The sequence below is a fragment of the Hibiscus syriacus genome, unplaced genomic scaffold, assembly GCF_006381635.1.
Source record: "Hibiscus syriacus cultivar Baekdansim isolate YM2019G1 unplaced genomic scaffold, ASM638163v2 tig00008146_pilon, whole genome shotgun sequence".
NCBI classification, from domain to species: domain Eukaryota; kingdom Viridiplantae; phylum Streptophyta; class Magnoliopsida; order Malvales; family Malvaceae; genus Hibiscus; species Hibiscus syriacus.
Genome location: NW_024062154.1, coordinates 481371 through 553459, shown reverse-complemented (window position 1 = coordinate 553459; position 72089 = coordinate 481371). Strand labels below are relative to the sequence as shown.

At 33.7% G+C, this 72089-nt stretch overlaps 1 protein-coding gene and 1 pseudogene across 1 annotated transcript; one reads left to right on the top strand and one right to left on the bottom strand.

The window, feature by feature from the left end:
* Positions 1–33462: 33462 nt before the first annotated feature.
* LOC120202061 lies at positions 33463–36964 on the top strand (annotated as a pseudogene).
* A 2285-nt stretch (positions 36965–39249) lies between these two features.
* On the bottom strand, positions 39250–40768 carry LOC120202091 (probable isoaspartyl peptidase/L-asparaginase 2). The gene is made up of 4 exons (XM_039202571.1): positions 40531–40768; positions 40150–40383; positions 39930–40016; positions 39250–39849 (listed from the first exon to the last, which is right to left on the bottom strand). Exons 1-4 carry the CDS (start codon positions 40690–40692, stop codon positions 39355–39357), a joined length of 978 nt encoding a protein of 325 aa, XP_039058502.1. The 5' UTR covers positions 40693–40768; the 3' UTR covers positions 39250–39354.
* Positions 40769–72089: the final 31321 nt, after the last annotated feature.

The following is a 72089-nucleotide window of genomic DNA, read 5'->3' as shown; positions in this document are numbered from 1 at the left end:
TTCTTTTGTATCCATTATTTTAACATATAAGCGTAGAATTTTAATCTCATTTTCTTCATGTTGTAGATGTTGTCCTCAGAACATGATTATTTGAATTTATGCAATTTTGTGTAGACAATTTTGTTGTTTCCATTTGGTCTTCCAAGATGAGGTTAGAACTGTTGAGCAATTGAATTACTGTAGCCAAAATCGTTAATATACAATTTAATGTTAACATTCAAACTTGATTACAATCTCATGCATAACGTCGACCGTGTACTTGAGAAACTACCTTTATTTTCTGAGCATTTTCTATTCGTTTGGGTAAGATGAATGTCATTACAGTTTGTTGACTTTTCTTTGTCTACGATTCCTACATATTTATGTTCGACTATTTGTGAACAGGATCAAGCAAAATGCAAAACATACGATAATGTTACCTACTGTAAAGATCTCAATGATGTTTGGAACGCGTGTCCTGATTCAACGAGCTAAATACACTTCCAGTTAAACAGGTGTTCATACATTGATTATTTTAACAATTTATGTGTTTATATAGAAATACAATTACATATGTCCACATACCTTTGACGTTGCTTCCCATTCGAACGACTGTGCTCTAGGTATGACACAAATTTATTCATGCTTATGCGAATTTAGTTTATTGTTAGTAAAATTGCACCTCATTAGTTTGATAATTGAAATTATTTATGTATGTCATCAGAAAAAGGCGGAAACATACGAGAGTATTTGGAAAATTTGTTGAAGGCGCCTAATGTTCCGGACTTCGTTAGAAATAACCCTTTTTCATCGGATTAATTTCGTTGTCGGTACATTATTTGAACATTGTTGTGTATTTATCTTTTGGTTTGATTATATTGTGTGTATATTTTCATTAATTATTCCATATTTGTTTCTCTGTATATAGATACATTTGAGGATTGTTGAAATATCAATACTAGTTATTAATGTATTTTACATATGCGTGCAAATGTATCGAAACACATTATTAAAGAAATGTTTTCTATGTTCTCCACAACAAAGTTTTCATACTTAGAAATATCGATATATTTATAATCGTTTTCTATAATGTATCCAAACTTAAAGTTTCCTATAAAGTGTCGATCTATATATAAAAAGTAACGACCCAAAAAACATCGAAACCCATAATTATAATGTAATGGGTAATTTTTCAATATAACCGGTATAAATATATCGGTTTTATGAAAAATATGTCTACAACATTTATCGACACTTATTAGTATTGTGTCGATACGTTTTGTCCAAAATGGATGCCAAAAAGGGGGGAACCTACAAAGTGTCGATACATTTTCATAGAGTGTCGATCCAAAAGGGTTGCACGCATAAAGTGTCGATACATTTATTAAAAGTGTCGATCCCAAAAATATCGAAACCCATAATTATAATGTAATAGGTAATTTTGTAATATAACCGGTATACATATACTGGTTTTATGAGAGAATAGGTCTATAATATGTATCGACACTTATTAATATAGTGTTGATAATTTTTGTCCATAATGGATGCCAAAAAGGGTGAACGCATAAAGTGTCGATACATTTTCAAAATGTGTCGATCCCAAAAGCATCGAAACCCATAATTATAATGTAATAGGTAAATTTACAATGTAACGGTATAAATATACCGATTTTATGAGAGAATAGGTATACAACATGTATCGACACTTTGTTGAAAAACCCCAGGTTTTATTGGCTATGCTGTCAATATGATTAACCTGGATAATCCCAGTTACAAAACTGATTCCGACCATGATTGCGGGAGACTATACTCTACAGATTGTTTGGCATTTATGTGACGATGCGGATGAAATATTAAACGGTCTCGTAATCCACAATAAAAATAGACTAAGAGAGTAAATTTTGTAAATATAGGGTTAATTTTGTATAATTTACATTATACTCAAACTGAGCTTGACTTGAGGACATGTTAGTTTGTTATGTCTCTCACCGTTGCAGTACCCACATCGCCTAATTATCTTCTCGACCTTGTTCTTTGGTACTTCTTTTCGCTTGCGTTGTTTTCGTTGAGGGTCACGAACATTGTTTACTACAATGCTTTGGTTGACTGAATCATTCAAACCAAACGAGTTTTCTAATTCTTCTATTAGTCTTTTCATCGCATCTCTTGCGGTTTTGAAAGACTCGTCTATCTTTGATGCAATGTAGTATAACCTACTTGACGTTGAAAGTAGAGCAGCGAACCGTGCCATTTGCATCACTTCTGGAGACACATTCAAGTCATCATAATTGGGTGCAGAAGCCTTCGCATCATTAGTCCACCTACTTTGAATCAAAGTCCTGGGAAAATATGTGTAATCCAAGTGCTTCAAAACGTGAAGTTGATGGTAACACAGAAGTCCAACAGTCTTGAATTTTTTGCAGGAGCAAATTAGGGTTTTCGTACTATAATCAAAACTAATTTCAAATTTCCTATTTTTTTCTTTGTACTTTGACAAAATATAATGTTGACATTCATCTGATAAGGACTGAATCTCTGCCTCAATCCGGTACAATGTCCCCCGTAGAAGTTCATCTTGGAACGTACGAAAAGATTCGCGGGTAAAAATCGCAGCAGTATGGCTTTCAAGGTCGAACAGTTTTGTGATCTGGAAGGGCTTCGTATGAGAACTTAAGTAATCCGCTTTCAACTCGTTCATATGCATTCTACTACTTCCATCTTCAATTGCATGAACAACATCTAATTATGTCTTCTTGTGTTTCAGTGTAATCGCTAGTGAAGCATTCATAGACTCGCACCTTTGTGTTGAGCGAATATTGGCAAAAAAATGACCGGTTAGATATGCTTGTGCCCTTAAGTGCCGTGTATTTCCCTTCTCAATCACCCATGGATGCTTTTCGACATTGAATTCTGAAACAACCGAACGCCATTGGATATCAAATTCCTCGGTTGTCCACCAGGAAGCCATGCATTTTGAGAATGCTGCTGTAAATTTTGGGTCACCAATGTTAGCTTGTGCATTACGAGAAAGATGCCAAGAACATAATCTGTGCTTAGCATAAGGGATAACAGATTTGATAGCCCTCTGCATTGCCCTATCCCCATCGGTGACAACTGAAATAGGTGATTTATTCATCATGGCTTCTAAAAAATTCTATAGCACCCACTCGAAAGATTAAGACGTCTCGTCAGCGATTATGGCAGTGTAAATACAATTGTGTTATGGTGATGATTGACACTGACAATAGGCATAATTGGTCGACCATACAAATTATCTTTGTGCGTTGTGTCGAACGCAATTACATCACCGAAGCATGTGTAATCCAATCTCGATGTAGAATCCGACCAAATAAGATTATACAATGCCCCTGATTTGTCTACCGAGTATGTCATAAAAAATCGGGATCATCATGTTTCTTATAATCAAAGTAGGCAATAAGCGCATTCACATCCCCATCGACGATTTCCTTTGCTTTACCTCTTTGAAGTGCATTATAGAGGTCTTTATGTATAAATCCAACACTATGATAGCCCCCTGCCTGCTGCATTAAATAGTTCATTACTTGTGACGTACCAACACCGACTTCTTTCAATGTTGTTGCCTCATCGATAGCAGCCTTACTTACAGCTCTATTAGAACGCATAAATGGTGTCATAGCAGGTGCACAATGCATGATTATGTTCCTGATAAGACTTACTTATAACTCACTGATCGTTTGTATTTGTTGTTGTAACTACGACTCTAGCCTTACATCATGTTCTTGTGACTGGCGTATGAGCACGTTGACGATTAACAATATTGACTTTTGATGCTTGAAACCCTTCTTTGGAACAACAAAATTCTTGTGTCTTCACATTCCCTTCCACGTCAAGCCGTTTTGTTCCCTTACGTGCACTAAACCCATGTTCCCGTGCGAATCCCTTGTTAAAGTACCAAGCTTGATCACGTGAACAGAAGAGCTGACCAGCCAATCTATCAGATTCATCAACATTATGTACTTCATGGCATTCCTCTGTTGGCTTAACATTGTCTGCATCAGTATGATCCATGGAAAAAAAATTTGTACAAGTTCAGTGGTCCCGGAGTTGATGAAGATGTAAACAAAGGTTCATTGAACATGTTTCAGTCGTGTTGCTTTCAATAGGATGGGGTATTGGTAGTGGTAGTTAAAGGGTAGGTACAAAATTAAATTCGCAGTACATATTTAGGTATGTACAATAACTACCTAAATATGTGTCGATACATTTTATACAAGTATCGACCCAAAAAACATCAAAACCAATAATTATAATGTAATAGGTAAATTAACAATGTAACCGGTATAAATATACCGGTTAATTAGAAAACAGGTCATCATAATGTATCGACACTTGTGTAATTTGTGTCGATACTTATTGTCCAGGATGAATGCACAAACGAGGTGCACGCATAACGTGTCGACACTTGATAAATTTGTGTCGATACTTTTGGTCCAGAATGAATACCAAAAAGGGTGCAACTATAAAGTGTCGATAAATTTATAAAAAGTATCAATCCCGGAAACATCGAAACCCATAAGTATAATGTAATAGATAAATTTTCAATGTAACCGGTATAAATATACCAGTTTTATGAGAGAATATGTCTAAATAATGTATCGACACGTTGTTAGTTTGTGTCTATACTTTTTTCTAGAATGAAATATGAATGCCCAACCAGGTGCAAGCATAAAGTGTCGATACATTTAAAATTGTATCGATCTAAAAAACATCGTAACCGATAATAATAATGTAATAGGTAAATTTGCAATGTTACCGGTATAAATATATCAGTTTACTTCGAAAATAGGTCAATATAAGCGCTACCTATTACATTATATAAGAGCTACCTAATATGTTATTGTACTTGATAATATTTCCGGTTAAATGTCTATTTTATTATATAAGCGCTACCTATTACATTATATAAGCGCTATCTAATATGTTATTGTACTTGATAATATTTTCGGTTAAATGATATAACATTACCGGTCAAAATTTTAACCGGTCACTTGTTTAACCGGTCATGCCGTTTTTTAGTTGTTTTTTAACCGCGGCACAGCAGAACTTCCCTAGTGGTTGGGTTCTACGTGACAGTTATATTCAATGGCTAGTAGGTTTTCATAGGTATATTGGGCGTTGCTCCGCCTTTCACGCTAAAAATGTGAGATGTGTTGGATGACTCGTCATAGACCGTTAATATTCATATATAAATTAATATTCATATACCGTTATTAGTTCAAAAAATATTCATATTAATAAATCTAATTTTAAAAATATATTACATGTAAATATATTATTAAGTATAAATTGTCATAGATTTACAACACATACTTTTAATATTAAATAGATTTATTTTGTACATCGCGCAAAATAGAAAACTATTATATATTATAGGTTTAATATAAAAATAAATGCTCAAATTATATCCAAAGTTAACTTTAGGTGTTTAAAGAATTTTCGTTAAAAATAAGTGTCTAATGTTTTAAACGTTACACGTTTAGGTGCTTGGACCTTTAATGTCGTTAAATTCGGTCATTAAGTAACACGTGTCAACCATATAAAGTTTTGAAAATAAATATATATTTTTAAAAAAATTTATAAGCCCGACACGTGTCATTTAACGGTAGACTTCAACGACAAGACACCTAAAAGTGTAACGTCGAAAACTTTAGGCATCTATTTTTAAAGAACAATTCTTTAGACACAAAAAATTAACTTTCAATATAGTTTAGACACTTATTTTTGCATCAAGCCTATATTATATAACATGGAGGCAACCAACTAAGAAAACTAGTCAGTGTGACAAGTCTATAGAAGGGAAAAGTACAAAAATAGTCCATCGACTATTCAAAGTTACATAATGATCTATCGACTATAGGATGCTACTTCTTTTAGTCTTCTAACTATTAATAGTTACAAAATGGTCACCCGACTATTCATATGTTCCAAACTCATCCTTTTTCGTTAAAAAAAAATTGATGGTTGCCTGAGTTAGACATTAACATATTGACTGGGATATGATAAAATCATATTCTAAAATCATTTGAGTTGTATTTGATGGATCGACTTTCCGTTTACATTATATCATCAAGTCATTACTTGAAAGATTATATCGTCGAGTCAATTCTTGAAAGCAACGGAAGTGTCAATAGACATTATTAAATTATAATTTTATCATACCATAATCAAAATGTTAACTTCTAGCATAGATGGCCATTAATTTTTTAACGAAAAATGATGAATTTGAAACATATGAATAGTTGTGTGATCATTTTTTAACTTTTAATAGTTAGAGGACTAAAAGAAGTAGCATCCTATATTCAAGAGATCATTCTATAACTAGTCAGGGGATTCAACAAAACATCGATTTATAATTGGGGGACCATTTATGTATTTATCCTTTATATAATTATTGTAATAACTAATTTTATTCAAGTCTCTACAAAGGCCTAATTTTAAATCCAAAATCCAAGAATGTTTATATCTATTATGTTTAATAAATGTATTTTAAAATAACCAAATTGTAACTCGAAAAAAGTGCCCAGATAATGCATGTGGGAATGTTTTTCCCAAAATAATCCTCTTTGCCTATTATTTCCTGAAATGGGGTGAAATATACAGTGAAACCATGAATTACTTGGATCTCTTAATATCTTTAGGGTTAATTGTTGTATGTTTGATATCTCGGCATCTTTAGGATTAATTTTCTACAGCAGAAGCCGCTGCTGTTACATGTGCATGATCTGATGTTATATGTGGGAGCTCATTTCTTCTGCTCTGAATCACGTTTTTAATCCTCATTTCTTCTGGCCGAATGGTGAGTGTTGTTGCTACTACATGTGGGAGTACTGGTATTGCATGTGAGAGCTGGTCTGAATCAAGATAATGCATCCACTGCTCTGAATCACTCTTGAGATTCCTCATTTCTTCTAGCTGAATAATGTCATGATGCATGTGGTATTTCTCGGCGTCTTCTTGCATGTGGGGATAGATTTCTTGGCGTCTTCTTGCATGGGGGCCTGGACGTGAGCAGATTTCGTAGGCGTGGGAATCATGCATGCTTGAAGTGGGATTTCTCGGCGTCTTCTTACATGAGGAGGGCCTGGACGTGAGCAGATTTTGCAGGCGTGGAATCATGCATGATTGAAGTAGGATTTCTTGGCGTCTTCTTCAGTATGGGAGGGGGCAGAATTCATGCACTGGATAGGTCTAATGAGACCAATAATGCATGCATCGATTAAGTTATAAAATAGGGATTTAGTTTTGTATTTCATGCTTGCATGAGTCAGTTTTAATTTATAGAAGCAAATCAGAAGGAAAAATAGTGAGGAGCGTCAACAATGTTTTCTACGAAGTAGTTTCTAGCCGAGTTGTTGCTTTTCTTGAAGTGGGTTTTCAGTGATAATGTTTCGATTTTTGGTTTAACGCTATTAAAAAACACGAAAGTTTTCTCATATTTCCCATGTGAACTCCGTTTATTATTAATTTGTATTTTAGTGTAATATTTATTTGTTTTGTAGATTTATTGAAACATGGTAGAAGAAAATGTTCTTTTGAGGCTAGATGGTCGACACATTGCGAGTCATTTGGGAGCACTGGTATTATGATCGAATAATATTTTTTATTTGAGAACAGTGAATTAATGGCAAAAGCATTAATTCTAATTATATGGATTAACTAATTGTAGGATGACGAACAATGAGTCCTTTGTCCTCGACTTATCAATTGTGATATGCCAGATCAAATATTATCGATAATTTAAAAATAGTTGGTTTTTATGATGTCGTTTTTGTAAGAGAATTTAGGTTGGTCCCCGGTTTGATCAGTGCATTAATTGAACGGTGGAGACCAGAAACTCATACTTTTCATCTTCCGTGTGGTGAATGTACGATCACTTTGGAGGATGTGGCTTTACAACTCGGTGTTCCTACAAATGGAATGGCAGTGGTGGGAAATACTGATCTTAACGTGTTTGTAATATGTGAGCAGTACCCTGGGAAGGTACCACACAAAGATTTAACAAAAGGGTCACGACTGAGATTATCCTGGTTGGAAAATGAGTTTAAGCTCTGTTGAAAATATTTTGATGTTTCAATATAACAAACTAAGTATAAATGAATTTTAAGATTTTTACAAATATTTTTATAAGTATATTCGATTCAATAATCGAATATCAAATTATTACTCCAAGTCTTTCAAGATCAATTTCAAACCTTACTAAATGTGTAAAATTGTGTTTTATACTTAATATATTTTTGAAACAAATTTCACAAAGTATTTTGAACCAAAATCAAGCCTAAAATCAATTTTTCAAAGGAATGCATCGATGCACCAATCCATGCATCGATGCACCAATGAATAAATTGAACATCGAATGTAGTTTATGCATCGATGCACTCTCCATGCATCGATGCACTTAGGCTTATTCAAAACATCGAATGCATTTTATACATTAATGCACACTTAGTGCACCGATGCACTAAGTGTTCCAACGGTCAAAACATTTGAATTTTACACTTGATGCACCGATGCACCTTGCGTATGCATCGATGCACTGACGCTCCCAACTAATTTTATTAATTGTTTTCACAATTAAACGGCTCTATTGACTCCACTAATCATCCCCAACGTTCAGAATCAATTGAAGGAATATTTAAACAAGCTTAGAAGCCATTGATAAAAAACAAGAAACAACAAGAATCAAGAATTAAGAGAGAATCAAAGAGAAAGCATCAAACCTCAAGTTTGAGCATTTCAAGCCTATTTTTCATTCAATATTATTTTGCTTTCAAGAACACTACTTGTACTCAATTGTATTCATTTTTTAGTGTTCTTTTCTTTGTTCTAGAATTGTGCAAACAATATACCTTGTGAGGATTTCCTTGTAAGTTTGCAAATTTGTAATCTTCTCTTTGAGAAAGAGTGTTCTCAAGAATTGGGGTATATTATTGAGAGAGTTGTAAGGTTATCTCTTTGGCCTCAAAAGAAAGAACAAATTAGTGAATTTGTTGGAAAATCCTTAGTGTGGATAGCTAAGGTAGTGGACGTAGACTTTGGTTGAGAAAGTCGAACCACTCTAAATCGTTGTGCAATTACTTTCAATTTTCTGCAAAAGCTTCCACTAAAATTTTAATTGCCAATTCACCCCCCTCTTGGCCGATTCCATCAATCGATTAACTCAACAAGCTCAATCCTCAGTGTAGTGAGCAACATATTATATATGCAACTCGAGCATATATATTACGGTTAATCGGCAGAATCTTGATGCCTGATAAATCCAGTAATCTTGTTCATATACAAAATATTCCATTTTTAGGTAACTTTTTTATGACTCGTCGGTATAATTGGGGATCTACAATATTGACATTCTTGTATCGCGAGATGTGCAAGGCTTCATTACTTGTAAATGATGTGTATACGACTGAAATCGGTGGATGCACGATGTTATTACAATCGTGGGCATGGTACAGAATTCCATGATTAACACCGATTAGCCGAACTGGAGTTAACTTTCCTCTTGCCGGAAGGTAATTTTTTATTTAAAATATCTGATCTTAAATTAATTAAAGAATATTTTGTAAAGGAAAAATAATTACAGAATTTTATTTTGATTGATATACAGATGGAGGCATAAAATATAAAGAACGGGGTTGGCGCACAATAACGTGAAATAGTTTATGTTTAAAATTGACATCAAATGCAAAGTTGAGGTATATATAAAATTAATTAGCGAATTTATTTATTATTATGTTTATATTATAATATTGTTGTTTATTTATTTAGTTGAATTTTATAATTATTTAATTAAATAATAACTATATAATTTTGTTTTATAGTTTATTTGGAGGTCGTACGATGATGGAAAAATTATGTCGTGCGTACCTCAACATGTTTGGGAGGTTATCAATATTGGTGTGCTGTTACACCATTGATCCATTTCGCATTTGTGGAGTTCCAATTTTCCGATAGAGTGTTGAGGCAGTTCGGCTTCCACCAACCTATTCCAGGAATTCCAGAGAATCATGACGCTCTTCACAAATTAGATGGGCGGGGTAGGGTCGGTAAGGATTGGTCTGTGAGGCATGCCAACCATATCAATTATTGGAACAACAGGGGTTCATACTTGCCAACGCTCACTCCCATACAAGCGAATGACTATGACTTCCAGAGTTCGGATTACCTGAATTATTTTTGGGAACATGGAAAATCGTTCTTGACAACGAACAGAGAAAGATAATAATTTATAAGTATAAGAAAAAATTTGGTAAACCCAAGAAACCAAGAAGGACTGGGAGTAGGAGTTCTTCTCACCTTGGAGGAGAACAAGAGGCAATGGATAATATCCCACTAGTTGATCACACAAGATCATTTAATCAAGTGTTTGGTGATTCTGGTGTTACACCCTACACTCCTCAGCTTGTTCCTCATCAATCACCCATGTTCTCTCCCATGTTTGGTGCAACAAATGATTTTGATCAGATGGGAGAGCATAGTGGTGGTTGGCATATATTTACAACATCAGAATATTAGTATCAAATTTAAGTATTTGAATCGAATATCATTACTATTAAATTGAATTTTTTACTATTTAATCATTTTTACTAATAATTATTATAATTTCATTATTAGTAATCATTACTAAATCATTTGTATCAAAACATTAAATATTAATAATAAAACATTATTATTATTCTTTACTAAACCATATCATTACTAAATCATTAAATATCAAATCATTAAATTAATAATAATTAGTAAACATTAGTACTAATCATATTATTCATTAATAATCATTATTGGTATCAATAATAATCATTATTAAATTAATAATTAATAAATCATTACTAAATTATTTATATTATAAAATATAAAGTTAAATTTAAATACATTGAAAAAGGCAAAAGCTGAAAAGCTTTCACGTGGGAGAGTGGGGGGCAATAGTTTTTGGGGATTTTATTAAATGAATGTCAGATTTTGATAAATGCATATAATTTTTTTTTCAAATGTGCAGCATGGTAATCAGCTTTTTTTACTGTTCAGGCGTCAACTGCAGATGCATGCATGCATTTGGGAAGCATTCTTATGCGGCAGCAATTATTGGTTTTTAATATTTTATTCATATATTATTCTTGTTTAAATTAATAGATTAATTGTTAATTCATATATTATTTTTGTATAAATTAATAAATTAATGGATTAATTGTTTAAATGAATCGAATATAATCTACAAATTTATAAATATTAATTAACAAATTTGTTTGGCATTTAAGAAATAAAAAAGGTTATAAAATTAGTAGTAATCATTATTAAATCATTAAAGTTCAAATCATTATTAGTAATCATTATTATTCAACTATTATTATCAACTCATTATTAAATCATTACTATCAAATCATTAAATATTATTATTAAATTATTAATAGTAAATCATTAAATCATATCATTACACTTTAATCGAGGATTTTACTATTAAAGTTCGAAACCTTTAGTAAAAAATTTTCATTTCATTAAGGAGTTAAAATTGACATTTTAAACTTTAAGTAATAAATATGTATATATATTTGAGTAATTGAATCGAATATAATCTAAAAAATTATAAAAATTAATTAACAAATTTTTTTGACATTTAAGAAATAAAAAATGTTATAAAATTAGTAGTAATCATTATTAAATCATTAAAGTTCAAATCATTATTAGTAATATTATTATCAAATACTGATTAAATCACTATTAAATCATTATTATCAAATTATTATTATATCATTAGTATTAAATCATTAAATCATTATTAATAAATCATATCATTACACTTAAATTGAGTATTTTATTATTAAAGTTCGAAACCTTTAGTAAAAAAATTTCATTTCAATAAGGAGTTAAAATTGACATTTTAAACTTTAAGTAATATATATATATTCGAATAATTGAATTGAATATAACAATTTATAAACAAATACAATGTCATTATCAAATAGAAATAAGATTACTGCTGAGACCTATACCTTGGAAGGTTTGGACAATTTCTTTTTGAATAACCTTCACCTCTACATAATCCACATCTCTTCGGTTGGTCTTTCTCTCTAATATGGATATCCATACTAGTATGAATACGAGTAGATTCCGGCCGACCCGTCGGACTTCTATGAAGTAGTGGATTTGATAACCATTCATCATGATCTCGATTCTCCCAATAAGATTCATTTGGGATCGGTCTGAACTCATGGTTGTATATATTTAATATCCTCTGTAGGTGAAAGCATTCATCAACATAAGTGTATGAATTTATTTCAGTATCCAAACATGCAGCGACTGCATGAGCTCACGGATATCTCCATGCCTGAAAGCGGCCACAATCACACCATCTTTGTAGTAAATTAACATTAAATGATTCTCGATCTGCTCCTTCGTTGCGACATATGCATGAGATGACAACAAAAGTATGTCCAATTCGATCGAAGTCATGAACAAACATTGAGGTTGTCATACGCTCATTTGCTTCCGTTGCTTCTACCACCTTCGGAGCCCAGATTTTACCTCGATTTATCATACACTCGATCTCTTTCCCTTTATCAGACCAAACTTTAGCCAACCTAAAGTATGTCTCTTTCACCACACTCGCTATTGCGAGATGGCGTATACCTTTTAGTACTGAATTAATGGCCTCAGCAAGGTTTGTAGTCATGTGTCCGTATCTCCGACCACCATTATATGCTTGCGACCACTTATCCCGCTCGATTTTCGATGCCCAATTCCAAACGCGCTCATCTATAGCCTTTAAATCCTCCAATCTCTTATCAAAATTTGATTGGCGTAGTTCATATCCTGTTTTAAAATAGATATTCTGTTAAAGTCAATTTATAAACAAACACATAAATGGGTATAAATGCTAAAAATAAAACTTACCCATGTTAACGATCTCCTTACAAAAACGGCCGTTATGAAACTTTTCAATACAATTCTTACAAATATGACAAATACAATATGTGGGATATGCGTGCGGAGGTGTCCAACGATTCCCAGTCGTTCAATTATTGCCAAAAGGCCTGTTCCTCAATCGGATATCAAGGAAACTCCTTCTTCTCGGACGACATACTTACGTAGATTAGTAAGAAAAAAGTCCCAAGCCTTTTTCGTCTCTCCTTCAACGATGGCGAATGCAATTGGGAATATATTTCGTTAACTATCTTGCGCAACTACTATCAATAATATATGTCTGTATTGACCGTATAACCACGTATCATCTACTTGGACCATACATTTGCAAAATAGAAAACCTTCTATACAAGACTTGAATGCCCAAAAGAGTCTATAGAATATTCTCTTCCTTGGACAAGTTGACCTTCTCGGTCGTATGCAGGCATGGTTTGGGACTTCACGATAGTTCTAGGTATGAATTATTTCATAGCTCGTAACAAATCAGGTAACTCATTGTATGATGTATCCCAATCACCATATATCAACCTCCTTGTCTTCTCATTCGCATGTTAAATGGGTTTGTATTTTACATTGTATCTAAACTGGTCACGAATAGATACAGCTAACACCGAGCAAGGGATCCTTGGATTTTGTTCAACCAAAACCTTCACATATTGACAAATTACATCGGAGTCCACTAGTCGATGGTCTTGTTCGATAGAGTTTTGCAAACATGTGTGTGGACCATTGTACCTTGTGATGACCCAAGCATCTAACCTCTACATTTTGGACACTCTGATCAGCCACTTACACTCGGGGCCATATTTAACACACTTCGCGTACAAAGTTTTCTGGTTGGACTCTGCAACCTTGCAATATACATGACCTCTTATGCAATACTCTTTAATCACTAGTGTAACTTCTTTTTTTCCTCTGTATTACTTCTCAACTGCTAATTCACCAGATTTATCGGACGATTCAATCATATAGCCTGAAGTTAAATGTGGCATCTCTAGGAATTCAGGTGCCCTCATTGCTTCATAATCAATCTCCTACATATAAGGGGTAGGTTGATACGGTGTCAGATATTCATCAATATTGATATCAGCTTCATCACCATCGAACATAGTATAATCCTTAGCCAAAAGAGGTTCCTCAGTTTCTTCATCTTCACTGGAATCTTCAAGTATTTCTTCCAGCGGTTTTCAACGTCATACTCTGCGGCTCCAGATGTTTCACCAACTTCATTTGCACTTTCCAACATCTCCACAAAGCTGTTCATCGACCTATATGTCGGGTTATCAAAATGAATCTTGAAACCCATTTGAGATGAAGTTCCAACCTCATTTCTTGATGACCCAGGCACATTAGATATATTACACAACTAAACAAATAACTCAATAATTGGAATATTTGTTGAGTCATGTAATTCAACCATAGTTATAATATCATCATCTTCTTCAAGTGGTACTGCAGCATACCTGACCGGATTGGGATATACCATAAATCTATATCTCAAACCATCAACTTTAGCACTTATTTTTCTTTCTATCATCTCCTTCATATCTACAAATGTGATGTCCCTTTTAAACGTCATATTTATAGGTACGTCAGACTGAAAAATAACACCGACCTCATTTTCCATCATATGTCCATTGTAATTGACAATCGTGAAAATTTTGTTGTTCATTTTCTCTACACGTAAAAATATAGATATTCATAATAAATTACATTAATAATTATAATGAAAATTAATTATTTACAAAACTAAAAATAATAAATGTAAATATGTTAACAATTTTTTTATAAAAATAATGCTTAAATACATTATTATTACGGTAAAAATGTTAGGATTACAGAATGGAAATTTTTTTCCCACCAAATCAAAATAAAAATATAAAAATTATTATATAAAAATACAACTAAAAATTACACACAAAATTAAATTAACAATAATACTCAAACTTAAATTTTTTGTATCAAACTTACATTTCTAATTTTAAATTAACAATAATACTCAATCTTAAATTACATTACTATGGTCTCGTGAACAAAATTTAAATGTATCATTCTCCTGATTTCTCCTAACATATTTGAGCATTCTTTCAACAAGGAAAAATAAATGGAGTTCACATGGGAAACGAGAAAGAACTTACGTGTTTTTTAACGATGTTAAACAAAAGCTCGAAAAATTATCAAACCCACAAAAATCTCCAATATCACTGAAAATCCACTTCAATAAGCAGCTCCAATTGAATCTAATGCAAAAAAAAAATCACGATCCTCGCTTGCTTCTGTAAGTTAAAACCAACTCATGTATGCAATGAAATGCAATCCCCACCCCTATTTTATAACAAGCTGATACACCAATTATTGGTCTAATTATAATATCATCCCTGCAGTTGTCTTGAAGACCCCGAGCAAAAGCATTATTGTTCTGGTTGGGTGCAGACATATTATTGGTCTCAATTCATGCAGAACGAATCTCACGCTTTGGCACCAACGCCTTTGGCCCTGGGTAAAGACGTCAAGCATTCATTTTTCCCTTTGAATGGAAGACGCCGAGAGATCCATTTTCCCATGCTTGAAGACGCCGAGCATTCCCCCGAGCGTGCATAGAAGACGCTGAGAGATCCATTTTCCCATGCTTGAAGACGTCGAGCATTCCCCCGAGCGTGCATGGAAGAAGCCGAGAGATCCAAGTTGGCAAGGAAATATTTGTGTTGAAGACGTCGAGAGATCCCTTGAACGAATGCAATAATTCACAGCTTTGTCGTAACCCTAAAGACGCCGAGATATCCCAAGCACGCTTATAACCCTATAGCATTCACCCCATTTGGGGAAATAATCAAGTGACTGCATTATTTTGGGAAAAAACATTCCCACATGCATTATCTGGGAACTTTTGCCATTGTAACTCAGACCCAACTCAGCCTAAAACCCTAATCATGCCTAAAAAACCCAATATATATATTAGGATTGGCTAACCCTAACCTAACCCTAATAACCTTTCAATCATCACCTAACCCTAAACTTAATCTCCAACCACCCTATCATCTGATGCACCTGAATCGAGGCCCCTGTTACAATCACCACTAATGGCCAGATCATCATGCAATAATTATGACCATCTACTATTGCATGTTTTTATCAGAATAAAACAAACAATAAAGGCCGAAAATCTAGGGAACAATTGGCGAAATTGAACAGAGACTACACTCCTTATAACCTGCAAGCAAACAACACAAGTGGGGGGATTTTTTTAGGTATTTTTTCCAAAAAAATGAGAAAAACGAGTACATCCTAGACTTTTTGAGAAAAAAAGGAAAATTAAAAGAAAAGAGAATAGAAGGCTTATGTACTAGCCGTCATTTGGTAGCTAAAAAAGCAAAAGGCTAGCAAAAAAATTATATAAACTTTTGTAGGGAAGAATATGGTTATTGATAACCTCGTAAAAAGGTATTTTTTGTGTTCTTTTACTTAGGTTATTACTTGTTTAAAAGCTTGTTTAACTACATATAGTTGCATTTAGGTCTATGAAGTTGAATTTTGTGGTTGAATGTTGCTACAACATTTTACTGTTAAAATTGGTGTTACGTAAGGGGAAAGGTTGTGTTTTGCTGATGATGTGCAGGTAACTGATGCTAAAGGAATGAAGGAGAATTAGAGAAATTCTACAACATTTTAGACGGCATTTCTGGGTACAGAAAAAGACAAAAATGATGAAGATATCGTTAATCGCTGCTAGTTGTACACACATGAAACCTCCTCTTCTAGCTGCCCAGCCCAAGAATATGAAGAGAATATTTCCTTAGGTTACAAAGGAATAAAAATCCCATATTTAAGGGGGAATTTAAGAGTCTCTTAAAAGTTAGAGTGTTTTATTGTGAAATTAAGAGTCTCTTAGGAGTTAGAGTGTTTTATTGTGAACTTAAAAGTTCTTGGATGTTAGAGAGTTTTTGTTTATGAGTATCAATAAGATAAGAGAGGAAGAGAAAGGATGTGAAAAACAAAGGGCAAAACAAAGAGCTCTATTATTTTTAATTTCTTTATTTTCTTCCTCATTTCATGGTGTTCTCCATAGCCAAGCTCCAAGGGGATAACAAGCTAGGCCTTTGAGAGAAACTGGCTTTCTAAGGTGGTTCACGGTGGTTCAAGAAAGCTCACAACAACACTTGGGAGTTCTCTTCTCCTTCATTGTTTTTCACTTATATTTATTTGTGGCTTTTGGAACAAATGGTTATTCTTGTGGATGATTTGTACCCCGCCATGAACTAACCTTATTTGGTGTGGGTTTGCTTTGGATAATTATATTTTGTTTTTAATGAATGATTTATGCTTCCATGTTTAAATGTTGTTTTGTTTATTGTTTAAATGTTAATAGCTTAGGCTTGTAAGAGCATTCAAGAGTTAGCCATTTTTTTAAGTTTTGATACATAATATCGAGAGAGTTAGGTTAGATCGACATGAAAAATGGAGCTAAGATGGGATGGCAAGTCTTTAACTTGCCTTAATGATAAGGAAAGGGTTTCAAAGACTAAAAGGGTAGAACTTAACCGATAAGATTGTGTTGTTGTTTACGCTGAGAGGTTTTGTCGTAGCATTTTCTTTGTCAGTTTTCTTACTAGAGATAGCCTAGGTACATTTTAGTAAACACTGTCGAGTAATATAATCATGGAAGAGGTGAACCATTCTAGAGACAAGGTATAGGATTCCTTAGTAAACCCGATCATTTATCCCTATTGTATCTTGTTTGTAAGGGATTGTCAAGTTATTTTATACTACAGTGCTCTATTTTATTTTGTCATAGCAATTCTTTAACTTTCCTGTTTGCCATATCATTTCACAATCCACACTGTAGACATTAAATTTTTGCCCGTTTTATTTTTATTATTTTTATTATTATAATTGTTATAATTATTATTATAATTGTTATAATAATTATTATAATTATTACTATTATTATATTTTTATTAATAAATATTATTATTACATATTACAGGCGCCCAATACCCAGAGCCCAATTACAACAATACCCAGTTCTGGCCCAATTCGAGCCAGCCTAATAGAAACCCTAAACTGATTAAGGTTTTATCTTTTCCAACCGCCAGCATCAATTTCAGCCATTTGATCTGGTTTGATCCAACGGTCCACAGTTTTCCAGATAAAACCCTAGGGTATCATAACCCTAGGGCCATGTCCCAACCGCCGCCGTTGCTTCCAGAGGGCCACGTCCCAGCCGCCGCCAGATGGTCTAATATCTGCTACCGATGCTTGCTGCCTTACCGAGCTTTCCAGAAGAGCCAGCCGCCCCACACGTCGTAGCTATTCGGGTTAGTCACCACATAGCTCGGTGACTCACCAAAGCTTCCTCTATTGACTGGTCCGACGAGAGCCTCTTCGAGACTATATGACCACACCTGCAAAAAGAAAAAAACAGACAGCAACGATGAGAAAAAAGAGGGCAAGCACGACAGAACACAAGGGGAGACGAGGGACGAACGGAGTAAGAATATCCAACAGCAAGCAACAACGATCCCAGACGACTACAGACCGAAAGAAAAGAGAAGAAACTGAGAGAACTTACCTTCGGATAACCCAACCGTCGCCGGAAATTGTAGGAGTTCGAAGGTATAATCGTAGATTTACTTCAGTTAAAGGCATTTTAGGAGAAAAGAGGGCTAGATTCGGGTTTAAGAATTTTAGGCCTTCGATTTGGTATATTTTAGCTTTTTCCGACCACCGTTACGGTGGCCGGCGGTGGTCATCGTCGCCGAATCATAGCGGCCAGCCGACGACTGGTTTCCCTCCGGTGAGGGAAACCTAGAGAGAGGGCAGAGCGTTTTTTATTCTCTCTCAGTTAGAGAGAGAACGAGAAGAGAAGAAATGAGAAGATTGGCCTGAAGGGTCGGCCATTTGGGGTTTATATACCCCTCCCAAACGGCGTCATTTTGGGGGAGGGGTATTTGTGTAAAATCCTGCATGGTCAAACTATACGCGAAGTCACTCTGACTTTATCAATTTCCATTTTAGTCATTGAAATCTACTTTTATGCCTTTTAATTCGTTATTTAAATTTTATGTTTATTATAATTTAGTCACTATAATAAACTTTCATATATTTTAATTCAGTCTTCAAATTTTATTTTATTATGTTTTAGTCCATACCAGTATATAAATATATATTTAGGGTAAATAATCGATTTAGTCACTTATCATTTAATTAATATTTATTTTAATCATTGTTTAATAATTAAGGGTTAATTACACTATTAGTAATTATATTTTTATAATAATTCGAATTAGGCCCTTTAATTTTAGTAATTAATATTTTAATACTGAATAAATAATTAAGGTTAAATTAAACTATTAGGATATAGATTTCTTAACATGTTGAATTCTATCTTTAATTTCAATACTTTATATTTTGATCATATAATTTTATTTGTTTTTATTATATTGCAATTTTATTTTATTGTTATATATTTAATTTATTAAGTTTATTATTATTTTAGTCATATTAATATATACTATTTAATTAATTTTATAAATTAATAATGTTTGTTTATTTTTCAATATCAAAGAAAATTGCAGTCTTAAAGCAACTAGATGTTCTATTCTGATATTTTAAAAATAAATAAATATCCTACTTATAAAAACCATAAAACACATATTGTTTTATTTTATTAAGGAAAATTATTATTTTTAATATTTATTTAAATATTAAGAAAGGACAGTCTTAATATAACTGGATGTCCATTTTCTGATATTTTTAAATAAATATTTTACTTTTTATAAATTATATATATTTTTAATAAATGTTTTATTAATATTTATTTATTTATTTTTGAATATTAAGAAAAGCTATCTTAAAGCACCTAGAAGTCCTTTTCTGATATTTCTATATAAATAAATATCTTATTTATATACATATATATAAATTAATATATTTTCTTAAAATTATATTAATAAAAATAACATAATTATGAATTAAATATATTTTTGAACTTTTAAATTTTCAATAATAGTGACAATTTATAATTAATAAGCCAATTTTGGGCGTTGTAGGGGTGCTAATCCTTCCCTAAACGTAACTGACCCCGAATCCCTTTTTATTTCTAAAAAGAATGAATTTTTGGTTAAACACAGATCAATTTATCTTTTAACTGATGTTTTCTTAAAAACTCTTTTAAATGATAATTTTTAGGTATTCGACCTACCTGACCCAAAAGGTCGGTGGCGACTCCCAAAACATTTTAAAATCATTTATTCACATCACTTTTCCCGCCAAATAAAAAAATTCGTACCCGGGCGAAAACCGGTTACGACAGCTTGGCGACTCTGCTGGGGACTGGTTAAGCTTTAAAATCAATTATAAATTGTCTCTATTAATTATAAATTAAAAATTCATATATTTAATTTATAATTCTTTCTTTTTAAAATTTTTATATATACTTATTATTTTCATAATATTTATATGTGTATTATTTTTTAATATTTTTATTTTATTTTCAAGTATTTTATTTTCATTATTTATTTGTTTGTCAGAGGTTTGAACATTTCTCCTCACACACAATACTTGCATTGCATAACATAAGCTTTATAATCAAGCTTGTCCCTTTTAAGTGGGAGTGAAAGTGACGTCTTCGTGAGAATTTATTCTCCGTGTCAGACCTAGCAAGTAGCTTTCGGGATTCATATGATGTATGTCTTCGTGAGAATTTATTCTCCGTGTCAGGCATAGAGAAGTGTATCCCCTCGAATTGAACTCGATCCGCTTTAGTCTGTGATGGACTAGGATTGAGGGTTAGCAGCCCAAGGGACACTAACAAAGACAATTCGGGTACCTTTACTCTTATAACTGAAACTCTGCATATAGTAAACCCTAGAAACTCTTCCGATCTGAAGCCATGCCGAAATTTAGTCCAAAATAGGTGTACACAAAGGAGAAATGAACTCTAGCTTTTAATTTAGTTAATTATTTCCTGAATAAATGTCTGTGAACTAGAAATCATGCAGTTAGGTTAATTTTTCCAAACAAAGCATGGAACTAGAAAGCATGAGGTTAGGATTTATACCTTGATATATAGAAATTTTTTCTCTTTCCATTAATTGATACTAACCAATTTATTTTTTTCCTTCCTTATTTTTATTTTTCATACATTTTGCTCTAACTTGTTTATATTGATTTCTTTTGTTTGCATTGCATAATCATAGCATAACCAAAAGGTAACTTGAAAGACTGTTCATCAAATTGGAAAGAAATCGTAAATGGACAAAAAGTTTTATGATCAAACAAAATATGATGCGGTCAAGGAAAAACATCCTGAGGAAACTCCGAGGATAGAAGCGAGCAATGCACATAGAGATCCTGTTATATTAATACCAAAAGTACTCCACAAAGATCCTGCCAGATTGATACCAAAAGCAGTCTATGGTAAGAGCATCAGTCAGGGCATTCAGAATAAAGGAGATTTTTATGAAGCTCAAGCATGTTATTTGAAGGATCAAAACAAGAAATTGAGCACAAAAATGAAAACCATGCATGAAGATTTCCAGAAGATCAGTCAAGCCTTTCAAAATGCTGGCCTAGGAAGTACCCCAGAAGAGTGGATAACAGAGGTTACCAAACTAAAAAAGAACTGCAACATATATGAATATCTTGTCCAAGAACTTCTTGAACACAAAGGTTCTCTTACAAGGGAAAATGAGCAGCTCCAAGAATTGACACAGAAGATGAAGAAAAAAAATGTCACGGAAGAAGTTGCAGTCCAAACAAGCAATATGGCCCATAAGCTGATATACTAACTTGGCTTTAGAGAAGAAAATGGGAAAGTATTCCCATATATGTAAAGTTTTGTTGAAGTTAGGAATGAAAGTTGTCCCCTACATGTAAAAGTTTTGTTTGATGCACGGAAACTTTTGTGTTCAATGAAATCTGTTCTAAGATGATCACTCTTGAGTGACACCTTTTCTTACATGCATTTGCATTTTGCATCTTTACATTTTCATTTATACTTTTATGTTTGCTTTTGTATTGCACAATTTGCATTTTTATTGTTACATTCACATATTTACATTTGCATTTACATTTTGTATTTTTTTCATTTTTACGTTTATATTTATATTTTCATTTTTACATTTGCATATTTGCATAATTACATTTTATTTCAAACTATTCTACACGTATTTAATCATGACAACGTGGAATAATTCATGGAGAATTCCATGATAGAATCAAAGTGGAGTTAACTTGGTCTTCCTAAAGAAGGATAATAGCCATAAATGAGATTTTAGCAAGGGTTGGTAGAATCGAGAAACTACAAGAGCAATTTATTAAGACACAACAAAAGATGACTGATCAAGTGAAAAAATTCCAGAATGATTCAAAGGAACAACTTACCAAATTGATGGACCTGTTGAATATTGTAATCCATGGAGAGAAACCCTTAGAGGATCCTGTTGTGAAAGATTTGAATGGGATTATGAATGATGTAGCTGATACAATGGAAACAAATGACCAAGACTTTGTCGGGGAATGTGGAAATTTGATAAATCTCCAAAAATTGGGTATGACCCCAGAAAATGCGACAAAGATCAAGTTGAAGAGAAGCATGGAAGAAATTTCAGTACCATTGAAGAAAGCTAAACAAAGCAAACAGTCACAAGGTCTTCAAGAAAGCAGAGTAAACAATTGTAATGTGACAGTGATGTCAGGGGAAATTTTACCCAAGTTTCCTTCAGTTTCATACAGCAAGTTATATCTTGAGTTACTCAAAGCCCAGATTATTACTCCATGTCGAGCTAAGCCTTTGTTGCTTCCATACCCGAGTTGGTATAATGAGAAACTCTCTTGTGATTATCACGCTGGAACCCAAGGACACTCCATTGAGAATTGTGATCGCTTTAAACAACGAGTTCAAGACCTTTTGGTTCAGGGAATCATAGAAGTGGATGATCAGTTTGTTTTGGTCAAACAATCGAGAATTAAACATCAAAATGGAGTTGGTAGTATCAAAACAAGTAAAGTACATGCCGTAGAAAATGAAGAAAACAAAGTACTTGAGCCAAAGATAAAACGTTCAATTCTCAATACTTCTTTGATTATAAATGATAAAAAAGTAAAAGGAGAGGTAATTCGAGACTAGCCCACAGGTTTAAGAATGAATAAGAAAGACGAAACTCTGAAGAAACCTCAAACGCATGTATTAAATTTTCTGAAGACCATTGAAAAGAGTCTGGATACAAAGAGTCTAGTGAATATTACTCCAATTACAGCCACAATATGTGTTCAGAATCAGGACAAGGCTGTCATCCTTAGTAAAAGTTATCCTTAATCCAAAAATTAGCTCAATTACCATCCAGAGAAGAAAAAGATGATGATGAAGACTGCTCAGAATAAAGCAAAGAGTTGTGTATCTGAAGGCTTACCCAAATAAGTTGACACAAAAGATGATCAAGAAATGGGGGGAAAATGAGGAAAAGCTTGGGCCAATTACACACCCAACATTATTGGAATGATGGGGTAGGCTAAATAAACAAGTGGAAGTTGTTATCTACCACTGTAGTACTTTTCTATTTCCAGTATCCTGTTTAAACTTGTTTTTTGTTCCTTTCTCCGCCTTTTGTGTAATAAATAAATTTTTGTTGCTTATTAAGGTTATGAGCATTGAGTCAATTTTGCAATCTTGCAGTTCTTTGAATATCAACTGGATTAAAAAGCTCTTCATGATTAGAGTTATAATCTTTGACAAAATATCAAGATTGAAAACCAGAAAAACAAGGACCCTTGACCTTACTTCAAAAGAAATACACCCAAACACTATCCTATTACGAATATGAGATAGCCTTCTCCTATTGAAAGGAATTACAAAAAGGCTTGGTATTTATATATAGGAGCGTACAACATGGGGCATCATTGGTGTATTACATTACAAAACCGATTAGAATATTTTTCTATTGATGACGTTCGATGATGAATATAATTTTTACAAATAGGTAAATCTAGTTTAAGTCAGTTGCTTGATAATTGAACTCTAACGAAGAGATTTTCTGAATTCCACCAAAACACCTAGACTATAACAGGTTCTTCTTAACAAGCTTAAGAAATTGGATTTGGATACCCATGTTATATTATTATATACAATAAAGCTTGAGTTGTCCCACTAGAGTAAATGGTTAATCGCCCCGACTTTATGGATGATATTCAGCTAATCTATTTATACTATTATATACAATAAAACTATCCCTCTAGAGCAATTTTTTAATCGCCCCGGCTTTATGGATAAGTTTTAATTAACCTGATAAAGGTGATTATATTAATATATACAATAAAGCTGAATTCAACAAGCCAAAATGGCAAATGTGTTAACAAATGGACTAAGGGAGTTACGAAACACCTGTTAAAGTCAACTTCACACAAGCACTCAGAAATTTCATTTTTAGACCGATATTTTCGCACTACTTTGATTAGATGAGTCTAAATGAAAAATTTCAAAGAATTGAAATAGAAGGACTCTATAAGGTCTAGTAATTGGCAATCCTAGTTGCGTCATTTTGTACGTATCCGGTTAAAATACCAAATCCTCAAAGTGAGGCATGTGAAAAAGTTCACAAAGAGCAATAGATGAGTGACATATTAAATAGATGTAACCATAGAAAATAGGAAAGCCATCCTGAAACCAAACCAAATCTTGATACTTGTCAAAGAACTATAATTCTCAAACATTAAAGAATTGTTGATTCTTTTGATATTCTTTGAATTCATACTTATGATTTGATTTTATTATGAACCTGTGATAGGCAACATTTTACAAAATTCTGTCATTCTTTGATAAAGAAATGAGGAAAAACATTTTTCAAACAAGACAGTCTTAAATGAGGAAGGTCCTTAAAGTAGATTCTTGCCTATTCTACATCTATTGTAGAAATAATAAGTCAGACCAAAATGATGAAGCATTCTTGAAATCAAGTGGTCTTAGAAGCCGGGAAGTTTGGGGAATTGAACTCATGACACTCTCTTATGACATTATTAGCAATTCATCAAGAAATATTATCACTTATCTCATGTTCAAGGCGATAAGCATCACCAGACAAATTATTTTCCCCAGCCATCAATCCATGTCTCTAGCAGATTCTCCAATCACAAAGTTATAAGTCCCATTAAGTGTATTATGGGAATGAACAAGTTACCACTTTCACTCTGGTTATACCGTGATACTGGTCTCAAGTCTTGGTACATCATTGCTACTTCTTCCATGTCGATCATTTTCCTTGTCAGGATTATATTCATTATGTCATTCAGAAGATTGTTGAACTTAAATAAGACATTGGAACAAATTCTACACTTGTATGCCTTTCATATTAGGTAACATTAGTTACAGGATTCCAAAAGTTGAGATAACCAGTTTTACTATCAGCCAAACCTTTCCATGGTTCGGGAAGAGTGGGATATGGCAGTGCATATTTTGGAGCAGCAGAAGAGACATTCACTGTAGCAGTCATTGCAAGAAAATGCACTAACAAAAATCTTCTAGTTCATCCCTATGATGTTTATTTCTTCTAGTAAGGTTGTTACACTGGATGCCACCGACAACAAGGTCGAGTCCGTTAAATCTACTCATCAATTGCTCCAAACGATCACATTCAGTTCTTGAACATTTCAAAGGTATGCCAAGACAGGTAGAAGGCAACCTCTGCACCACTGATCCCAGAGAAAAGAGACAGGACATTGATACCACCAGGGAGCATGCCTCTATACAGATCCTCGTGTATGGTTTTTAGGGAAATCTAGAAGTATTTTCTCCTCATCATGTTCAAGTGGATCAACTTTATTCCTTCTAACCCATACCAGATTCCATTTTCGGCACTCATCAAGAACATATGTCTGGACACTCGAAAGTGGCTTATCTTAATAAGCTTCAAAAGCCTTACGAATCATTTCTGTCAATCTGGCACTTCCTGTACATGTTTGTAAACAGTTCAATTTGTTCTTGGATCCCAGGAAGATCACCAGTTTGTTGTCAATGGAAAAGCATCATGTATGGTACATGGAGGAAGCAGAATAAGAGGAAATTTGTTCTCAATTGGCAGATTATGAATGTAGCCCTTTTCCGTGTAGTAGTACAAAAATACTTTGAATCTACAAAGTCTGGCTCTACATCGTATAAGTACCGTGACATTTTGGTCCAAACACCAACTGGAGCAAGCGCCACGTTCTCATAATAGAAATAAGGAGGCCCAATAGCATCTTCTGGAAGTGTTCTTTGAGTTATCTGATTTGGTTCGGTAGGAACCCCAAAACCAATCATTGGATTTGAAAGATGAACTGCATAATCGTCTTCATTAATAAGCTTCTTTTCAAGCTTTCTCTGCTTCTTCCTTTTCCAAAAATCATAGCCCGGGTTTTGCCTTTTCTTGTAATTGGGGTCATTGCATAATGGCTTCCTATCTTTTCCTGAAAGAAGTGCATCAGCAGCCTTAGCCATTTGAGCAGCACATATAAAATCTGTCAATTCTGCAATTGATGAATATGGACCACATCTCTCCACGGTTATTAAAGTCTCAGCCTCTAAGAATCCCATTTTCGTCAAGTATAACAGTTTATTCTCCTCATCAGAATCAAAATTTAGGATTTCCTCGGTATCAGAAGAACTATCAATATCTTTGAAATCATCCTGAAAGATCGCTTCATAATCAGATGTGTAGTTATCAGAATCAACATGTTGCATGAGTACAGATTTTTCAAAAGCCTTTACCATTGTATATGTAGTCTTACTATTGCATCAGATTACTGTTCACATAAATTGGTTTCTCTCCCACAGAAAAGTATATTCCAGAAATAACCTTCACTGAAAACAAGGTTCACTATGTCAGCCTGGAATGAATTACCAAGCAATTTATACAATTCTGTCCAATTAGATCCTCCAGATCCAAAGAATGGGCACCTCATTCTGAAGAGGCACATATCTCAGACATTTATGTCAGAATGATTGATTACTTCTTAAGTTTGTGACAACATAAAGAGAATTCCTCAAATTACTTGATAACATTGATGTTTTGTAATATCAGAATGAGAGCATTCAAGATTAACAGATTTCGGGCACGGATAGAGCCACGAGTACCCGCAATGGGGCATTAGAAAAATTGGACCTCGTGAGGATCATGATATTGAAATCAAACAAACATTGAGAGTAGACCTTACAGTTTAGAAGGTCAGGGGAATTGTGAAGGCCCAATTCAGACATATCCATACAGGACATCTTGAAAGCCCATTTCAATCAGAAATATAATGGTGTGGAATTTTGAAGGCTCATAGTAATATGAATATTTTGGCATTCTTGGAGGCTCATCTCACAAGAAGTAAGGTTGAGCTCACTTTTAACATCTGTATCAGCAAATGTTAGGGCACTTTAAAGGTTACTTCAGACAGATACATGTGGGGCATTTTGAAAGCTCACGTCAACAATCAGCAAATGCTGGGGTATGCTGAAAGTCCCTTTCAATCAGAATGAAGAATGTTGACGCATTTTGAACGTTTGTATCAGCAAATGTGGGGGCATGCTGAAAGCCCATATCATCTTATAAAAAAATCATTGATTTGAGCAAAGATTTCCAATGAGATAGAAAAGAAATGAAGAATGAAAATGGTGAAACAGTGACAGTGGAGCTGACTATACATAATTGCTTCATTTATCAGGTAGTTGTATTAGGGTCCTTGTGTTGAACAAATATCTACTCAGCAAGTACGGTTTCAAATACCCAATCTTCTTAATTATGTGGCACATGACAGCATGTTCTTTGAATTTGGTCCCCAAGCAGACTATTCGATCCAGGGTTCAGTGCTTCAAAATCTCAGTTTTGAATTTTTCTTTCTCTGAATCGGTGATAATTGAAAATATTTCTTTGAGATTCTTGGCAGTTAGTTTCAACCATACTGTTGGGGTTACGAAGCTGTTTTTCACATCAGTTTTGATGACATTGAATAAAGAGGCTCGGCTTACGTATATTAATCTTTCCCGTTGTTACTGGGGTTATCATTGTCATTTAGGCTGAATTGAGTTTTCATCCATTTGGTTTTATCATGTGCATTTCATCCCCAGCGGCAAGAATTCCATGGATATCATTTTATACATGGCTCCTATAGTTGATATGGTTTTACTTCATACAACGCTCATCAAAGAAGAAATCGTGATCGATATCACACTTTACCCTTGTCTGAGATAATATCAAGATCGTTCAGTGTCTCTTATTCAATTCGACACTAGCATATCTTGTGAATTTGACCAACTTTTTGGTCATGAAACACGCCAACATCTCATTTGTATTCCCATTGAAGTTTGTTCTCAAGTGGTCTGGTGACATCATACAAAAGCTTTGAACACTGTGCAAAGAGTTTCCCTGAACATCAATCCGAGCAGAAACCACATGAGATGATGAATGTGTTGTCAAATGTTTTACAAACCAGTAATTATGGTGTTGAACCAATGTTGTGATCATATGGTTTCCATTTATTGATCCAAGATGAAGTTTGTCTTTTTCAACCCCAAGGTTTGAAATGAGATATGATGAAGACTTCTTTCCACATAAGGGAAGTAGAAATTTTAACAACAAGAAACTAGTGGATCCAACGACAGGTTGTTGTTAAGCATCTCGACATGATATGGTCCAAGTTGCCTTGTTCAAGATCCAAATAGATATGGAGACATGAAAAGAATTAGGATAAATCCTCCTGGTGATGTGTTTCAAGAGTCAAATCAAAACAGACTCTCTTATCCTAATTAATCCCTACTGAGTCAGGCATATCTACATCTACACTATCCAAAGATGATAGATTCTCTTTTCAAAGATGAAAGTTTTATTGAATTTCTACACAAGTCCAGATAAAGAAAGCCGATGTTATCAAAGACAAAATAGGGCATCAAGGTAATAGTTCTGACTACGACAAGAGTTCCATAAATGAAACATTTTTCTGAGACTTTCATGAAACAAAGAAAACACAAAGATTGCCCTTCCAAATCAGAAATGCCAGCTTGAAATGATATTTTGACCAAGTGAAGGAAGACTAAGTTCACCACTTTGAAATCAAATAAAGATGAACTTAACATTCATGCATCATATTTAGATATTTGCAAATAGGGGCATTTTTATTCATTTTATCCATGTTGAATATTTGACAGGAACTTCAAAGATTTTAGCAAAGATTTGAATCCATTACTCAATGGATCAACATGCCAGGTAGAGTTCATAATGAGAAGAACTCATCTGAAGAAGGAAGAAGAAATTCATAATGAGAAGAATTTGTTCAAACCTTTTGTTTGAATTCATCATTCGATGGATCAACTTTTCCAGAAAAAGTTCATAATGAGAAGAACTCATCTGAAGAAGGAAGAAGAAATTCATAATGAGAATAATTTGTTCAAACCTTTTGTTTGAATTCATCATTCGATTGATCAACGTTTCCAGAAAAAGTTAATAATGAGAAGAACTCATCTGAAGAAAGAAGAAGAAATTCATAATGAGAAGAATTTGTTCAAACCTTTTGTTTGAATTCATCATTCGATGGATCAACTTTTCCAGAAAAAGTTCATAATGAGAAGAACTCATCTGAAGAAGGAATAAGAAGTTCATAATGAGAAAATTTGTTCAAACCTTTTGTTTGAATTCATCATTCGATGGATCGACATTTCCAGAAAAGTTCATAATGAGAAGAGCTTGTTCAACCTTTTGCATGACTCTATCACAGAAGGAGATAGATCAGCATCAACTTTTCCATAGAAAGTTCATAATGAGAAGAACTCATCTGAAGAAGGAAGAAGAAGTTCATAATGAGAATAGCTTGTTCAACCTTTTGTATGACTCTGTCACAAAAGAGATAGATCATCACCAACATTTCCAGATAAAGTTCATAATGAGAAGAACTTATCTGAAGAGGAAGAAGAAGTTTGTAATGAGAAGAACTTGTTCGACCTTAGCTTGATTCATCACCTATAGAGTTGAATGAAAGAAGAACCTCATTTGAGTATTAACATTTTCAGAGGAAGTTCATAATGAGAAGAACTCATCTGAATAATGAGAAGGAGTTCATAATGAGAAGAACTCATCTGAAGAAGGAGAAGAAATTCATAATGAGAAGAATTTGTTCAACTTTTTGCTATATTACACCACAGAAGAAAATAGATTATCATCCCTAGTGGAAGAATTGAAGAGTTCATAATGAGAAGAACTAATCTAAACAAAGAACTTGTTCAACATTTCCATCTTAATCAAGAAAAGTCAACTGAACAAAAATTTATTGTCTTTACGTCTTTACCCTATTCTTGTTAACACAAGAATGTACAAAGAGGGGCAGCTGTAGACATTAAATTTTTACCCGTTTTATTTTTATTATTTTTATTATTATAATTATTATAATTATTATTATAATTGTTATAATTATTATTATAATTATTACTATTATTATATTTTTATTAATAAATATTATTATTACATATTACAGGCCCAATACCCGGAGCCCAATTACAACAATACCCAGTTCTGGCCCAATTCGAGCCAGCTTAATAGAAACCCTAAACTGATTAGGGTTTTATCTTTTTCAGTCGCCAGCATCAATTTCAGCTATTGGATCTGGTTTGATCCAACGGTCCACAGCTTTCCAGATAAAACCCTAGGGTATCATAACCCTAGGGCCATGTCCTAGCCGCCGCCGTTACTTCCAGAGGGCCACGTCCCTGCCGCCGTTAGATGGTCCAATATCTGTTGCCGACGCTTGCTGCCTCACCTAGCTTTCCAGAAGAGCCAGCGCCCCACACGTCGTAGCTATTCGGGTGAGTCACCACATAGCTCGGTGACTCACCAAAGCTTCCTCTATTGACTGGTCTGACGAGAGCCTCTTCGAGACTATATGACCACACCTGCAAAAAGAAAAAAAATAGACAGCAACAAAGAGAAAAAAGAGGGCAAGCACGACAGAACACAAGGGGAGACGAGGGACGAACGGAGTAAGAATATCCAACAGCAAGCAACAACGATCCCAGACGACTACAAACCGAAAGAAAAGAGAAGAAATTGAGAGAACTTGCCTTCGGATAACCCAACTGTCGCCGTAAATTGTAGGAGTTCGAAGGTATAATCGTAGATTTACTTCGGTTAAAGGCATTTTAGGAGAAAAGAGGGCTAGATTCGGGTTTAAGAATTTTAGGCCTTCGATTTGGTATATTTTAGCTTTTTCCGACCACCGTTACGGTGGCCGGCGGTGGTCATCGCCGTCGAATCACAGCGGCCAACCGACGACTGGTTTCCCTCCGGTAAGGGAAACCTAGAGAGATGGTAGAGCGTTTTTTATTCTCTCTCAGTTAGAGAAAGAACGAGAAGAGAAGAAATGAGAAGATTGGCCTGAAGGGCTGGCTATTTGGGGTTTATATACCCCTCCTAAACGACGTCGTTTTGGGGGAGGGGTATTTGTGTAAAATCCCGTATGGTCAAACTATACGTGAAGTCACTATGACTTTGTAAATTTCCATTTTAGTCACTGAAATCAACTTTTATGCCTTTTAATTCGTTATTTAAATTTTATGTTTATTATAATTTAGTCACTACAATAAACTTTCATATATTTTAATTCAGTCTTCAAATTTTATTTTATTGTGTTTTAGTCCATACCAGTATATAAATATATATTTAGGGTAAATAATCGATTTAGTCCCTTATCATTTAATTAATATTTATTTTAATCATTGTTTAATAATTAAGGGTTAATTACACTATTAGTAATTATATTTTTATAATAATTCGAATTAGGCCATTTAATTTTAGTAATTAATATTTTAATACTGAATAAATAATTAAGGTTAAATTAAACTATTAGGATATAGATTTCTTAACATGTTGAATTCTATCTTTAATTTCAATACTTTATATTTTGATCATATAATTTTATTTGTTTTTATTATATTGCAATTTTATTTTATTTTTATATATTTAATTTATTAATTTTATTATTATTTTAGTCATATTAATATATACTATTTAATTAATTTTATAAATTAATAATATTTGTTTATTTTTCAATATCAAAGAAAAGGGTAGTCTTAAAGCAACTAGATGTTCTATTCTGATATTTTAAAAATAAATAAATATCCTACTTATAAAAACCATAGAACACATATTGTTTTATTTTATTAAGGAAAATTATTGTTTTTAATATTTATTTAAATATTAAGAAAGGACATTTTTAATATAACTGGATGTCCATTTTCTGATATTTTTAAATAAATATTTTACTTTTTATAAATTATATATATTTTTCATAAATGTTTTATTAATATTTATTTATTTATTTATGAATATTAAGAAAAGAGCTGTCTTAAAGCACCTAGAAGTCATTTTCTGATATTTCTATATAAATAAATATCTTATTTATATACATATATATAAATTAATATATTTTCTTAAAATTATATTAATAAAAATAACAGAATTATGAATTAAATATATTTTTGAACTTTTAAATTTTCAATAATAGAGACAATTTATAATTAATAAGTACCAATTTTGGGAGTTGTAAGGGTGCTAATCCTTCTCTAAACGTAACCGACCACGAATCCCTTTTTATTTCTAAAAAGAATGAATTTTTGGTTAAACGCAGATCAGTTTATCTTTTAACTGATGTTTTCTTAAAAACTATTTTAAAAGATAATTTTTAGGTATTCGACCTACCTGACCCAAAAGGTCGATGGCGACTCCTAAAACATTTTAAAACCATTTATTCACATCACTTTTCCCGCCAAATAAAAAATTCGTACCCGGGCGAAAACCGGTTACGACACACACTTCAATACTTTTCCACAACATTCTTACTCACTTGTTTATATCGCCATATAGACTATATTTAATTCATATATTTTTGGTGCATTAGCTTAACTTGGAAATCTCTTCAATCCCTATGGAGACGATACTCACTTACTACTATATTACTTGTTCGATTGTGTATACTTGCACAAATTTGCTTTTAATTTGTAGCACTCAAACACGCAACAATTATTTTGATTTTTGAGTGAGATATTGGAGAATTCTTTTAAAAAAAATAGAAATGGTGAAATTATAAAATTATAGGAGTGAAAAGAGATTATCAATAGAAAATACAAAGAAAATATCTAAAATATATGACAATATGATATTTTTAGGGGTCGATTGCCCTCAACTCTACTCCCTTGGTCCATCCATGTCCATGCTCACTATATCATTTGTTGATGGGAATAAATTGATCTCACCGACTGTTGGCAGTTCACCCTTTCTGATTTTGACGGAGAATATATGTGGAGAGTATGGATGCTAGGATCTCCCTAATTTATAATTGCAGGGTATTTGTAGTGTTTATAGTTGGTATTGTCAACATATAATCATTATAGCTATTTGTAGGTAAGTACACTGAATAGATTTGATTGTCAAAACTTAGATTTTACTCGGATAAATCATATAAATCTGTTAGAGGTTTCATCTATATCCTATAGATTATTCGGAGGTCGGGGACTCAAGGGTACTTTTACACATGGAGGTCATGTGTTCCTAGAAAATTCCGGTAAATAATGAAGCATGTCCGGAAATCTTAATAGATAGAAAATTAACAATTTCCAAAGATTATTCTTCAAATATGTAACACTTATAATAAATTTATTGTTTTTAAAAAGTATTCAATCTTTTGAACTGAATTAATATGCGAACAACTTATAATAGTAATGTAAAATATAAAGTATTTTTAATTTATAAAAAGGAAATTGCAATGTTAGCGTTTGAAGGAACATAGTGTACAACGAATTAAATCAAATTCTTAAAATATTTGTTACGATTAAGAGGTATTTAAACATTATGGTATACCTATATAAAAATATAATTATTAAAATTGTCAATATTTTTTTTACTAACAGAACATAATCACCTTATTTTAGTGATAAACCAAAATTTTATAACCTCAAAAACTAAGACAAAAATCTTCTATCCAATCGTTGTACTACGTGTTGTGAATCTAACACTGCTACAGACAGAGAGAAGGTGTGGTGAGAGCCAATCAGCAATGTACGGAATATCTTCATGGAACCTCACCATCTCCCCCGACACAACTCTCTCTTTCTCATGGCGCCCTTCTCTTCCCTCTCGCCCCTCTTTTCTCGCCCCAGAAAACGAAAGCTCTTGTAGTCCTAGCCATGGTCTTCCGGCGGAAGGCCCACCGTCCTTGTGGCAGATAAGCTCGGTGACGCCGGTATCCAACTGCTTAAAACATTCGCAAACGTAGATTGCTCTTACCACTTGAGTCCCGAAGAGCTTTGCACCAAGATTTCACTTTGTGATGCTTTGATTGTGACTGATAACGTGGATATATCGGCTGCTACGGAACATGGATGTCTCGTGGTTAACGCGCCTACAGCCAATACCACTGCGGCAGTGGAACTTGGGATTGCTTTCTTGCTGCTATGGCCAGGAATGTTGCCCAGGCTGATGCTCTGTTAAAGCGGGTTTGTTCTTTTTTTTTTTCGTCATTTAGGCATTTCTTCAAGTGGTTTGTGTTCTCTTTTAGTGTTTTAAAATGTATATTTTGTTGTAGCCGTATGGTTACAAACTGGTACCTATGTAATGTATTAGTTTGACTGTCGATAGTTTTTAAAACAAAAAAGCTTGAAACTTGAAAATTATATAAACAAGAAGGAATGACTTGAAAGTTGGAATTTTTTTCAATGTCTTAAATTTCTAACTTTAAGTAGGAATTGGATCCGTCCAGGAAAATGGGAGAGAAACAAGTATGTTGGGGCATAAGGATCATGTGCAATTACATGCATTCCAAGTCCCTTGGCTCGCTTGGCTACTTCAGAACCAACTTTCCCAAGCCCCATTACAGCAAGTGTTTTCCCCACAAGGGATACCCCAACTAACTTGTTTCTCTCCCATTTCCCTGGACGGATCCAAGTGACCTTTGAAGAAGCATTAATAACTGCTGATTTCATTACCATGCACATGCCTCTCACCCCTGCTATATCAAAAATGTTCAATGATAAAGCTTTTTCTCGGATGAAGAAAGGGGTTCGTATCGTCAACGTGGCCCGCAGTTGTGTTATTGACGAGGAAGCTTTAATACGGGCCTTAGATGCAAGGATAGTCGCTCAGGTATACAGTGACAGAGCTAGGATTAAAGATTGGCAGAAGCCGAAATATTGAACATTTTAAGAAAAAAATACAATGACTTATTTAGTATTTAAACTCAAAATTCAGAAAAAAACCTAATTTGTCCAATATTTAAACTTACAATCGAAATTATTATTTGACCAAAAAATTTGAGAACATGAGATTATCCTTCTTTAGTTTGTCCCCTACTTGATTAAATATTTAATAAATTCTTTTATTTTTTTAATTGAATACTTATTTTTACTTGAACCAAAATATTATTACACCAAAATCTATCGAATATATAAAATTTTTATAGAGGCTGGGGCCCCTTTGGGCCCCAACATAGCTCCGTCCCTGCAGGTATATGTTCATATATATCACGAGTCTTTCAGCTTAATTTATAGCCTTTTCACTATTCTTTTCATTGCTACATGATATATGATATGAGCTAAGAATCACAAAATATTACATGTAGTTAGCCGTTAACAGAAACCATGGAACTAATCCTGGATATGCAGAATGATTCTTGGTTATATATATTTTAACCATTGATTTTCATGGTAAAAACTGTGTCGTATTTTTCAAGGCAGAGCAAGTGCTTGATAAGAAACAGTAAAATTATAACTAAGAAGATATCTGCTGCTTGCTGGTTGGTTGAACATTCATTTATATTCTTTGTTTGCAGGCAGCACTTGATGTATTCACAGAAGAGCCTCCTCTACAAGAGAATAAGTTAGTGCGGCATGAGTATGTGACTGTAACTCCTCATCTTGGTGCTAGTACCACAGAGGCTCAGGTACCTAATTGACTGTCTAATTTGGCTTCTACCCTTTTTCTACCTCTTTCTTATATTGATTTTACTGCCCTATATCGTTACCAGGAAGGTGTAGCCCTTGAAATTGCTGAAGCTGTTGTTGGGGCTTTGAAAGGGGACCTTGCCACTACCGCTGTAAACGCCCCAATTGTCCCTACTGAGGTACCATCTTTGAAATTTGTTTTTTTCTTTCTTGTATATGCTTATTTTTGCATTATGAATGGTGATTGGATTACCCTATCTGTTTTCAGAGTGTTAAATAATTGTTCACTTAAAGCAAAAAGTATTGTATCGTTTATAAAAAAAAAATGCAGAAGCTAATTTCATTGAGATGGTCTACAATTTTCTTGGATATTTGTCTTTGTTTGGGAATCATATGCATTTCAACTTTTCTTGTTTTAATATCACAGGTGCTTCTAGAACTTTCCCCATATGTTGCGCTGACAGAGAAGCTGGGTAGATTGGCAGTGCAGTTGGTTGCAGGTGGAAGCGGTGTGAAGTTTGTGAAGGCGACTTAGCTAGAGGTCCAGATGATCTCGACACTCGGTTGCTCCGAGCTATGATAACCAAGGGTCTAATTGAGCCAATTTCTAGTGTTTTTGTGAACTGAGTGAATGCTGACTTCATAGCTAAACAGAGAGGACTCAAGTTAACCAAAGAGCGTATAGTATTGGATGGTTCACCTGAGAAGCCATTCGAGTTCATCCAGGTTCGAATTGCCAACGTGGAATCTAAATTTGCTAGTGCAGTGTGTGATTCAGGTGAGATAACAGTGGATGGAAGGGTGAAAAATGGGAAACCCCATTTGACCAAAGTTGGATCCTTTGGTGTTGATGTAAGCCTTGAAGGCAGTATGATACTGTGCAGGCAGGTTGATCAACCTGGGATCATTGGGAAGGTGGGCAGTATACTAGGTGAGGAAAATGCAAAAGTAAATTTCATGAGTGTTTGTAGGATTGCACCAAGGAAACAAGCTGTAATGGCCATTGGTGTGGATGAGGAACCCAACAGAGACGGATTAAAGAAAATAAGAGAAATTTCAGCTGTGGAAGAGTTCATGTTCCTTAAGTTGTAACATGTTACTGTTCAGGAAATTATACTCTTCAGGAAATTTAGTGTAAGATCTCGAGTGTTTTTTTCTCTCATTGATTATTTTGGATTCTCAAATAATGTGATTTTGCTACTTCATCAGAAAGATACATGCATATTTACATTTTCATGTTTACAATTCTACCTACATTCAAGCCTTAAACCCATGTCTCGAAGGGCATCGTAGAAACAATCAGGACAACATTTTTTAAGTAGGAATCTCTTGATTGCACGATTGGTCGAAATTTCTAACAACATTCATGTATCGTGTTGTTCTGTGGTTTATCCCGGTTGATCTGGAGACCTAAAGATTTGGAGGGCTTAATTGGAGAACTTAACAAAGTTGGAGGACCATTTGACAAAAAAATGGCAAATTAAAGTTCAAGTGCACTTGGGGAATTGAGCTTGTGCCCAAGTAAAGGGTCGAAGGGCTTGGGGAGCATCCATCACTGGCGGATCTACAGCCTCTCGAAAGTTAGACACCCTCAAAAAGTTTGTCCTACCCTATTTATTGACGGCTTTTATCTTCTAATTTTATTTGTACCTACTTTATTTTTTTTTTGTTAATACATATATGCCTAGCTCAAATATTTTTGAATCAATTACTGACATCTATGGTACTCTGGGTGTTCACTTCTCCATTTTAACCGAATTAATTAATCGGACTGAATTAGTTAGGTAAAACAGTCGGCCATTCAAATTAGTTTAGTAGAAAAATAATTTTTTTTAATATTGGATCAACGTTTAATTCAATTCTAAATATGTATATTTTAAGTTCTATTAAAATAAATAAATAAATACATACTTTAAGCTCAAACCTAGGGCTGTAAATGAGACGAGACAGATCGCGAGCTACTCGAGATCGACTCGGTCAAGGCTCGATAAATACTCGGATCGAATGGACTCGACTCGAACTCGATCTCGACTCGAATTCTTAACGAGCCGAAACGATCTACTTGATACTCGACTCGAAAAAGCTCGTGAGTAGCTCGAAAATATAATATATTAAGATTTTATTTTTTAAAAAATAAATTATTAATAATATTAACATTTATGTGTTGATTTTTTTTAAAATACAATAAGGCTTTCATGTATTTAAGGCTCAGGTTCGAGTTCGAGTTTGAGGATTCAATCTTGTTAAGTTTAAGAATTTTTTTCATTTCGAGCCTTTTCGAGATGCTCACGAGCTTCAGTTTAGGATTTCGAGTTTGAGTCGAGCTTAAAAATTTTAAGCTCGCGAGTTTTCGAGTCGAGTCGAGCTCAGCAATACTCGAGCTCGACTCGGCTCGTTTACACCCCTACTCAAACCTATTAAAAATTAAAATCTATTTTGTAACCATACTAAACTTATTAAATTGTTAAAACTTAATAAAATTTTGACCCAAATAAAAAAATACTTCTATTAAACTAAAATTAGTTTAACTAAAAAGATTAATAAAATTTTTAATTAATTTGATCACTATTAAATTAAACAAACTTTATTTGATTCGGTTAATAAAATTTATAAAAATCAATTTGATTACAAAATTAATTAATTTAATTTTAAAAAAATTAATTCGATCGGTGTATGAATTAACTTTTTAAACACCCATACTACGATGGACAGTCAAGAGGCACCCAAAATGAGAAACTCGGCACGCGTCTAGTAAACCGGCAGCAATGCAAGCTGGAGTTGACAACTCATGCCAAAAGTGAAACGTGTCCCAACTCAGTTCCTCTTGCCAGTGCCACCCAAATCAACATTGAAATGGAACACTAAATAACCTATACCTTTCTTATACTACTAAACACCTAAAATCATACACCCCATACTCCATATTGATTCAACTCTTGTTTTACTTTCTTAATATTGCAACATGAACACCAAGGTAGAGCCGAGTCTTTGATTTTGCTTTAATTTTATCTGCTACTGCTTAATACTGTGGTTGTCAATATAACGTAGGGAACTGAAAGGTTAAATGAAGAAGGAACATCTGAAATCAGGGTGGATACTGTAGATATACAATCACCTCCTGGGGAAAACAAAGAACCCAGAATGAAGAACGTGGGAGTGGTCCACTTGACTCGTGATACCCCAAATACCAGCGACAAGGCTGGTGCAGCTGATGCAGCACCTAAAGCCTTTCAGTCCGCCAAAGATTCTATTTCAGGCCACAGTCACGGCAGCAACGATTAACAGACTATATGTAATGTAATAATGTATTCACTACTCTAGAAATCATCTGTACGCCTTTGATACTAGAAAATTAATAATTTGCATTATTGGGGGCAGTACAATAACAATGTTTCACTTAATTATATGATCAAACCAGGTAGTAGTGGAGCTTGAACGAGTAAAATCACGAAAAGGAAAGCCATTTTGGGACCTCAACCCAAATATATTCACCAGACACCAACTTCCATGAACCCATCCTCGGTGGCGCAGCCCCTAAACATACCAGTGGTGTTGAACCCACAAGCCACTTCACCATTTTTGGACACAGCAATCAGTCCGGCTTTGCCTTCATCTAATCTGTACTTTATTACATATTCCACTGCCTCGTGCAGATTCAACCCTTTGTATTCCATCACCGCCGCTACTTCCCTCGCCAGGGTGCTTCGTATGATGGCTTCCCCTTCCCCCGTGCATGAAACGGCCACCAAGTCACACGCGTAAGTCCCTGAGCCGATGAGTGGCGAGTCACCGATCCTTCCTGTCATCTTGTTCATGAGACCACCGGTTGAGGTGGCGGCAGCGCAGTGACCCTCCTTGTCAACCACCACGCACCCTACTGTCTCCGGAGCATAGACGCTTATTGGTAGACCGTTCATCTGTATAGGACTTTCCATCGCAGCGCCGCCACCGCAGGTCCCGAGGGTCGGGATACGGTAATCGAACTGATCAAATGACAAAAGTAGAAAAATGTAAGACATGGTCCCCCATCACGTGATTAGCGGAATCAATAAACAAAATGTACCAGGATTGAGTTCGCTTCTTTGGCCAACTTAAGCATCCCCACATTGTCTTCCGTAATGAAATATTCATTGTCCGCCAACTCCACGCCCTGCACAGAATCCAACCATGAAATTGTATGTGGCTAAGCTCATAAGCACGTGAGAAGGGAATCGAAGATTCCAAACAGAAAAACAAAAACTTCGGGACCATAAACTGCTGGCTAAACTGGCGAAAAACCAGACCTGCTTCCTTGCGAACTCTTCGGCACCCGCAAAGGCCAGATACGTATGCGGTGTTTTATCCATTACAAGTCGAGCAAGAGATACCGGATTCTTAACGGTGGTCAAGCCCGAAACGGCACCGCATCTTCTCTTCGGTCCGTCCATAATACTGGCTTCCATTTCCACGGTTCCGTTCTCTGTAAGGGCGGACCCACGCCCGGAGTTAAACACAGGATCCGTTTCCAGCTCTCTCACCTATACCAACCAAAACCAAAATCCCAAATATTTATATTTATCAATATAAAGTCACCATTTTTACAGTTTTCACCAATGTCAAATGTTAAATTTACAAAGTGGAATCTCCCGTTTTAGATTATGAAACTTAAGGGAAGGGTTACGTACGACGAGTTCAACGACGTCGATGGCGGGGAGGTTAGAGCGGAGAGCAGAGATTCCGATATCAAGGCAACGAGTGAGAAGTCTCTTAGCCTCCTCTTGCCTTTCTTTAGGGAGATTTGGGTCTACACCAGCGCCGCCATGCACTGCGATTGCCCAAGCACCCATTTTTTCTGTCTGATTTTTTAAAACTCTGCCGCTCACCTTCGCCTCTTTCAAGAGCTTTTCGCTGTGTAAAGAACTAAAAGCTTTGGAGCCCTTTTATAGAGGATGACGGACTTGAAACAAACTGTGAGGTAGATTGCAATCTGAGTTAAATTTGGGTAGAATCAGGGATGGCTATGGAGAATCTTTTCTCTTTCTATATCTCTCTATGATGTCCTGCTTGTTTTGGAGGATGGCAATGTGATTTAAACACCTTTGTCTGTAATGGAAACATCACGGGGCACGACAGCTTATATAGAGCTCATTTCTACCTTCAATTTTTTACAGTTGCAGCCATGCTGGAAATTTATTAGTCTTCGCCTATCGTGTCGTGATTTTCAAATGGTGGAATAAGATTAAATGAAAATTATGCGTTACTTAGTGGAGTCATTAGTCAAATCTATGGAGATCTTATTTATTTTTTCAAAAAAAAAAAGTTCTTATTGTATTCAACTTATTCACGACAACATAATAACAAATTTACGAAGTTAATACATCTACGTCTCATAACCCAATAGGAACTTAAAATTTAATTATTGATAACGCACACATTCTACAAACATAATTATTCGAACCTAAAATTTAAAAAGAAAACGATACTTTTTTTTAATCATAGCCGGCAATAGATCTTATCATTTATATGATTAATTAATCATAAAATAATTATTAGAATGTTAACTCTCACTTGATTGATAATGTGAAATTAATACAAATTAATGTATCAGTTTAATCATTTTATGATTAATTGATATATAAATGATCAAAATATAATTTATACAAACTAAATGATAAATATAAAAATTGAAAAAAGAAGATAATGTAATTCAGCCTTCTTTTTTAGGTAACGAGGTGAATAGATAGTTTTATCTTCAACGAGTAGTTTTCATTACATAATTTTTAAATTATTTATGTATATGTATATTTTTGTAATTTTAAATATACTTGAACCAATTACTTTTAAAAGGATAAGATAATAATAATACTAATCAAATTCAGGTAATGAAACAATTTAATTTAAATAGAATATAGTAAGATAATAGCACCTTTAGAAAACGTGTTTCCAAATAATTGTCAATAATAAAAGATAAATAAGCCACCACGCTATTTTCCACTCATTAAAAATTGCGTTATTTCTTATAAAAATAAATTATGATATTTTAAAAAGGATTAATATAAAAAAGCGTTTAAACTATTCTATTTTTTTTCCATTTAGGTGCTTATTTTTTTTTTGATAAATCCAAATGCTTAACATTACAAACATTATCATTTTAAGTGTTTTGGTCGTAACATCCGTTAAAAAAGTCTGTTAAGGGAACATTTCTTATTTAAGTTATTTTGAAAATTATATATATATATATATATATATATATATTATAAATAATGTTTCTAAAATTATAAAAAAATTCAAAATCCCTAAAATCAACCCCCAAATCCCTAATCATGACCTTAACATCTTCCTTGCCGGCCACGGTTGTTATCGCCGATGATGTCGTTGTCATCTCTCTTATCAGTCGTCACTATCCTTGTCGTCAAGATGGCTGTCGGGATCGCATGGTGTCACAATTTTAAAGCTTTGTTCTTCGTGGGGTTTAGATTCGACGACTCCTGTTTTAGTGACTATTCATTGGAAAAACAGTCGTTGGGTGTAGGCACGATCGGTGGAGGTTCAGTCGACGATAATAGAAGCAAGGCCAATGGTCAGCGTGGGTATAGGGGTTAAATTTCGGGTTTTCAAAGTTTGGGTTTTTAAGTATTTTTAAAATTTTGGGGTTTTTTTAATATAACTTTAAGTTTTTTAAATAAAATTTTTAAAATTACTTGAATGTGACACGTGTCACTTAATTATAGAATTTAACGCCTGTTACGAACCAAACACTTAAAATAGCAACGTTTGTAACGTCAGTCACCTGGATTGACCGAAAAAAGTTATTCACTTAAATAAGAAAAAGTGTATAGTTTAAGTAATTTTTTGTATTAAGCCTTTTAAAAGTACATTTTAATTTTGGAAATTCCATAAAACTCGTGATATGAGATTAGAACAAACGCGTTTTGTTGAAGCTAAAAGTTGAACAGGCTCAAGAGGTGCTTAATTAAGCCAATTTTCCTACTACTACTTCATCTTCTTTTGTCTATCCACTTGCTTTGCCTCTAGACTCGTCTAATTAAAGTTGATAACATGTTTTATTTAATTATTCATATCTACTTTATTAATAAATTTATGGGTAAAGTACACAAATAGTCACCTGACTATATGATATTACTTTGTTGAATCTTCGACTATTAAAAGTTACAAAATGATCCTCCGACTATAAGGAGTTGTTTTTTGAGTCTCTCGACTATTAAAAATTATAAAATGGTTACTCAACTATTCATTTTGTTTCAAACTAGTAATTTTCCGTAGTTTGAGCGGGACATTAATATGTTGACTGAGATATGATGAAATCTGATCTCATAATCTCAAACGACTATCATAGCTCAGTTAGCATGTTAATGTCTAGCTCATATGACCGTTAATTTTTTAACGGAAAAGGACGAGTTTGAAACATACTGAATAGTTTAGTGACCATTTTGTAATTTTAATGGTCGAGGGACTCAGAAAAGCAACTCCCTATAGTCAGAGGTCCATTTTGTAACTTTTAATAGTCGAGAGACTCAACAAAATATTATCCGATAGTCGGGGATCATTTGTATACTTTACTCAAAATTTATTTAGATCAAATATTACAAGATCTATTTCTAAAGACTATCTTCTCAATTTAATTTTTTATATTCATAATATCAAGATTCAAACCTCTCATTTTACTTAAAAGATTTATCCTCTCATTTTACTAAACCAATTAATTACCGTTAAAGTTCACCATATTATATTGTAAATATAGACACAAAAATATGTTAAAAAGGGAAAGCTTTGTACCAAGAGGAAGGGTTGGACAATGTAATTATGATCATTAATAACGAAAGATTCTATAACAGATGCAAAATTTTATGTTAAGGGATGAACTTTTAAAATTTTAGGAGAATATGAACTTATAAAAATCTATGGAATGAAAATAAATTATCAATAAAAATACAATAAAATATCTAAAATATATAATAATTTTAAATTTCCAAAGGACGATTGTTTCACTCTATTTCCCTCTATTCATCCCTAATTTCACCAACAACAAGCAAGTTTGTGTAGCTAAATAACTTACGACTATGAAAATATTTTCAGCCACGTTATATTTATCATAAACATATATTTAATAAAACACCCATCAAAATCTCTCTCACAATAGATCTCTATAAAATTTAATATAAATTAATTTATCAATAAATCAAATATCAATAATTAATTAAAAAAAACCCATCAAAATCTATCAATAACGCTATGTACACCGTTCAAATCCATGTTTAACGTACTATAATAATGTTGAAAGCCAACCTGCTGTGTGTAAAGTGCTGGCCGGTAGGCGGCGGACAGCCAAAAAAAAAGTAAAAGACAGCGGGTCAAAGGGTCGCTGGCTCCTGGGAATGAGGTCGTTCATGTATATTGCATCATCAACATCATCATCGTCATTATCATAATCTGAGAGATAAGGCTGCTGGTGATTGGTTGGATTAGGTTGAGATGGATGACTAAGTTAGTGTATCATCAGATATATCTGTCCATAATAAACCCTTCTCAGATATTCCTATTCTATTCAAATTCAACGTTGCATGAAATTTAATATTTAAACTTATCAAATTCCAAAGTGTATTTATTTGATAGCTCTGGAAAAACCTGAAATAAAAAGGGACGGCACGTCAGCTACACGACTTTCAGTGTACATTATATATTCAAGATCTTCCACCAACTAAACGTGCATCATTAATCATACGTATCAATGTGTTACACTTGGTTTGAATTCCCAAACAAATCATGAAAAAAATACCATTTTTTCTTCGAGTTCAATTAATACATATGTTTATATGAACAAAATAATAATAATACGTATTTATTAACATAATTTAAATATAATACAATTGAAGTAGTCAATGAAATTGATTGATATCATTGTATTTCTATATATTATTTTAAATATATCATTAGAATCTATCAAATAATCACAATGATAAAAGAAAAGTCTATTTTTCTTAAAAGATTTGAGTTTGAACACATATGCAGGTCGTGCGTACACTATCAATAAGTTAAGAAAATTGTGAACAAACACTACCTTTAATTATCTTAGACTATTCAAAATTAAATATTATTACTTTTAAAATATTTTTCATATATTATTTAATATAAATATACCTATATTATATAGATGTATATATTTATATAAAAATATAAACATTAAAACTATTAGTTTAATAACTTAATTAAATAATTATATTTTAATTTTATATGTAATTTTGTAAACAATAAAAATAGTTAAAAAAATAAAAATAAATTTAATATATTAAAATTTTATATCTATCAATACTAGTACATATGTACCGATACATCTTAATATAAATCAAAATAAGCTAATATACATCGAAACGATTGAAACACATAGAAGACATAACTGAAATAATACTTAAACTACTTGTCACATGTCGATATTAAGACCCATATGATTGATATCAGTACAATACTGACTGCCTTAAATATAATATTAACCTAGACAATATTTTTTTCATTTGATGTTTTATTTTTATTTGAAATTCATTAAATGATTTCAGTAATTAAAATGAGTGTTATTTTCTTTAAAGATTTTAGGTTTGAATAGCTACATTTACAGGATTTACCAATGGTTAAGAAAAAATCTAAATAGATATTATATTATAATCACACTGAATAATAAAAAAAATTGTTTTATTTTTACTTAAAGACATATATAGAACATTTATAACAAGTTTTCTTTGAATATCATTTTATTTAGTGCTAAATAATTGAATGATTATGATTAGAATACAATTAGATGACAATGTTAACATAGAATAATCGGTTCAAAGAATTATTTCTTCTACTTTGTATATAAGGATGAAGTGAGAGTGTTGGGAGGTGCACATTTGAAAATTTGAAAATTTTATATAGTTTATACATATACTTTTTGTATTTTGAACTCATCAAGTGATCTCAATGGTTAAATAGAATATTATTCTCTCTAGAGGTTCGAGGATCAATCAGTTGTGTCTGTAGGTGTATGCTCTCTCAATGGTTGAAAAAGATTCTTAACATATACTATATTATAATCATTTTATACTATTAAAAAATATATTTTTATTAATAATTTAATTTTGTACCATTCAAAATTTATTAGTTTATGCCTTTAAATTTTTAATATATATTTCTAAATCTACACCTTTTAACATAAAATTTTACGTCCGTCTCTATTTACATGTACGGTAAGCTTTCTAAATCTAATTTTATGAAAAAATCATAGTTAAAAGCCCCTGCATAATATTTGATGAAACTTGAACCAAAAATTTAAAAGTCTCAATCAACTCAATTTTTGGTACTGTTGGCAAGCTGTCAATGGGTCATTGTTGGGTTCTGAAGATTCTATTTGTGATCACCTATCTACTGACAATGAAACAAGCAAAGGTCCCTTGATTTTGAAAGATCAGTTTCACATGCCTTTTAAAGTAAGCAAATTTGGTTTTTTATTTTTGTTGTCCACTTCATATGGAATATATTATGAATTCGCACTAACCATCATAAACCATAAGTATTTCATCATGGATTGAATTTCACAACTGTGTGGTGTGTAAATGAAACCAATCCACTTAAGGATGAGGCTCTAAATTTTTGTGGTTTTTTTAACTTTTGAATTGTTCTAGTTTACATCATTCCGATGTTAATTCTTTAACGGCAACAGCAAGATTATGCATTTTGGAGCTTTTTATTCACGAAATTTACTTTAAATTTTAACTTTGTACTCCATCGACAACGTCTTTTACCATCGTCGATCATCGTTTACGACCTAACTAGTAAATGTTTTCCTTTCTCTCACATGTCTTCTTTTCAATTTTTTTCTGGTAAAATTAATAAAACTCAAATCAAAGCTTTGATCTTTTCTTAGTTCAATCTGCGATCTCTATCTGTTTGTTTAACATCAAAATATACTTATGTAATCACCATTTTTCAAACGTTAAATATTATTATTATTATTATATTAGTTAAAAATATTATTATTATAAAAATGGGCCCAATGTTTAGACCCTAGTGTACCATTTTCTTTGGGGTAGCCGCCGGTTTTTTTGTTCTTGGTGGGATGATATTTTTTGAATTTTAAATGGAGACAAACATTTAATGGATGTGCTACTTTTTGATATGTAATTAATGATGGCATCACAAATCCATGTAAAGAAACACAAAATGATCTCATCCCTTGATTAGCTTTCATCCAAGGGCTATCATCTATTCAATCCTGTCAAACAAACACAATCCATGTGAGCCATTGATGGAGGTTTAGATCCAAGGGCTAGGAGCTTGCCATATCACCCATCCAAGTGAAGAAGTACAAATGAATCTAAACCAAGGGATCTAGATTTGATCCAATGGTTAAGATCACATCATCCAAAGGTGGCTTTTTGGTTTCCCTCACCTGCGCTTCTCCACCGGCACCGGATTCTCACCGGCACGTCATCATTACGTGAGCCACACGCGCTGACCGTTCATTTTCCTCGGTCACCAACACATTTTTTCTCCGATCCAAAGTATGTCACCATCACTGTTCCACCATCATCACCTCAACAACACAATGAAAAGGATAAAATCAAAGTAAATCCAGCCCAAACCTCAGAAAATCCAGGGCATTAAAAATGCAAAACGTCATATACAATAATAATTAGAGGAGCAAGTATGGATTAGATTTTTTATTTATTCTGTAAAGTTTGGGTATAAGAACCTGAAACTTAAAACGTGTTTCGAAAAGCAATACCAAGAAAAAAAAGATTCGCAATGTGTTTTTTCTTTTCTTTTTGTTCTTTATACAATTCAAAAAAGAAAAAATAAAAAAATAATAGAAGGAAAAGGGGTAAAAGGAGTTACCTATAATGAGAGAGGGCTTCCCTTGGGGAACTCGGTTCGTCGGGGAGGTTACCGATGAGAGAAGTCGAAGAGTCAAAGAAATCTTGAAAGTTGATTTTGCATGAAGGTTTTAAGGTCATTTTTAGGTTTTGTTTAGGAGCTAGGTGAGTAGATCGGAGCGAATAGATTATTTTGTGTTTGATTTAGGAACTTCGGCTGTCGTGAGTGGTGGCCAGAGCAGCGGTCGAACGGAGACGTGGTGGCCGACGACGTCATTTTGATGTGGTTTGGTTTTCAGCCGGTGATAGGAAAAGAGAGAGTGGATAGAAGAAAGAGAGTTTTTTTTGGTATCATCACCATTTTTCGCCAGGGTGGGGAAAAACAAGTATTGACTTATGGATTTTTCTTTAAAAAGATTTTAAAATGTGAAGAGTCACCACGAATCATTTTAAGGTGCGCTCGAGACACCATATAAATCAGGTGATTTTAATAAAATATTTTATTTTATAAAAATACCAAGTTTAAGGTTTACAAAACCAGAAAATAGGTTCGGGAGTCAGTTACACATGAGGAATGATTAACACCCCCACAGCACCCAGAAAATAAGGAATGATTACAGAAAAATGACTTAAATATGGTATTTATGTTTATGTAATCGCCATTTTTATTACTCTATTTACAAACGGGCCTCAAGCCCAACCCAAACTAACATAAATACCCAAACCAACCTCAAGCCCAACCCAAACCAACCTAAATACCCAAACCAAACTAAATACCCAAACCAAACTAAATACCCGACCTGGGGCCCAAACTAGACCCGACTATGGTCTAACTCTAACCCTGGGGTAGCCACCCCAAACACCCCAATCAACAACCACCGTTCGCTGCCCCAATACAAGCAGAATGCCCCATGCACGCCATCAAGCTCAACTCCACACAACCCCTGCAGAAACAACAAGCAAGAGACAAACAAAACTATCATTTCATTTTCTTTGTAAATGGGTATAAAACCTGGGCATTAAAGACTATAAAAAACTCTCTAAACTCTGTTGTTTTAGGTTTTCCCAAGCAATAAAAAAATATTCAAGGTTATTTCTTTTTCATTTTTTATTTTCGAATAGTTTTTTTTTTGTTTTTCACTCCTCTTAGTTCCAAATCTCAGTAAAGAGGAAGGCTTTTTTCTTTCAGTTTTCGAATAAACCAACATTTTTTTTAGTTTTCATTTCAAAACAAGGTAATAATATGGGTAGAAACCTATTTTAGATTTCGAGTAACAATAAAAAAAAGGAGGCTTTTTTAGTCAAATAGAAAACCCAAGCATTTTCATTGTTAAAAAATAGAAAAAATAAAAAGAGTAATAGATCTAAATATTTCCTGAGTCGGAGAGGTGTCCTCGGAGGTCGTCGGGTTCTGGGGAAGCCAAGTGGTTTAGGGTAGTTTCGGGTAGTTTAGGAGCATTTTTTTGTAGTTTTAGCCCTAAACAAGGTCCTAGGCTAGTAGATATAGGTTTTTGGGTATTTTGATTTTTTTGGGAGTTCCGACCACCGCGTGTGGCGGCCGAAGATGGATTCAGTATGGCTGGCAGTGGGCTGACCGAGGAAGAGATGAGAGATGGGAGAGCTTGGGATTTTTTTTTTGAAATGAAAAAAAGAAAAGAAAAGTTGGTATATATAGTAATAATTTAGGGTAAAATTAATCTTAGGTCCCCTAGGTTTAGCGTGCTTTTACATTTTTATCACCTGTAGGGACCAAATATGTGTTATTTTCCCTTTTCTTTGTGAGTTTTGTATTTTTTGGGTTATTCACTAATTAGTCCCTCTAACTTTAGCGTATTTTTGCATTCTGGTCACCTGTAGGGTTTAAAACTTATATTTTCCCTTTTCTTGCATGCTTTGTATTTTTTGGGTTATTCACTCTTTGGTCCCTCTAAGTTTAGCGTGTTTTACACTTTGGCCATGTGTAGTGACTTTTTAAATTTTGTTTTAATTCGCGTGAACTAATTTTGTAAGATATCCATTTTAGTTTAATAGGTTATTTTAGGCTTAAATAAATGAATAATTATCTTTTAGTCCCTGTAACTTTCACGTGTTTATGTATTTTAGTCCCTAAACTATTTTTTATTTTATTTAGATTTAGCCATTAAATTTTAATTTGTTTTAATTTAGCCCATATCATATGTATAATTTATTTTTTTAGCTTGGTAATTTGATATTCATTCAATTTGATCATAGTATTTATGTATATTTTATTTTATTTTTCATGTTTTATTTTTCTATTTATTTAATTAGGTTTATTAAGTGATATGATATTTCATAGTTTTAGTCTTTAGATTTCGTTTCGTTCTTAGATTAGTTTAACAATTCAAATCGGGCTTAGAAATTAGGATGGCACCCTAGTAATTAAGGAGTAATGAGTCGAGTTTTCGCATAAGATGTCCGATTACTCAAATCAATTGCTCGACTTTTTTAAACTTGTTAATTATCGATATTTTCTAAGAAAAACTTTTAGTTTAATTCTTTTCTTAATAAGCTAATTTAGATAATACTTAGGATTTTTGTTTATTAATTAGGGTTTGTTTGTTTTACATAAAATCTTTTACGGAAAACGTTTTCCTCATTTTCTGGTGTTTGGTTGGAGGAAAACTGGTTGATCAACGTAAAATATTATATTCAATTATATTATAATAATATAAGATATCATATTTTTATTTTAACAATATATAAAAAATTATTAATATAATTTATATTACCTATTAATTTTATAGAAATAATATTCTTAAATAATTAATAATGAATAATATTATTTATATATTTAGTATTTTAATAAAATATTTAAAATATATTAATTAATACTTTTTAAAATATAATAAAATATTATTATTTTAATAAATAATTAATATAATTTATAATATTTTTATTTCAATAGAATGTACTAATCTTAATATTTTTATCAATAAAATTATAGAAATAATATTTTAATAATAATAAATAAATTAATATAATATTTCAAAAATAATAATATTAAGGTTTTATGAAAAATAATATTATTTATTGTATTTAATATTTGTAGTAAATAATTTCTAAAAAATTCATCAACTAGTGAAAAATGGTTTACACAACTTCTTCCAAACAACGTAAAATATTTTCCATAAAATGTATTTTAATTTTACAGAAAACATTTTCTGTAAAATGTTTTCAGTGAAACAAACGGACCCTTAATCTGCAAACATTAAAAATTATTAATTTAGGTCCTTAAACTTTTAGTCTTTTTGAACTCAGTTTTTTAGGTCTTTGACCCTTTAGTCCCTGAACTTCAATTAGACCTTTATGTTTGACATAATCAAATAGGTTAAATAAAGCCTCTACTTTTAGTTAGATTTCAATATAGTCCTCTTAATTTAGGGAATAATTCGGGGTCGAGCCTTGCCTAAATGCTCAAGGGACCATCTCGGTTATTCGATTCAATAATTGATTTAAAAATCAAATAAGGTTAATATTAGAACTTACATTTCTAGGTTTGTTCCTTTAAGTTATTTAATTATCATAATTCAACACTTTAGGATAGAGAGAGCCTTAAATTACCCTTAGTTAATTAGGACGAATAAAAATTTGTTTGATTGCATTTTATTTTTAAAACCTAAGGCATTGTTCACTTATTAGAGAATTAATGATATATCTCACGCAAGTATGCTCAGGGGGTGACTACTGGTGATTCCCAAAATAGGTCGACATCATTTTCAAGGTTGCATCATGATTTCTAAAATTAAGGCAATATCCGGTTATTAGGCACAATAGTTGATCTCCCACATTTATGTTAGGGGCAAATGCTATCGACCTTAATAAATGAATACTCTTTTCAACTTTGCATCTGTAATGATTTTTAAATTAAATAAAGTTTGAACTCAAAATTTTCGATTCTAAATATAGGGAAATGACAACTGTCATTTTGGATGTCAAATAAATTCCTTATTCCCAATCAATAAATAAAGGAAATACGTAGTAAAGAGAAGTAAGGGTCGATTCCACAGGGACTTAGAAAATTATAAATTTCTGTCTGATTTATTCATGCAAGGCCTGAAACAGTAAAAATGGGGGGGAATTTTGGTAAAAAGATATTAAAATAATAAAAGTGATTAAATAAATAAAAGTAATTAAAGTAAAAATAAGAAGATGAAGATTGTGAATAAATTCGGTAAAAGTAGCCTCAAGCTTCTCTTTGACTCAATTTCCTTATGATCATCGAATAAGATTTTATCTTTGGGATTCACATCGGTTACTTTGTCTACAAGGGCTATCCCCGTGACTGTATCTTGTATACCGAATACCCAAGGCAATATTTGATTCCGGCTTCGATAATTTATTATAAAGACATCAATTGTCGTAGATCAATTACCGTTTAAGTTTGTGGCGTCCAACTCGGATTGTTTCTTCTATAACCGTCAATTCCGATCTCAATTCCTTCTTGGCAAAACTATCTCGCCAAGTGTGTTCCCAGGAAGTCGAATTGCTTTCTATAAGCCGAATCTTCTTCCCACACATTTAATCGTAACAACCTCTTGACCAAAGTCAATCTTTGATTTTGAAAGCTGTTTTGATTTTGAAAAAATAAGCGCAGAGATTGAGAGAGATATTCCGAAGATATTAAGGGACCATTTCAATTCTCCCGTTAGAATTGAATCATCGCGACAACTCTCGGCTTATGAAAAGTTTAGCTAAGCATGACAAAAATTATACTTAGCATTTTGAAAACAAAGCTTGAAAATAAAAGAAAAAGGGAAAAACTTGAAAAGTAAAAAGAGAAAACTTTAATAAAACTAGAGAGAAAAGAAGAATGTAATCTGAATGATGAGTTTAGGCTTACCCCAAGTGGGTATTTATAGCCTCTCAAAGCCTGAAGGATAAACAAAGAAAATAAATAAAATAATCCTAAGATAATTTTTTTTCAAATTTAAATTCAAACTTACACTAGTCTCTTAATGAAACTCTGGTCGTCCATCTTCTAGAAGGCGTGCGGAGAAAGTCTTCTAGAAGCTGTCGCTGACTGGACCTTTTAGAAACTGCCACGTCGTGCCCAGAGTCAGGCCCATATCTCCAGCTGTGACCAAATAATAATAATAATAATAAAAAATACAGAATACGCCCGTTTTGTCACTAATTCTGGAAAGTAAGGACCTGCATGAAATCAAACATAACACAACCAATTTAGCAGTAATAAATCCTCAAAACCGAAGAAATAACGAGCAAAGATTAATGATTATGAACACTCATCAAATTCCCCCTCACTTATTTCATGCTTGTCCTCAAGTATGATTAATCAAACTAGTTAAAAATTTCATTTACGATTTTTTGTCAAGTTTCATATTGAAGGAAGCAAGATAGAGACCACAATAACTATTCAAGTCAAGAAATCAATCAATTAAACATCACCAATTGGAACAAGTCAAGTGCAATTGTAATATTCATTCATTCATTAATCTCAATGCTCATAACTCAACACCTTACCGGGATTCACTCAAATCACTCAATGTGTTTGGGGTAAAGAAACACTCAATGTCAGAATCGACATGATATTACCATAAGCCTGCAAGTAAATCAAATCTCCACTACTAATAAGAACAAGATGCATAAATCAAATGGTCTTTTATTGGTTGTAAAGGGGCTTAGGTAAAGGTGAGGAAAAGGCTAAATCTATGGCTAAATATTCAAGGCAAGGAACTAACAAATAATAATTTCAACTCCATCAAAACATTAAGCACAACAAGATAAAAAGACGACATATCAAACAACAGTTTTTTTTCTCTTTTTTGTTGTTTCTTTTTCCATTTTTTCATGCCATTTTTTTCTTTTTTTTTCGAACAACATTTTTTTTTTCTTTTTTCTTTTTTTTTCCAAACTGCTATTTTTTATGGAGTATACAATGGATCAACTATTCACTTGCCCTGAAATAGTTAGAAAAGAGGTGTAAAATAAAAAGGCTCGGGTTTATAAATATGGTGAAAACAAAGAAGCGAGAATAAGCTCAAAAGTGGTTAACTAAGGGGAAAAATGCATGGGTAGGCAATTTAGTGGGGGAACAGAATGGTTAATCCTAAGGTGCCCAAATAATCTTTAAACATTATGTACATGTGTAATCTCGACAGTATTTAACATGCAAGTTCTAGAATATCAATGCCAAATTCGACACACTCAATCCAATAAAATGAGAGCGAAAATGATATGCTCGTAAAGGCTAAAATCTCACCAAATTGTTTCATGCATTGAGCTAATCACATTTCAACCAACGAAGTCATAGAATATCACAAAAATACCAACTCATCACAATTAATGCTATTCGCTATCAAGAATATCCTAACCTAAACAATCATGTGTTCCCAAACAGGAATAACATTCCAAACAATATTTAACAAGACAAAGACAATCAATGAAGTTTCTGACAAATCCAACCAACACATATTGTATCGAAACATAAAGATAAGCAAAAGGGAAATTCAATCCTACAGTCTACTCCCCCCACTTAAAGCGTTTTGCCTTATAACGAAAAATTAAAGTGCAAGAAAAGGAATAGAGTACTCCCCGGATTTCATGTCAGTTTTGCTAACATGCGCCGTTTAATGAAACGGTGCACACGACTGGGGCATTATTTTTTTCTGCTTTGTTCGATTGTTCACTGCTCAGTAGTCTCCAAAATTAGCACTGTTTGAATCATAATTTCGTAAATCTTCGTCGTTCAAGTTTGAATAAAAAAATTTGATTCCTGCAAAATAAAAATAAAATAAAATATGCTCGATCGAAATGAAAAATAAAAATAAAATAAAAATAAAATTGTAATGGAATTAAAAACAATGGGTTGCCTCCCATGAAGCGCTTTTGTTTAACGTCGTTAGCTCGACGACCTGATTAAGACTACAAGTTCCGTGACAGACACTTCCACTTCATTCGCTTTTTCCAACTAAGAAATTTCTTATGAGAAATTCAAAATTTCTCACAAAGATTTCTTCGAATATTTCCCAAATTAAAAATTATGTCGAAAAAAATGGGCATCAACATCTTTTTTACCAAAAATTGATTTCTTCAAACGATTTCTCGATGGTTTCGACTTAATTTTTGGTACCTACAAAAGAGAAAATAAATATTTAGTTTTAAAGGAGTTAAGATCAAATCTGAATCAACAACTGAAATATTTTCCAACTCCCTTATATCGTCTTTTTTATCATCCGATTTCTGGCATAAATCATCAACAAAGTTAGATTCATCATCAACAAGTTCAATAATGCCAACAAAATTAACACTATGCACGTTATCCGGATATCTCATTGCTTTATAAACATCAAATTTTATGATCTCACCGTCGAACTCCATAGTAAGAATACCGCTTCGAACGTCAATTTTTGCATTTGCCGTGCTCAGAAAGGGACGACCGAGGAGGATTTCAGAACCAATTTTGCTACGATCATTTTCCATATTAATCACATAAAAATCAGCAGGGAAAATTAAGTCTTCTACCTCTACTAGAACATTTTCTATAAGTCCTTCAGGATAAATAATTGATTTGTCGGCTAGCTGAAGTGTAACTTTCGCCTCCTTTAAAGGCTCGGTGGAAATTAAATTATAGACGGAGAGAGGAATTAAGTTGATAGAGGCACCTAGATCGCACATAGCTCGTTTGATTTTAACCTCACCAATTTTACAAGGTATTAAAAACATACCTTGGTCTTTATACTTTGGTGCAAGCGGTCGTTGGAAAACTACTAAGACGTTCGCACCTAAATCCACCTTATCATTTCTGGTAAGTCGCCTTTTATTAGTGCAGAGATCCTTCAAGAACCGGGCATACCTTGGAACTTTCCGAATAACCTCAAGGAGAGGTATGTTAGCTTCTACCTTCCGAAGTACGTCTAATATTTCCTTTTCCTCAGTTTTTATCATTTTTAACTAACCTCGATGGAAAAGGCGGTGGTACGCCATAGGGGGATGGCGTCATGTCGTCCATTTGTTCTTCACTAATCTCTTTCTGGGATCCTGCGTTAGTTGTTTCTTCTTCTCTTTTGGAGTTCGAAGTTTCTTCTTTCTTCTAGGATATTGCGCTTACTTCCTTTGGGTCTGGTTGTTCAACAATTATACCGCTTCGAAGGGTGATGACACTAACATTCTCTATTGGATTCTTCTTAGTTTGGGATAATATCCTCCTTTGTGACTCTAATCTCCCTACGACTTGAGTCAGTTAGCTTATCTATTTGTCCATCTCTTGGAAGTGGGCTTTAGTTCGAGTCTGGAATTTTTCTTGGGATAATGCTAACCTCTCGACAATTGATTCTAATAATGACATCTGCGGTTGTTGTGGTGGTGGAGGTCTCGTTTGATAGCCTTGATTCGATCTCGGGTTCTGAGCATAACTGAAGTTAGGATGATCCCTCTATACTGGGTTGTATGTATTACCGTAAGGATATAAGCTCTTTGGGGAGGTCCCGGAAAGTTTCTGACTGCGTTGACTTGAGCTGCAACGTCTTGAATCAGTGGACAACCGTTTGTTGGATGATCATGTAATGCACATATTCCACATAATTGGTTTTGTCCTATCTTTCCTGTAATAAGAGAGTTTACGACTTCAGTTAACTTGTCTATTTTATTTTCTAAGGAATATGAACTTATCTCATGAACCCTTCGAGAAGGTTCATTGTTTGTACGAAATTGTTGGGAATTTGCGGCCATCATTGATATTAAGTCTCTAGCCTCAATAAGAGTCATATTCACCAAGGCTCCACCACTGGCAGCATCAATCATCTTCATTTCCAGGGGAGATAATCCTTCATAAAAGTATTGAAGGAGTGTTTGTTCGGTTAACCCATGTTGTGGGCAACTAGAACATAACTTCTTAAACCGCTCCCAGTAGTTGTAAAGTGTCTCTCCATCAAGCTGATTGATTCCAAGTATTCTTCTTCGTGGTTCACTTACTTTTGCCGCAGGGAAAAACCTGTCAAGAAAAAGATGAGTCATTTGAGCCCATGTAGTTACAGAATTAAGAGGAAGATAAAATAACCACTCCTTAGCCGAATCGGCTAAGGAAAAAGGAAAACCTCTAAGTTTTATTTGGTCCTCGGTTACTCCCTGTGCTCTCATGTTGGAGCAGACCATATGAAATTCCTTGAGATGTTTGTGTGGATCTTCGTTCGACAATCCGCGGAATGAAGAGAGGAGATGAATAAGGCCAGTTTTCAATGGTATGAAGTTTCTCCTTGGGGAAAATCAATGCTCAAAGGCACTTGTTCAGTAGGTGTCGCGGCTAACTCCCAGATAGTAAGATCGGCCATCGAATTTATATTACCTGAATTCGATTCTTCTTCTGGATTTGTTTGTTGTCTTATTCTTTCCCGAAGTGTCTGTGTGTGGAGTCTCCTAGCTTTGGCTTCAATCTCCGGGTCGTACTCCACTAATGCTCTCGGATTAGATCTAGTCATAAATCAAAAGCAAACAAAAATTAGTAACTCTGGCGAAGTCTCCGGCAACGACGCCAATTTGACAACTGTCGTTTTGGATGTCAAATAAATTCCTTGTTCTCAATCAATAAATAAAGGAAATACGTAGTAAAGAGAAGTAAGGGTCGATTTCACAGGGACTTAGAAAATTATAAATTTCTGTCTGATTTATTTATGCCAGGCGTGAAACAGTAAAAATGGGGGGAATTTCTGTAAAAAGATATTAAAATAATAAAAATGATTAAATAAATAAAAGTAATTAAAGTAAAAATAAGAAGATGAAGATTGTGAATAAATTCAGTAAAAGTAGCCTCAAGCTTCGTTTTGACTCAATTTCCTTATGATCATCAAATAAGATTTTTTCTTCGGGATTCACGTCGGTTACTTTGTCTACAAGGGCTATCCTCGTGACTCTATCTTGTATACCGAATACCCAAGGCAATCTTTGATTCGGGCTTCGATAATTTATTCTAACGACATCAATTGTCGTAGATCAATTACAGTTTAAGTTCGTGGCGTCCGACTCAGATTGTTACTTCTATAACCGTCAATTCCGATCTCAATTTCTTATTGGTGAAACTATCTCACCAAGTGTATTCTCAGGAAGTTGAATTGCTTTCTATAAGCCGAATCTTCCTCTCACACATTTAATCGCAACAACCTCTTGACCAAAGTCAATATTTGATTTTGAAACTTTTTGATTTTGAAAAAATAAGCGCAGAGATTGAGAGAGATATTCTGAAGATATTAAGGGACCGTTTTAATTCTCCCGTTGGAATTAAATCATAGCGAAAGCTCTCGGCTTATGAAAAGTTTAGCTAAGCATGTCAAAATTCATACTTAGCATTTTGAAAACAAAGCTTGAAAATAAAAGAAAAAGGGAAAAACATGAAAAGTAAAAAGAGAAACCTTTAATAAAACTAGAGAGAAAAGAAGAATGTAATATGAATGATGAGTTTAGGCATACCCCAAGTGGGTATTTATAGCCTCTCAAAATCTAAAGGATAAACAAAGAAAATAAATAAAATAATCCTAATATAATTGTTTTTCAAATTTAAATTCAAACTTAAACTAGTCTCCTAATACAACTCTGCTCGTCAATCTTCTAGAAGGCATGGGGAGAAAGTCTTCTAGAAGTCGTCGCTGACTGGACCTTCTAGAAACTGCCACGTCACACCACGTCGTGCCCAAAGTCGTGCCCATGTCTCCAGCCGTGACCAAATAATAATAATAATAAAATACAGAATGCGCCCATTTTGTCACTAATTCTGGAAAGTAAGGACCTGCACGAAAACAAACATAACACGACCAATTTAGCAGTAATAAATCCTCAAAACTGAAGATATAGCGAGAAAAGATTAACGATTTTGAACACTCATCAGGTAATCAACTAAGTACCAATTTTCGGGCGCTTGTGGGGGTGCAAATCCTTCCCCACACGAACCGACTCCCGAACATGATTTCTGGATTTTCACAGACCTTAAAACTTGGTATTTTGATAAAAATAAAATGTTTTATTAAAATCACTCTATTTTATGGTGTCCCAATCACACCTTAAATGATTGGTGGTGACTCTTTCCATTTCAAAATCTTTAAAAAAAACCCAAGTCGATACTGGTCTTTCCCCGCCCGGGTGAAAAATGATGTCGACAACTTGATGGCTCTGGTGGGGACTTTTGTTTCTAAAATAATTTGAGAGTCGAGCCACGATTTGGTTACCCTATATTTAGGATTATGAAAATTATGAGTTTGATCTTTTTTAATTTAAGGTTCATTATTTTATTTCAAATAAAAAAAGATTTTCTCTCTGGTTAATGCTTACACTTCTGTGAATTTATTTAGGACTGTTGCATATCATAACTCTAAACCTGAGCTCAATCATGGTTTACCTAAGTAGGGGAAATTTCACACCTTATGTGGAGCATTGGGCTTCCTTGTGTGGATTTAAAAAAGTACCTCTGGAAAGTATCCTAAGTTGTCTGTTCAGATATTAGTTTCGAGGCACGCTTTTAGTGGTGTGATCCCTTGAGCTTAACCCAATTCACAAGTTTATAATGGGCCAGAATCGGAGTAAACCTTAGTAGTTTGTAAAGATGGCTTGGAAACCTGCTTAGAACCAAACCTCATTTAGAGAATTTAGTAAACTTACCCCGCTAGAGCCACATAGATAACCTAGGAGAATTAGAATGCATGCGGTTAGGACTCTTAATTGCCTTTGTATGCTGATTTTTCAATATCAACTTTAATTCGTATTTAATTATTTTTTCTAGGATTACATTTCTTAGACTAATCATTTCAACTAACTTGATGCCTTTTGTCTTGTTTCTACTAATTGGATTTCCTTTTATCTTGTCTTGTGTTTTGTTGTATTTTTGCATGAACATGACTTAGCCTTCAAAGGTATTGATCCCTGGAATAACTAATCTTTCAGAATGTTCTTTAAAAATAATGCCCAAAAACAAATCCTTTCATTGGGTTATATGGAATTTTGAAGGTCTTCTACATAGATCGAGTAGCATCAAGAGATAGCCTACCTACTAAGGAGACAAGCCAAACATCTTCCTGTTGAGGTAACAAGCCAGATTAAAGAAGATTTGACAATGAAGTCAACGGTTGAAGGTCACGAACCAACTCGAAAAATTCTTGAAAGTAGGAGATGAAGTAGAAGCTTTGAAGACGGTGCAATACCCAAACGTTTGCAGGAGCTGGTCAACTTGAAGATGGACTAGGTTTTCATTTCCTCAATGTACCGAGATTTTGTTGGTTTTCCAAGAATTGCTCAAAGAAAAATTATTTTTGGGATCAATTCCTTGTTGCATTTGCATCTCGCATTTTCCACTCCCATTTTTGCATCTTTGCATTAACATGTATACATTGTACATTACATGGTATACATTGCATCTCAACATGCATTAATCACGGATCCTGGGAGTAACTTGCAGAGAATCTTGTGATAAAAGTTTTGAGGTAAGATGAAATAACCCTATTCGTACCAAAAAAAGATTGAGAGCTATAGACGTGATGTTAGCGCCATCTTAAGTTCAAGCCACATCATTGAGATCTGTGGGGCACCAAAGAGCAAGGTCCAGAATTTAATAAACCTAGGAGCATAAACATTTAATAATGAGACATCCTGGTGCGATTCAGGAAAAATTCTTTCATCTACCATGAAACCTTATTGTACTGCCTTTATCCTATCTGAACATGTTCTTGTTTTTTTCCTTATTTTCTTAATAAATATCGTGTTGATTGAACTTATGTCATTTTCCAAGGTTATAAGCAATAAATCAAGTAATAATCTTGCAAATTCTTCGAATATCGAATGAATTAAAGGTTTTTTACTTTTTCATTAATTATAGATCTTTTACAAGTGGCAAGATTAGACTTTCTATACCCCATCCAAAGCCGAAAGAACCATTGTTTAGTCTTTACCCAAAATAACACATGTTTGCTACCCAAAGACCGAACCTTGACATCACTTTCCTCTGAAACAATAAAGTCATGCTCTTATCCTTCCTAAGGCACCAAAATATGTACTTTTACCTTTCCAGACAGAGTTGATCCTTCCTTAACACTTTTTTTTCCAAGATAGATGGATTCAGATTCACTTATTCATTTCTAACCTCAATAAATCCCAGAGGCATAAAGTATAAGAGGGTCATGTGTACGAGAACCATTCCTGCAAGAAAGACAAAATTAAGTGTTACAGATCATGTTTTTGCAAGAGAATTCGAATATTTGAGGCGTACTAGGAGAAAAGTAAAGTAGAAATAAAGAGAATCATCGAAATAATTATATCATGCATTAATTACATTGTTTTCATGTAAATAAGGTTAATCCTGAATACTTGTCCCCCTGGGGATACCTCTTTTACAAGACTTCTTGGTATGAGATGAGGAATGAATTTGTTTAAATTATCTTATCAAAAAGAAAAAGAAAATATATCCCTTGTTGTCACCTTTTAAGCCTATAGTATTTTTCTTCTGATTCAACCTTAACCAATGATCAACCCTCACACTGTGGGCAAAGGTGAAGGACATCTGCTCGTATGAGTGAAGATCATCAATCCAGATTTCACTGCAGAAGCAAGTCATGGTGAAATAAAGTGATAAATAACAAGATGCCACAAGGTGGACTAAATACGAAGCGCTCGAAGATCAAATCAAGTTGAAAAACGGAGAGGAAAAAAGAAGAAAATATATAACCAAAAAACACACACAAAAAGAGAGAAAAGAAAGAAAGAAGAAAGAAAATAGATCCAACACTTTAAGATGAGTGACTCAGATCAAATCGCCAGACAATCATGGAATACCAAAAAAAAGACACACGAGCATATTCAAGTAGAGCAAGACAAGATTGAAGACAACATAAAGAATTGATCCTTGGTTCAATCCCCTTTAAATACTTGTTTGGGCCTATTTACCTGTCTTTTATAATCATGAACCCTAGCATACGTTACATGCCTGAAAAATCCCTTCTAATCATACCTAGATTTCTAAGTTGAGAGACTATCTTCAAATTTCATTTTGCCCCTCAGGGTTAATTTTATTTGCAAAAACATAGTTTTCTAAAATCTTTAGTGCATGATAGGGAAAATAAAAAAAATGAGGGTTTAAGACGTAAAAGTTTAGATGATGTCTTGAAACCAAAGGAGAATTCGAGTTGAAAACATGAAAAGGCAGCTTAAATACGAAGATTGTCAACCACTACACATAAGATGGTCTTATATATTTATTGATAAAGTACTGCACAACCCAAATGCACTCACGAGGGTTGAAAATCAGTGAACATTTCCAAAAGAAAAGCATAATAGCGGCTTTATCAGATCAATGAACACCAGAATCTAGGACGTAAGAGGCCAACTTGAAACACATTACCTACCCAAATTAACCTGAAAATCATTACCTTCCCTTACACTCGTCAAATGTGTATGATTTCCAAAAGATTAAAAGAAAAGTTCATTTATTTAATAATCAATGAAATTTTGTTTTGCAATTTGTTTTGATTGTGAGCATAAAGAAAATAACAACATTTTTTTTAAATTTATTCAACAATATTTTTTCACATTTCTAAAATTGAAAGAGGAAGAAAAATATTTTCAAACAAGACAATCTCAAGTAAAAAAGGTCCTTAAACCTGGCAAGGCTCATTCTGCCTCAGTTAGAGAAGAACAAACGATGACAGAGTAAAGAAGACATTTCTCAATCTTGAAAGCAAATAGTCCGAGAGGTCAGAAGGACTAGAGTATAGAACTTCTAACACTCCTTTGTGATGATGTCGATAATCCGTCAAGAAGCAGATAATCACCTTAATAAAAAAGGGCACATATCCTAGTTCATAGTAAAAAGTTAAAAACAATTATCGGTCACTTCAAGTGTCCATTTGATTACGACATCATGAAGAGAGGCCCTAAAGTTATTTGATAGCATTGCTGATTGGTGACACCAGAGTGAAACCATTTGAGATCAAGATTTTTGCACAAAGAGAGCCATGAGTACCCACATTAGGGCATTACCAAAACCATACATCTCAGAGATCACAAGATTCAAATCAAACAAACATGGTGAATGAGCCTAGCCATTTGGAGTGCCAAGGGTAGAATGAAAACAAAAAGTTCATACCTTGAGAAATAAACTATTCATGCTTCAGTTGGAAGACTTTTCCTAAGAAACAAGTTTGATTGTGCCATCAAGTCAGGGATTAAAATGATGTCAAGGCCATATACCTTGTCATAACAAGAATTTGAGAGAGAAATAATTTCCTACGAAATGAAGACAGAAAATAAAGACACAAGGCAATCAGGCTGATCCCCAAAATATTACAAACATAAGTTGGCAAGTTGTTACATTGATATTGAGGAAGGATCCATTCAAATATGATCAAGTAAAGAAAGACTGAGGTCTCCACTTTGATCCAGAAGAAAAATTGATGACCAACTTTCATGCATTCAAGAACATCATGAATTACATATAGATACATATCTATTACATTCACATTTCATGCATCAAGGCAGATTTTACGGATTGCCCAAAGAGAGAACGGAATGAAGAAAGAGCATAATTCGAGCCTTGAATGGAGGAGATTTTGTTCAAAGTGGCTAAGCCTCAAGGATCAAGGAGTCCAATCAAGAAGAATCATCATTTTGATGTGGGGCACGTTACCCAAACATGTTGATGTCTTCAAATGAATTTTGAAAGAAACTAAGCCTGATTTTAACATGTTTCTTGATGTTTTCAAATGGATTTGGAAAGGAGCTAAGCCTGATTTTTAAGGGTTTCTTGATTACTTCCAGTGAATTTTTAAAGAAGCCAAGCCTAATTTTTAGGGGCTTCGTGATGATAACTCTAAATGATTTCCAAGAATTTCTCGATGATGACTTCTTCTGGCCTTGTGAAGTACAGTTGCATTATTAGGGTGATTTTCCATACATAAATGTTGAAGCCATAAGAAATGATGAATGCTTCCCATAGCAATAGGTATGATGCTGAGAAAATATTGAGTTCATAAGGAGTTCCTCTAAATTCTAATTTCACTCAATTCGAAGGTTGTGTGCTGTATGTGCCAATGTTAAAGTGGATAACAGGGAAGTTATCTTTCCACTAAATGGGCGATAAGACTTTGAAAAATCAATACAAAACATGGAGGACTGAATTCGATGTTAGCAATTGAGAAAACACCTTTAATTACATTTGTCTCTAAGGATTAGTTCCAGATAGTGGCTGTTGATTTTTCGTTAAAAGGTATAAGCAAGTACACGCTTTCCAGAGCTTGAAATGATAGATTCTCTTTTGAAAATTTTATAGCCAAGATGAAAGTTATATTGGATTTCTACAAAAGTTAAGGTAGGAGAAGCCAAATTTATCAAAGGCCAAAATTTACTGGGGCAAGATGAGCCCGTTCACAGGCCAAGATTCGTAAGATTGTGATCAGGTGTGAACAATAAGGAAGACAATCGAACAAGGAAGAGAGTGAGGACTGCTTTAGTAATGAAGACTATTCTTGCAACCATTCTCAATAGATCAAGAAAACATGCATTCATACGTATTACATAAATTTACATCTTTGCATCATACATTTAATCATTTCATGCACGTGATAAATTATGATTTCCATATCATAAGGATACCTGTAAAGTCTATTTTGAAAACTATTTTGTCATTCTTAGGATTTATTTTTTAGAAAATTTGTTTAAGTCCTTCTTAGGACCATTTTTATGGGATGTTGCTAGAGTCATTCTCAAGGTTTTCCCCTAGAACCCTTTCCAGCAATGCCTTTCTTCAACTTGATTTTTTCATATTACTTCAACGCGAGTGAGTAGTGTCGTTCCTAGGATGGACGTAAAAAAGACAAAAACTCAGAACATATAAAGGAACAAAGATTCACTAGACGATATAATTGGTAACATTATGGAATTCAAATAGCCAACAAAGATTTCAATTTTTGACTACATGAAGAATAAGATGATTTCAACAAAGAATCAACCCATATTTTTCATCATTGAAAGAAATGGATCTCAGGAAAATTGAGGACCATAGGGTCATTAACTTTGGATACTTTAAATACAAATCAATGACATAGGATAATATTTTTCAGGTTTAAAACTGTTCAAAGAGAAGATAAACCAATCAACATTTTCAATGGAGAGTTCATAATGAGAAGAACTTATACGATAGAGGGAGAAAAAGTTCATAATAAGAAGAACTTGTTCAACCTTTTCTCCATTCACGACATTTCGAATCACTGATGCCTCACTTGAGGGATTGACATTTCCAATGGAGAGTTCATAATGAGAAGAACTCATCCGATAAAGGGAAAAGATGTTCGTAATAAGAAGAACTTGTTCAAACTTTGCTCGATTCATAATATTTGGAATCATCGATGCCTCAATTGAGGGATTAACATTTCCAGTAGAGTTCATAATGAGAAGCACTCATCCGATAGAGGGAAAAGAAGTTCGTAATGAGAATAACTTGTTCAACCTTTGCTCGATTTATGACATTTTGAATCATCAATGCCTTACTTGAGGGATTAATATTTCCAATAAAGAGATCATAATGACAAGAACTCATCTGATAGAGGGACAAGAAGTTTGTAATGAAAAGAACTTGTTCAACCTTTGCTCGATTCATGACATTTTGAATCATCGATGCCTCACTTTAGGGATTAACATTTCCAATAGAGAGTTCATAACGAGAAGAACTCATCCGATAGAGTGAGAAAACGTTCATAATAGGAAGTATAACATCTAATTTAGGGGCTAAATTTTAATGATTTTAAGTATCCAATTAAAATCGTAAATAGGTAGAAATTGATGACCAAATTGTAAATTTTTAAAAATTGTATATTGGTTTTGGAACTTGTGGGAAATTCAGGGACTTGAACCCAAATTCTCTCATTTTTAGTGGCTAGTAAAAAATAAACCTCTAATTTAAATTGAACTAAAACCCTAAATTTCCAATTTAAGAACCCTAGCCATCGCACCCCCCAAATCCACCCCGCTCTGGCCACCATTACCGCACTCAGGCACCACCACCAGCTCCGGTGTCCTCCCGCGATCCAACCCTTTTCGTTAGCTCACCAATATCGGCTACAATTTTGCCGAATCGAGAGAAGAAGTCGACACCAAAAACCCCATCGTTGCTTCGTTCTTTCATCTATTTCGACCACCTCAAGCGTCAGCTCGCCGCACCGCCCCGAGCACCGGAATCCCCAGCTCCGCACGACCAAAACCCGACCGGGTTTGTTGGTTAAAAATATTCCTATCACCGACAGTCATCTTGGGTAAGCCTCAATCATTTTTTGGTTAATTTCAAGTTTGTCTTAGCTTGTTTAGATGTTGATTTAGGTTGTAATTGGTTCGTAGGATGCTCGGCCAATCACCCCGACCTCATCACCGATGCCACGTACCTCCACACGCCGCCGCGTGTGCGTGGGGCTTCCTTCCAAACCGAGAATTCTGGAAAGTTGAGTCAACTCGGATGAGTTGATCGAGTCAGTCAAGTCAACTTGACAAAGTCAACCCGACCCATTGACTTTTACCCGTTGACCGATATAACGATTGAATTTGATCAGTCTGACCGTTGACTTGACCGGTATGACTGTTGACTTTGTCTTTGATCTTGACCAAAAAGTCAAATTTTCTGAAAAGTCCTATTTTATGTTTTTCGACGTCCTGAGTCCGAATCTGAAGTCTGTTTTTCAATATTCGCACTAGGTAAGCCATTTTTTTAGTTTTTTATCTTCAAATTCAATTTGGTTTCTCAATCAAGTTCAGTTTCTATCGTAAATTTGGTTGCTTTGTTTTCGAGGAATTATTTGACGTTGAATTTAAGTTTGAGAGTAATAAAATGGAGTTTAAATATTCGATCGCTGAAGCACAAAAATCGAGGTAATACTCTAGTACATTTTATATGCTTTCATGAACACATTGAAAATGATAAATGCATGAATGAAAATAATTGGTCCATGAGGTGTATTTAATTGTCATTGGACTTAAACTGAATTTGGAATAAAGACATAACATTGTATAAGACTCAGACAACTAGTAAAAGAAATTGGTAGATTGATCGGGAAAAAAAAATCTAAATTTAGTGAATTAATCGATATCAAGACTCATAAATTTTGATTTATCTCGTGAAAGGTTAAATGTCAGAAATACTTTGATAACAAACTACGAAAATGTCGGTATGATGCAAATGATAAGGTTTTTCCTTGAAAGTAAAAGTAATCATGTTAATCGCTCATGATCTTTGAGATGGTAAAAACTTAAAATTTCTAATCTCTTGAGCAAACACCCGGAGGCTAAATTACTGAAAACACCTTACACGTCTGAATTCATCGAAATGATAATGTTGAACTGAATGGAATTACTGTACGTATCCGAATTGTTAAAGCGATAGAATTACCCTGAAAACTCTGATGTGACCGGGATAAACTTGAATACTAATTGACCTAAGTACCCTCAATGACCAATAATTAAAAAATAATAATTTGGATAAGACTGGAAATGTTGATGATCTTAATTGTTGTACTGCCCATAAGGGTTTTGAACCACGAATCAAACATGTCAACATTTCTTGATATAATTGCAATACAAAAATGAAATAAATACCGTTGGAATACATGTCGCCTCCCTAAGATCTATTCAGCAGTGATTCTGAAGATGATCAGTTTGACAAGAGTTGTCAGTATTAAAGTGTGAATACCCTTAAAATACATCATTTTGATGGGTTGACAGGTATCACAGTGTTGGAATTTGTTTAGTTCGAGTAACTCAATATCTTAATAAATTGATTCGAATCTTAAATACATGAATCATCATTTATTCCTTAGTAGATTAAATCACTAAGAAATTCTCCAAGAACCTAATGCCTAAAATGCCTCTGATTTCCTGAATAATGGAATCACTCATGTCATATATGAAAACACAAGTAACGCTGATGCAAAGGATTTTGAATACCTTTATGATTACATAGTGCCTCCGAAAAATATCCAAATGCTTTATGATCATGATAAATCATGTTCTGAATAACTGATGAATTCGTCAGCTATCAAACCCTTTTATGAGGATCTCGTCACTGAATTTAATTAGTTTACAGAAGTTTCATGACTCCCCATCTGATAAATACCAATCACCTCTGAATAATATATGGAACCTCTAGCGTGTTCCCTGATTACATGGATGTTTTCTCTGATTTTATGTCTCTGTTATCGGAAATAAAGTATGACCTCTGATTTCTGCTCTGAACTTTGATATCTGTTATGATCTCTGATTTCTGTTATTGTCTATTCTCTGATTTCTGGCATCTCTATTTACTAACTAAAATTAATTTTTATACGGGGTACTCTGGGGATCTGGTATGACTAAAGACTATGGCAGTTTCAGTCACTTCTGGTAATTTGTTGTATATGTTCAACATCAACTGGTAATCGCTTATGGACTTAAAGAGACTCTTGGGTGGGCTCCTAGACCTAATGGTCTTAGTGGTAAGACCTTATGAACCCTAAGGTACTCCCTTAGGTTGGCTCCTTTGCTATGTGCATTGGGTAAGTCCTTATGGGCCTGAGGGCACTCCCCTCAGGTGGGCACCTATGCTTCGGCTAGGGTAAGACCTTATGGACTCAAGGTGCTCCCTTAGGTTGGCACCTATACCCTTTGGACATAGGGTAAGTCCTTATGGATGTAGTTCTGGGGAACTGCATATTGGCATTCGGTTGGAGGGTTTTATTATGGTTTTAAAAAAATAAGTTTTCAACTACTACTGTTTGAAAAATATATATACATTTTCACTGGTTTTTTGGGAACACACTAGATAACATATTCTGATCTCCTGAACCCAGTAATCCGAAACATTTCGTCTGAACTGAAAGCTTACTCTGTTACTCACCATTTCTGGTTAAAAAAATTGAATCGGTGCAACTATCGACATCAGTAAAGGAGTTCCACTCACGTTCTTGTGGAGTACGGTGCATGTGTTTAAGGGGTATGTAGGTGGTATTACGTTTTTATATCCGAGTCTGAAACGTGTATGGTTTTAATTATTTCTGTAATATAGGAATGGTTTTCCAAACTTGTATTTTAATTATAATTTGTTTTATTATTTTACACGTTTTAAAAGAAATTTTAATTTTTTTTTCAGATTTTTACTGTGGGTTTCTTCGGTGGCCCTAATATTGAGACAAGAATAACTTGTTCAACCTTTTCTTGACTCACGATATTTTGAATCAGTGATGCCTCACTCGAGGGACCAATATTTCTAGTAGAAATTAATAATGAGAATAACTTGTTCAAACTTTGCTTGATTCACGACATTTCCAATCGGCAATGCCTCACTCAAGGGATTAACACTTTAAGTGGAAAGTTCATGATGAGAAGAACTCGTAGCTTGAAGAATAGAGATTGAGCCAAAAAATGACGCTTTATTATCTTTTCTTCATTTTTGTTTCACATCAATGAGTAAAGAGGGACATCTGTAATCGCCAGTTTTATTACCCCATTTACAAATAGTCCTCAAGCCCAACACAAACTAACCTAAATACCCAAACCAACCTAAATACCCGACCCGGGGCCCAAACTAGACCTGACCTGGGTGTAACCCTAACCCTAGGGTAGCCATCCCAAACACCCCAATCAACAGCCACCTTTCCCTTCCCTAATACCAGCAGAAAGCCCCACACACGCCACCAAGCTCCACTCCATGTAACCCATGCAGAAACAACAAGAAAGAGATAAACAAAACTATCATTTCATTTTGTTTGTAAAATGGTATAAAACTCGGACATTAAAGACTGTAAGAAACTCTCTAAACTCTGCTGTTTTCAGTTTTCCCAAGCAATAAACAAATATTCAATGTTATTTCTTTTTCCTTTTTTTTATTTTTGAATAGTTTTTTTTTGTTTTTCACTGCTCTTAGTTTCAAATCTCAGTAGAGATAAAGGCTTTTTTTTTCAGTTTTTGAATAAGCCAACATTTTTTTAGTTTTTGTTTAAAAAAAGGGTAATAATATGGGTAGAAACCCATTTTAGATTTCGAGTAACAATAAAAAAATGGAGGTTTTTTTAGTCGAATAGCAAACCCAATAATTTAAATAGTTAAAAAATAGAAAAATAAAAAGGGTTGATAGATCTAAGTATTACCTGAGTCGAAGAAGCATCGTCAGAGGTCGTCGGAGTCCGGGAAAGTATAGTGGTTTAGGGTAGTTTAGGAGCAATGTTTGGTAGTTTTAGCCCTAAAGAAGGTTCTTTGCTAGTAGATTTAGGTTTTTTTGGTTATTTTGGGAGTTCCAAACGCCGCTTGTGGCAGTCGGAACGATAACCAGAGAGAGATTTGGGGTGGACAGTAATGGGCCAACTGAGGGAGAGAGAATATAGGGAGAGCTTGGGATTGTTTTTTTTTTTGTTTTGGTTTAAATTAAATAGAAAAAGAAAAGTTGGAATATATAGGAATAAGTTTGGGTAAAATTAAGCTTAGGCCACTAGGTTTAGCATTTTTTACATTTTGGTTACTTATAGGGTCAAAAATTGTTATTTTCCCTTTTCCTTGCGTGCTTTGTAATATTTGGGTTATTCACTGTTTAGTCCCTCTAATTTTAGCGTGTTTTTGTATTTTGGTCACTTGTAGGGTTTAAAAATGTTATTTTCTCTCTTTTTGCATGATTTGTATTTTTTGGGTTATTCACTATTTGGTCCCTCTAAGTTTAGCATATTTTTACACTTTGGTCATGTGTAGTGACTTTTTAAATTTTGTTTTAATTTGTGTAGACTAATTTTGTAATTTTTCATATTAGTTTAATAGGTTATTTTAGGCTTAAATAAAACCAATAATTATTTTTCAGTTCCTGTATCTTTCACATGTTTTTGAATTTTATTCCCTAAACTATTTTTTTATTTTGTTTATAGTTAGCCATTAAATTTTAATTTGTTTTAATTTAGCCCATATCATATATCTAATTAATTATTTAGGTTGTGATAACTCCATAAAAAGACTCTATTTCTAGTCTTTTCACTTAAGTCACATTTAAACAAAGTATGCACAACATTTTAGTTGCATTTAGGTTATATTTGTTTGTGGTGGATAAATTTTGCTTCGGAAAAATTTATTTGGTTTGACTGATGCTGCTGAGGAGAAAGGGTTTTGTGGATTGTGTATGTGCAGGAAATTTTATGAGGAAGAATATTTCATTCGTGACAACATAATTTGTAAGGGACAATGGAATAGAGAAGTTGAGGAATGTGAGGAGCAGATTTATCTCGTGGAGGTAAGGTTTATCCGAAAAGTCTGAAGCGAATATGACGAAATCGCCTATGTCACATGCCAGCTGTACGACTTTCTTCACGTGCAAGCAAGCCCTCAAGATTCTGACAACCGCCAGCTGCCTTTCTTTTTTTAGCCGGGACGATGATGTTCTAACTTGTCTACCTTAGAGATAAGGAACGGGTTTCAATCGATAAAAGGGATATACACTAAAGTAGGATAGACAACGACTATAGTTTACGCTGAGTGGTATTGCTACAACAACAGTATGGCAAACCAAGGGTTGTAGTTAACGCTGAAGAGTATTGGCATAGAAACCGTCTAAGAATACTTAGTAATCCTGTCGGGCAGTTTAAGCATGTCATAACAATCCACTCTAGACTTAGAATAATTGATTGTCAATACAAAAGATTAGCATCAGTGCTCTGTGATAACTTTGAATATGTGAGGTTAGTTTGAATATATTTGCATCAACGCTTGTCCTTGTTTTGTTTATTTATTTCGACAGTTTGCATATTTATTTTGTATCGACCAAACTTTTCTGTAATCATACTTTACAGTATTTTCTTATTACATTAATAATAGTTTTCTAGTTTGACAAAATAGTAGGAATTAGCTTGTGACAACTAGTTCTGGTTGTGATGAAGCATAAAAACTTTCGACCAATTCCTGAGGAGACGATAACTTACTTACCCTATATTACTTGATTCGATTGTGTATACTTGCATATAATTTCTTTCTTTAGCATATACATTTACAAGCGATCAAGTTTTTGGCGTCGTTGCCGGGGATTGGCAACTGACGAAATTTTTATTTTTTGTCATAACAAGTTTTTCTTGTCACCTTATATTTACTTAGTCTAACGTATTTTATTATTTTCTGTTGTAGGTTTTTATTATTGCATGACCCTGAGATCTATTGGTAAACCATTGGAACCATTCAACCCTTAAATTAAATAGTCGTTCAGATAGAGGCGACGTAACCAACGAACCAGAGAGTATATAAACCAATTTAAATTACAAGGCAACAACATGGGAGACCCTGATGCAACAATTAATCTTCAAGTTGCACGACCACGAGCAATACGAGATCATTTGAATCTAATTCTTGATGATCTCAATCCAGGCATCGTGGCACATGAAATACAAGCAACT

Excerpts from the sequence above, each read along its gene's own strand:
- LOC120202091 (XM_039202571.1), bottom strand. The coding sequence starts at position 40,692 with ATGGGTGCTTGGGCAATCGCAGTGCATGGCGGCGCTGGTGTAGACCCA. Across the intron at positions 40,384-40,530 it reads TCGACGTCGTTGAACTCGTC|GTGAGAGAGCTGGAAACGGA; the intron begins GTACGTAACCCT and ends TGGTTGGTATAG. Across the intron at positions 40,017-40,149 it reads AAGAGTTCGCAAGGAAGCAG|GGCGTGGAGTTGGCGGACAA; the intron begins GTCTGGTTTTTC and ends GATTCTGTGCAG.